Below are 72,089 nucleotides of genomic sequence, written 5' to 3'. Positions count from 1 at the left end.
GAGCCTTGGTTTGAGGGATTCGGGCATACTCTTGGGTATGCCCGGACTCAAACTGAGAGCTTGGTGAAAATTTTAATATAATAAATGTTTTATTAAAAAGGGTTTCTAATAAAAGAAAGAGGTGTGACGCGTGCAATAGGCTGAGCTCAAGTAAGTGGCTCCCATATTGTCAATACATGTTATTATGATACATGATATGATTATGAGAAATGCATGCTAGATTAGGGCTAAGGATCTCCTCAGGAACTAATGATAGGATGAATGCCTTTATATTCCTGATTGTATGAGCTTTAGAATTGCATGCTAGTATTGTTTTCAAATAAGTGGATATAATGGATTGATTAGTGTATACTAGTTAGATTTTGCTTTACCTGGAGGTTGCTTGCTTTCTGGTTTCTGGGACTCTTAGTGATTTGAATCAACTACTAAGTGAATATGCTAAGTCACATGTGGTACATGTTAAATAATATCAGAGTGATGGATCCGACCCTATTAAGCAGCTCTTGTCTGAGTCAAACTGTTCTAGGTTTGAGTATTTTTCTCAAAGGATTATCTAATCTCTATTGCATGTGACTGTATTCATGAGGTAGTTAGTTCAACATTGGTGGAATCCTTTCAACAGCTGAGGGTAGGGTGAGGCCGAGAACCTAGGAGAGCCTAGGGTATGCTTCAATGGGTTTAGTTACGTTGTTTAATGAGCATTTGGTACATCAGTTTGAGAAGGTGACTTAGAGGATTCAGGATGATTCTCGAGGAAAGTATGGATAGGTGTGGAAGGTACTATTGGGCGCATACTACTGGAAGCACATGATCCATACTTGAATAGGGGAGTCTTGGAGAATCTAGGAAGCTTGTGGGAGGAGGATTCTTGGGTATGTTCTGATCATTTGCATGTTGTATTTCGGCTTGGTGATGAGCACTTAGGAATGTGGTTCTAGTTCTGGTTCAGGTTCAGGTATTGAGCCGATTAGCAATCAGATGCGAGAGTTCATCTCATCGGAGATTACCAATGGTATTTTGGAGTAAAATCCTATGATCTTTGGTTTAGTCAAGGGGAGATTCTTGTGATTTTGGATGAGCGCTTGGGTGCGTTCCCTGCTAAGGTTTTGGCTATCGTTGGAGCTCAGTCTCTTTCTTTATATGAGTTTCATGCTTGTAGAGCTCCCATGTTCTTTTGGGAGAAGGACCCCATTTCTAGTAAGAGATGGTTAGCGGATATGGCTAACGCGTTTGGGACGAGTTTCAACCCTAGGGAGGTGAAGTTCAGATTTGCTTCCTGCCTTTTGAAGGACAGGGCACAAGATTGGTTGGAAGAGGTATGACGTGAGGTAGGGGATGATGTTGTCAATGCGATAACGTGGGATGATTTTTCGACAAAGTTCTGACCTAAGTTTGCACCGGTGATTGAGGTGCAGCAGTTGGCGCGAGAGTTTTAGGATCTCCTCCATATTACTGAGACTGTACCAGAGATCCCTGCCAAGTTCTGGGAGAGGGACTTATTTTTTCCATAGTATGCAATAGACGAGGAGATGAACAATGTAAGGTATCATGATATACTGAGGGATGATATCAGGGAGTTTATGAGTATTTCAGGGTGCAAGACCCTGAATGATATGATTTCTAGAGCCCAAGAGTAGCTGATCGATTTGGAGAACCTAGGGAAGAGGGGACCAGATCAGGTAAAGGTATGGAGAGTCCCACGAAGAGACCCAAGACTTTGGATCAACGATTGAGGGGCCAGCAGGGTCGGGGTCAGTACAACAAGTGTGGGAAACTACACCATGGGGTTTGTCGTTCTAGGGGTTTGGGCTGCTTCAAGTGTCGCAGGGTTCTTCATATCAGCAGGGATTATCCTCGGGGGGGGGGGGGGGGGGGCAAGCCCGTTATGTTTTCAATGCAACCAAGTAGGCCACAAGAAGGCCGAATGTCCGATATTGAGGGGAGGAGCAGTGAGTACACCTGCTCCGACTACTTTGTATTGGGTTTTAGTATACTACAACATCCTATGGTGCACATACAACCCTAAATGCTTTGGATCTATGTTTTTTTCTAATTATACATGCAATATTGTTTCCAAAGCATTAAGCTTACAACTAAAATACAAAATGATATAAACAACATAAAATTGATTTATTGAGTTACCTCTTGGTTATGGCTTGTAGAACTTGTTGTGTTTGACCTTAAGAACTTAGTGGCCCAAGTGTTGCACCTCAAATGGAATCACAACACACCTTTGGACAAAGGATGACTTCAGAGAGAATATTCTTACAATCAAATCGGCTCATGAACTCTTAAAACATCAAGTGCACAATTTTGGATGCTAAGGGGCTTCTTATATAGTGTGGCAAGATTAGGGTTACACCATGTAAACCCTAATGTGTATGACCTTCCATATTCCTTAGGATCCATGGGTTTAAACCCCCCATGGATCATCCATGGGTTGTAACATTGGTTTAGCCCAACCTAAAGAATCATGGATCATTGGCCCACACCATAAGAATGAATGATTTACCAATCAATCCCCTTACATTTAATTAGTCTCTTTTGATCACTAAATTAATTCCAAATTAATTCTTGATCAATACTAATTAAATAATATGATTTCATGTTAATATATTAGAACTTATAATATATTAACAAATCATAAATAACCTTTTCTCAAAAGTTCATTCAATCAAATTATCAAATTGTCCTGGTGATATGCAACCCAAATTGACCATGCTACTGTCAGGTCAAGTACATACCAATTTTAGTTATGGGCTTAGACACCCAATCCAACAGCCTCCTACTTGGATAAGTCTAATAACTATTATTACAATTACGACTCCAAAATCCCGACCAGCAATCGTAGCTCTTAAAAGTCGTTGTCGAACTTTGAACTAGTCAATGACGAATCCATTAGATAACGGATCGTATATTCCTCCATTATAGATATCGTATGGACTGAGACATGGATTATAATCATTCTCTTAGTCCATTTGTTGTTTCCCGATTTCCGATTTAAGACGTCCGACTAATTGAACAAATCAAATCAGTCCAGGCTTACCCAAGCACTTAGGGTGTTATCACTAAATCATCGAGGGGCGCATAGATATCGCTTTTATCCCTCCAAGGGTAAAAGGAATGGATAAACCTCAACTCAAATGCTTGCTTGTACTTCCTCATCAAATCACACACACCAATATGTTTTATAACACCAAGTTGTTGGTGCGTTTACATATCTCAATGTGAAACCGACTTGTAAATTACAACTCACATGTCTTGGTTTCAAGAATATAAGATATTATCGTCTCACAATCACTTGTGATAAAATCCATGAAGTGATTCAGATGAGCATGGGTTTAATCCAATACTCGAATCTTATTCCAGGAGTACTCATGAACACTGCAGCAAACTTGTGATATGTCTAAAGCACCTAGACAATCTACAGTCAAATTCATGATAGGCTTGCCTCGATACCTACTTCAAAAATATGATCGACTGTTGATGGTTTGAATAACCTAGTTATTCGGGAAGTCAAAACATGCAAAGTTAAACACAAGAATAATTGAAGCCAATATGGTCTCAGAACTTATGAATATAAATAAAACACATTTTATTTAATCACCATATTGATTACACATTATTCATTATATAATGTTTCGATTAATCAACTTAATAATTGAATTAAAACAACAGTTATGCCATAATCCAAGCATGCACACTACGTTTGCATATAGTCCTTTCTTTGTGAAATAGATCAATTGAAAGCATGTCAATGACACTCATTTCACAATTCCAATCCTTAACGTAAATTTAAGAATAGCAAATTCTTATCATTTGCTATAATCTGTTAGATTTTAAACTTATATGCAACGATCCTCTTGTAATGACCATGTACAAAAGCACAGTGACTTGTCAACAGACATTACAAAGTATTCCAATGGAGAGCAATTCCAAGGAAACGAAGTCTCACATTCAAAGTATATTCCTTTAAACATCCTTCTTGCATTAAGTTTTCTAATCTTACACATATTTAAAGAATAACTTACACTTATGGAAACATTTCCATATTCCCTTTTTGACTGTCACTTCTGAACAAGAGTTGCCTCTTTTTAGAATATGTCAATATGGTCCTTTCAAAATTTTACAATATACTTCCAGCTGTCCATAAGCAACCAATCTTTGGTAAACCTCAGATTGTCCTCAACAATTGTTTGACCATTTTGATTTCTCGTTCTAGTCCATTTTCCCTTTTAATGCCCTGGGCATTTGGAAAATTAGAAAGATTAATATTACAACATATGTAATCAATCCTATACCCGAAGCATATGGGATACGATACATAATGTTTCACATAAAGACATGATACTTTACCAGTATCTTGCTATAATATTTTGACATATAGAATTTCCTTATGTTTAATCATTTCAACATAACATTCATATATGTTCTTGACCAAATTTGATTAAAATCTCAATATAAGCTTTTAGAATTGAAGTAAAGTATGAATTCCTCTCCCTTAATTATAACAAAACAACTTTTCAAACACTGCATCTTTGCAAATTGAAACTTTTGTTTTCTATAATTAACGTTGCTAACTTGCAACTCTTAATGTAATAATTATGCTCCCACTAGCATAATAATTACATTCTTATTAGCATGACACTTATGTTCCCACTAGCTTTGACATGTACTCATAAATCAGTTGGACTTCTAGAAATCAATACTTATTGACTTTTTTACCAAAGTTTAGATTTCTAATATGAGATGCTTCGATAAGACTTTATCTAGGCTTCTCAGACTCATACACCTTTCCTTAGATATCTCACATGTGTGTCTAAACAATTTTAGAATTTACATCAATAAGTCTCAAATGTTTAGACCTTTGCCATTTCTCACAATTCAAACTATGAAGAGGTATGTGGTAATCATAATCGAATTTGAGAATGCAAATATCACAATTGCTAACTCTTTAAAATATACTTTAGTGAAAGCATTTCCTCGCAATCATTTTCATGAATTGGAGAGAAACCTTGTGACACTTAGATTTTTATGGTGTATGTGTTCTTATCCATGTGAATTTGTCAAAACCATAATCACAAGACAAGGTTAGTGACAAATCCAAACTCATATGGACTAAACTTGTTCAATCTTAATTTCTTGCCACTTGGTAGCGCAAGGGCCTACCATGTCTTCCAAGCTGTTATGCAGCTCACCCATACTGATCAATGAAGCTTTCATTGATCCAGGTGCTTTGCGTTTTGGAAATAATTGAGAACTCATAGAACTCACATGCATAGTCAACTTTTAACTGGAATGCGAACAAAAACAAGAATCAGTCAACACGATAGGTTGCAAACCTCAACTCGTGTGCTAGTGATAAACAATAGATTTTATTCTTGATTAGTTATTGAAACTTTTTCAAGATGTTTAAGACTCCAATTGCCCTCTTGACATATAAGATTCTCTTGTCATGAACCATTCCTTGACAAAACAAATATTCAAGAGTTAGTGCGGATTCTTATCAACATAAACACTTCACACAATTGGTCTTAGTTGGTCTTTATCCTTACCAAGACATCACAACTTACCAATTTCAAATGTACAAGAGTAAGAAACATTTTACTCTACATTTGATAAGTTTGATAAACCTTTCTTAAGATTATGTCACTCAAGTTACAATCTTGGAGTTTGACTCTAAGACTTGATTTCGGAAAGAAGTATGATTCACCTTTTGATTTAACCATTTCAACACTTCATGATTCCACTTTTCAGCCATACAAGTGCACTAAGGTATCCTTAGAGGATCAATTGTGATATGGTCTTTCATAATCATTAAGATGATCATAAAACACGATACTAAAGTAGTCTCCCATCTTTTTAGATTGGAGAAACTTTTATCTTCCTGCCTAATTTGATTCTTCTCATTCGTTCTGCTTAACATTGAAACTTTTTCAATCATTCAGAATTACAATTAATATTTTAAGTATAACCATATTTACTAAACTTTTAGTAAATCATGACGAACAGTCTTATCGTTCTTTGTGGTGGACCTGACCAGCGCACAACCAAGTTCACCTGATCTACTAGTCCTTCACTTAACTCACATATACATGTGAATAAGGAATTAGTCTTAATTTCCCAAAGATGAAGGTTCTCAATCATCACACAATACAATTTGCATTATTCCGAGTTTCTATCCAAATAAAACTTGGGTGATGAGAATCTATCACTATTTGGTAAATTTTGACTCTACCACAAACGAAAGATTCAAATCCATTTTCCGATATTGCTATTAATGGAAACATATAAGCAACATTTTTTCACAAATGCCATTGTAAGGAAATTTAAAATAAGATAAAATTCAAAATTTTTCTTTATTTATAAAAGTGCGGAAAACTTGTCCTTACAATCCAAAAGTCATTATTTTAAAGTCCATTAAGAAATACATAGGTTACATAAAATGAAAAAGTCACTCATTTTATTAAACCATTAACTCATAAGTTATGAAAGATGAAAAGTTTTGTAAAGTTACAAAAATTACCCTCAAGTTTTGGAACATGTAAAGTCACTTTAAAAAAAAACTTTAGTTCCAACCTCTAGAATTTTAAAAGTTCAAATTCAAGCCTTATACTTAATAATATTATAAGTTTAATGATAATTATATATGTATAAGAAAAAGTCATTTTACCGTTAGTAGGCCTCATTCACGAAGCCGATCTATAAGGGGGATATAAGGTTGCTGCCTATAAAATGGCAGCTTAATGGGTGTCCACTCTCACCCACCGCTTCCTTGATCGGTGGAGGGTCATTAGCCGAACGGGTAAGACAAGGACTTTAAATCTTCATTAAAAGTATGATCAATATAAAGTAACTAAATGTTTTTTTATAAATTCCCAAACTTAGTTACTTTAGGAAAATGTGAATAAGGTGCTAACCCATGAAATTACACTTTGCACTTTGATTAAGTCGTTAGTGGAGCGTGTGTGGTTAACCGGCACACTAACCTGGACTTAACAAGGTAGGAAAAGGGTAACTTAATATTTATCATAGTATTGGTGGACCACGTGTGGTTAACCGACACATCGATTGAGGGGTAAATGTTAAGTGTACCAAGTAATTTGCATGGTTACTTCACACCTTGTTTTGTGATCCTCGGCATCCCAGTCACAAAACTTGAAGGCCACACTCGAGATTGAAACATGCCATTGAAAATTTCAATGAATCTCAAAGAATCTAGGAGTTTCAAAACCAATTAAAACCTAATAATTTATTTCGTTTTTCATGGTGGAAATTGGTGAATCATCATTCGCCTACCTTCAAATATTTATATAGCTTGGATTACGGCATCGCTCTTCTACGTTATAAAATATTGTGTTGGGTCCTAGCCTAAATATTACATTTGGGTGTTTTCTTAAGGACTATCTTTATATCTAATAAAAACTTGTCTTTCTTCTTTTCAGATGTCGTCCAACAATGTTGCTTCTGGCTCAAACCCTACCGGCTCCTTCTCTCTGATGAACCTTTGTGGGAGATTCATCTTTGATTTATCCAACTTTATGGATTGGATCAGGAACATCAGGATGGTCACTCGGTATGAGGACAAGGAATATGTCCACGACAAGGAGCTTAAGGAACATGATCCGTCTGTTACTCCTGACGAGATCGCTGAATATCAGGAACGTGACAGAGATGCTACCAAGGTGGCATGCATCATGTTGGCCACTATGATAGTTGAGCTCCAAAAATCCTATGAGGACTACTATCCTTTGAGATGCACCAGGATTTGATGGACCGCTACCATCAAAGTGCTCGTCAAGAGCGATATGAAATCATCTCCTCCATGATAACAACCCGGATGAAGGATGGTGAACCCATCATGGGCCACATTCAGAAAATGCAAAGGTATGTGGACCGTTTGCTGAAACTGAATGTGAACTTCCCCGAGGAGTTAGCAATAGACATCATTTTTCACTCCTTACCTTCATGTTATGATTAATTCCGTATAACATACCATATGAACAAGGAGGAAGTTATACTCAGAAAACTTCAAGGACTTTTGAAGATCACAGAAAGTGGTCTTAAAGGTAAGTCGGTTGTTACCACTCCTACTCCTACCGCGACCCCTATCTTGGCAATCGGGGAAGCCAAAGGAAAAAAGAGGAAGAGCCCTTTGAAGGGCACCAAGGTGAAGACCCTTGATGGCTCCTCTTCAAGTGGAACCAAGAAAGGTTTCGTCACTCCTTCTGCTAACACTAAAAAGGTTGAATGCTTCTATTGCCATGAAAAGTTACACTGGAAGTGAAACTGCCCAAAGTATCAACAAGATGTGAAGGATGGGAAAGTTAAACCCAACCATGCAGGTACATACACTATTTTTTCTAATAATTCACCCCATTCTAATTCTTGGGTCATTGATACAGGGTGTGGTATTCACATATGTACTGATTTGCAGGGACTAAGAAGAAGTGAAAATGTGGAGCATGGGAAGATAAACTTGATCATGGGGAATAGGAAAGCTTCACCTGTCACCAAGACTGGAGTTTATTCTTTGTTGCTAAATACTGGATTAGTATCAGATTTGAATAAATGTTGTTACTCATCTGAAATGGCGAGAAATATTATTTCCTTTCATGGTTTTTACAAACAGGGCTTTAACTTTTCATTTAATAATGATAGTGGTGGTATTAATGCTTTCTTTAATAATGTTTTTTTTATTTTAAAGCATTACCTTGTGATGTTGCATATGAAACTGTGTCGGTTGTTGATAACCTAGGAAATAATTGTGTATCAATTCATCCACTAGCTTGGATAAAGCATCTTTATGGCATTGTCGTATTGGGCACGTAAGCAAGAAATGCATAGGCCAACTCCAAAAGGATGGAGTCTTGGAGTCGTTTGACCTAAATTCAGATGATGGTTGTGAATTTTGTTTGCTTGGGAAAATGACAAAGTCACCCTTCACTGATACTTGTGCTAGGTGAGGGTTTGTTGGACCTCATAGACACTGATGTGTGTGGACCTTCAGAACTGCCACAAGAGATGCTAACCGCTTCTATGTGACTTTTGTTGATGATTTTCGTAGATATGGATATATCTACTAAATCAAGCATAAGTCTGAGACCTTTGAAACATTCAAAGAGTTCAAGAAGGAAATGGAGAATCAGTTGGGCAGGAATATTAAGATGCTCTGATTCGATCGAGGTGGTAAGTATCTTAGTACAAAGTTCCTTGACTATCTTAAGGAATGTGGGATTATCTCACAATTGACACCTCCCAGGACACCACAGCTTAATGGTGTGCTTGAGAGGCGCAATCGAACCTTGCTGGACATGGCTCGTTCCATGATGGTTCGAGCTTGGCTACCAATCTCATTTTGGGGGTATGCCTTAGATACTGCCGCCCATATCCTTAATCTAGTTCCTAGAAAGAAGGTTGCCAAAACACGTCATGAGATGTGGACCGGAAAAGTTCCCAATCTGGACCACATCAAGATTTGGGGTTGCAAGGCTTTTGTAAGGCACGAGTCTCACGATAAGCTAGAACCTCGAAGTTAGAAGTGTATTTTCATCGGCTACCCATAGAGATCCTATGTGTACCTCTTCTACAGACCTAGTGATAATGTGGTCTTTGTAGTAAGGAGAGGAGTCTTTTGCAAGAGAGAATTCATGAGCCAAGGAAACAGTGGGAGAAAAATTGACCTTGAAGAAATTCAAGAGTCAAGTGGTGAAGGAACCTCAAACCCTAGCAATCAACCTGAGGAGGAAACTCCTGTTGATCCGACAGAAGAGTTTGTACCTCTAGGGAATTCCACGAGAGTTAGGAATGCACCTGAGCATTACTATGGTTTCCATATTACTGCGGAAGGTGATACACTTATCAGTGATAGCACACTGGTAAGTTTGGATGAACCTAACAGCTACACGGAAGCCATGGCACGCCCTGAGGCTGCTAAATGGAAAGAAGCTATGGACAACGAGATACAATCCATGTATGACAATCAATTTTGGAGCTTGGTTGACAATGTACCAGGCTGCAAGACAGTCGGGTGCAAATGGATCTTCAAGAAGACTGACGTGGATGGTAATGTACACACTTATATGGTGCAACTGGTTACAAAGGGCCTAGGAGAAGCTGTCCTGGGAAGTGTTTCGCTATGAAGGACCTTGGAGAAGCTGCCTATATCCTAGGGATAAGGATATTGAGAGAAAGGAGTAAAAGACTAATTAGACTTAGTCAAAACACCTATGTGAACAAGGTGTTGAAAAGGTTCAACATGCAGAATTCCAAGAAAGGTGACTTACCCATCCAGCATAATGCCAAACTGAGCAAGGCTTAGAGCCCGAGTACAGAGGTTGAGATAGCTGAGATGAGTCGATTACCATATCCTTCCGATGTTGGCTCGATCGTGTATGCTATGAAATGTACCCGCCCTGATGTGTCCTTTTCTTTGAGCATGGTCAACAGATATCAGCGGAACCCTGGCAAGACTCACTAGACTGCAGTGAAGAACAATCTCAAGTACCTACGGAGGACTAGGGATTGGGTCCTTACCCTTGGTGAGAGTGATGACTTAAGAGTAGTGGGGTATAGTGACACTAGCCTTCATACTGATAGGGATAATTTCCCCTCTCAGTCAGGCTGGGTCTTTACCATGAATAGACAAGCGATTACTTGGAAAAGTTCCAAACAGGAGACAGTAGCCGATTCGAAATGTGAATCAGAGTACATAGCAGCGAGTGAAGCGGCGAAGGAGGCGATATGGCTGAGGAACTTCATCGGAGACCTAGGAGTTGTAGCAACTATAAAGGAGCCTATGGAGATTTTTGTGACAACAATAGTGCAGTTGCCTTAGCCAAGGAACCGAGAGATCAAGGCAGATCCAGACACATTAGCAGAAAATATCACTATATAAGACACAAGATAGAAGAAGGACTCCTCATGGCAAAGAGGGTATAATCAGAAGAGAACTCATTAGATCCCCTCACGAAGGGACTGACTAGGGTTAAGCACTTGTAGCATGCGAGGCGCATCGGGCTGAAGGACGATATTAGTTTTACAGATTAGATACTTTTTCTGAAACTTGTAAAATGTAATTTACATTTGATGGTTAAATAAAAGTTGTAGTTTATTTATAATTAAGGTGTTGCTATCTTGTGTCAATTGTTTACTATTGATTCAATTTTGCATGTTTTGACTTCCAGAATAATTACTTTATTCAAACTCTCCACAGTCAGTCATATGTTGGAAGTAGGTATGAATCAAGACTGTCATGAATTGGGCTCGTAGATGTCTAAGGTGTTAGACATAGCAAAAGTTGCTACAACATTCATGAGTGCTCATAAGTTCTGAGTATTGGATTAAACCCACGCTCTCTTGTATCAATTCATGGAATTTATCTTGAGTGATCGTGAGATAGTAATATCATATAAGTCTTCAAACCTAGAGAGATGAGTTCTTGCCTATGAGTTAGTTGTGCATTGATTGTACGAAAACGCATCAGTAACTTGATGTTATAAAATGTGCCTTTGTGTATGACTCAACAAGTAGTAGAACAAGCATATGAGTCAAAGTTTATCTGTTCCCTTAAGTCCTTGGAGGATTAAAAGCGATATGTGGTCCCCTCGATGATTTCGTTTCGACCTATGTATCGGGCCCAGTCAGAACCAAATGGATGTGTTCAGTTTAGTTCTATGTCAAACAAATCGGAAATCGGGAAACAAACTACTGGACAATAAGTACGACATTGTTCCATGTATTTGTCCGGCTGATATCTAGAACATAGGATTATATGATCATTTATCTAAAATGGCACTTCATAGTTCAAAAGAGTTGTAAGAACTACGATTTTTGTTTGGTTCCTAAAGTCATACTTGCAACTATAGTTATCAGACTTATCCAAGTGGGACACTGTTGGATAAGGTGTCTAAGTTCGTAACTATATTTGGTATGTACTTGACCCAACCCGGCATTAGTTATAATATATTAATATGAAATCATATTATTTAATTAGTATTGATCAAGAATTAATTTAGTGATTAAAAGGAACTAATTAAATATGGACTCTTATATATATATATATATATATATATATATATATATATATATATATATATATATATATAATGGACCAAGTTCATTTAGGATGGGCTAAGCTTGCATGCATAGTCATGGAGTTTTTGACCCATGGATCCTATGGAAATTAAAGGTCATGGGTATTAGGGTTTACATGGATGTAATCCTAATCATCCATACTATATAAATAGGTCTTTGGCACATGAAATGGCACTACTATATAAAGAGGTCTTTGGTGATTTGTGATTCCACTTGAGGCATCCACATTATTGGTGTTAGGCTCTCAAGACTCCCAGAAATCAACCACAAGAAAAGGTATGTTGTTGTAGCACCTGGTTCCTGGTATGTAAGATTATTTGAGTATTTTCCATTTTTAGCCTTGGACTTGGCGAGTCATAGATCCGACTCGCCGAGTAGAGACGGGACCCGGGACATGTTTAAGTTGGCGACTCGGCGAGTCCATATCCTGGACTCGGCGAGTCACCGCTGTTTGATGAAACCCTAAGTTTCAGGGGTTTGCACCCTATTTAATCTCTTATTTCCGCCCCAAGCCAGCCCCCATTCACCCTCAGAGCCCTATACCTCGTTCTAAGCCTTAATTCTTGTGGATTTGAAGCCTTTGGTGTTCTCTTGAAGCTTTGGAGTGAGAAGGAGAGGAGATCAAGAAGGAGAAGAGGAGGTCAAGCATCTTTGAGCTATCTCAGAGTGTTCACTAAGGTATGGCTCGTTTTCCCCCATGTTTTCATGCTTATGGCCCCATTAAAGTCCTTCTTGAACCATTTCCAAGCTTGTGTTTACTTGAGGACTCGTAATAAGCAGAGTAGCTCATAGATCTAAGTGGAATCAAGCTCCAGGAGCCTGGATCTACCACCTTTATGGACCCATGTTGCTTGTTCACCCTAGATCTACCCTTTTGAGGCATTTTGAGACCTAAATCCCTCATTGGCGAGTATCTACACGTAAAGTTGGAAACTTTACGTGTTATTCATGCTGTAGGAACCCAGATCTGTGGATAGCATAAGTTGGATTCAAGCAAAATCAACCATTTAGAGACTGCATGGTAACGACTCGGCGAGTCCTTCATCTAACTCGGCGAGTCTGCTCGCGAGTCTCCGAGTTTGTCCCCTTTTCGTTGTGTCGAGTAGTGTAGTGAGTCACGGGGTGTAACTCGGTGAGTTGGAAGCCGAACTCATCCATGAATGAACTCGGCGAGTCATCGCCCCGACTCGGCGAGTTCAAGGCAATCTCCTTAGATCAAGATCAGACTCGGCGAGTTGTTCATACAACTCGGCGAGTCGCAACATAAGTGTTCATCGGATGAAGATGAACTCGAAGAGTTGTTCATACAGCTCGGCGAGTAGGATGAAGGACTTGAACATCAGTTTGGAAGGAGAACTCGTCGAGTCAATGCCTAACTCGACGAGTAGAGATGGGATCCAGGTCAGACGTTTGGGCAGGGACTCGGCGAGTTAGTGAGCCAACTCGGCGAGTCGGGTCAACTGAAAGTTGACTCTAACTTTGACTTAGGGCATGATTAGGGGTAAAATGGTCATTTTACCCAAAGGACAGTTAGCAGTGTTTGATTGAGTATGTTGTGGGAATTACAGCCGGAGGATTTCCGGAGCAGCAGCAGCAGTAGTAGGCAGTCAGTTCCCGATCAGATCAGCAGCTACTTAGAGGTGAGTTACCTTCCAGTAGCGGTGGGTCTACTGCCACAATGCCGGCCCACCAGTAGGAGTCGTATGTTAGATGATTGTCTTTGTGATATCATCTATGTTTGCTACTACCTGATATGTTATAAGCTAGCATGATATGTTATATGTGACAGTAGTAGAGTTCGGTTGTTAGGACCGGAGGGTAATCAGACACCCCAGATACGTCTGACAGTATGTGACGTTATGTTTATATGCTAGCAGGATCTGTTATATGAGTTAGGGGTAGTAGGAGGGGAGTAGTCCCCAAGTTCGGTTGTTAGGACCGAAGGGTAGTTCAGACACCCCAGATATATCTGATAATATGTTATGTTATGATATGTGATAGTAGTAGTAGTAGTAGTAGTAGTAGTAGTAGGGGGTGAAATAGTCCCCGAGTTTCGGTCGTTAGGACCGAAGGGTGGTCAGCACCCCAGAATGGCTTGACACGGGTAGACGGCACCCCAGAATGGCCGCTCGGGTAGACGGCACCCCAGAATGGCCGCACGGGTAGTCGGCACCCCAGAATGTCCGTACCAGGTAGTCAGGCACCCCAGAATAGCCTGGCAGTATGTATGATATGTGTTGTATGGTATGTGGTACGATGGGGGAACTCACTAAGCTTTGTGCTTACAGTTTACAGTTTTGGTTTCAGGTACCTCTTCATCAAAGGGGAAGGAGCTGGCGCGGTAGCGGCACATCATGCACACACACTGGTTTCCGCATTTACAAGATTTCTCTGGGATTTATACTTTGACATTTCGATTGGTTGTATGATTTGGCTTTTAGACTTGGTTTATGTTGTGATGTGGTTTGATCAAACAAAGTTTTAATTATTAATGTTTTCTAAAGTAATGTTTTAAAAACGAAATTTTTGGACGTGAAAATTGGGTCGTTACAGTTGTTCTACAAATTTTTTTATGTTACTAGTACCCCATAACATGCTAGTTAGGTTGACAACATTGGAAAAATCAAATTTTCATGTATAATTGAGAAAACATAGATCCAATGTTTCTACGGTTGCATGTACACCATAGGAGTATTAGAATGCTCAAAACCCTTTACCTTTATCTAGGCTTCTCAAAATCATACACCTTAACTTAGATAGCTCATATGTGTGTCTAAACTATTTCAGAACTTACAACAGTAAGTCCTGAATGTTTAGATTATTTGCCATTTCTTACAATTCGAACTATGAAGAGGGATGTCGTAATCATAATTGAATTTGAGAACGCAATTAACACAACTGCTATCTCCATAAAATCTACTTAGTGAAAGCGTTTCCTCACAATCATTTTCATGAATTGAAGAGAAACCTTATGACACTTAGATTTTGTGGTGTATGTGTTCCTATCCATGTGACACTGTCATTTCCAACCATTATCATTAGATAAGCTCTATGACAAAATCAAAATCATATGAATTAAACTAAATCAATCTTAATTTCTTGCCACTTGGTAGCACAAGGGCCTACCATGTCTTCCAAGTTGTTATGCAAACAATTGAGCACTCATAGAACTCATATGCATAGCCAACTTTAACTTGAATTGACATAGAAACTAGAATATGTCAACATGATAGGTTAAAAACCTCAAGTCGTGGGCTAGTGATTAACAATAGGTTTATTCTAGATTAGTTCTTGAAGCTTTTCAAGATCTTTAAGACTCCCACTGACCTCTTGACATATAAGATTCTCTTTCTCAAGAAACATTACTTGAAAAACAAATAGTCAAGAGTTAGTGTGGTTTCTTATCAAGACAAAACACTTCGCACAATTGGTCTTAGTTGGTCTTTGTCTTATCCAGGACATCACAACTTACCAATTTCAAATGTTCAAGAGTAAAAAAAACATCTTTTCTATTCCACATTTGGTGAGTGTGTTATAAACCTTCTTAAGATTATGTCACTCAAGGCACAGTCTTGGAGTATGACTCTAAGACTTGATTTTGGAACGAAGTATGACTCACCTTTTGATTTAACCATTTCAACAATTCACGATTCCTCTTCTTATTCATACAAGTGCACTAAGGTGTCCTTAGAGGATCAATTGTGATATGGTTCCATAATCACTAAGATGATCATAAAACAAGATACTAAAGTACTCTAATTTCCTTTCAGATTGGAGAAACTTTTAGCTTTCTTCCTAGTTGATTCTTCTTATTCGTTCTGTTATACATTGAAACCTTTCCAATGATTCAGAATTATACTTAATCTTGTAAGCATAACCATATTTACTAAACTTTAGTAAATCATGACGAGTAGTCTTATCGTTCTTTGTGGTGGACTTGATCAGTGTACAACCATGTGTACTAGATCCCCTATTCCTTCACTTGACTCACATATACATGTGAACAAGGAGTTAGTGTTAATTTTCCAATAACGAAAGTTCTCATTCATCATGCAGTACAAGTTGCATGATCCCATATTTCTGTCCAATTGAAACTTGGTGATGAGAATCTTTCCTTATTTGGTAAATTATGACACTGCCACAAACGAAAGAATCAAATCCATATTGCTAAATATAGAAACATACAAAACATCAATTTTCACAAATGCCATTGCAAGAAAATATAAATAAGACAAAATCAAAATTTCTCTTTATTTATAAAATATGGAACACTTTTCCTTACAATGCAAGTACATATGAAAACTATGTTTCTAAATATTCCTAAGCAATCTATCACAACTCCTAGCATCAGCTCAAATATTCGATCATCGAACCATGCGATCGAAATCCATCTCTTCGCGATCAGACTCAACATGATTTTCCTTTAAGCTTCCTTTGATCCTATAAAAAATCAAAATGTAATCTTATCAAATCAAATATTACGAATCTTCAAATAGGAACTTAGGCCCCGTTTGATAGTTGCTGACTGAGGAAGTGCTTACTGGGAAAGGTCTATTTGGGTAAGAAATCCTGACCAAGTAAGAAATCATGTTGTTTGATTGTAGATCTGATTGGATGTGCTGACTGATGACAAATGACCATTTTACCCTCGTTCTAAACCAACATCCTAAAACATTAATATTTAAAGTAATTTACCATAACTTTTATCATGACCATATTACCTTTTTATAAAAAATGGTAATAATAACTCTATTTGACATACATAACTTCAAAACTAACATTTTTATTAAAAAAATTATTTAAATTTCTCAAATTAACACAAGTTCTAATAACAAATAATCAAAATTGCTTCAAAATAATAAAGTTCTAAATCGAAATGGTTTCCGAAATCCGTCATTTTAAACATAAAATAACAATCTTCAATTGTCTTCTTCCTAATCTTCGCAACAAAATGGCTTGGTAGTGGCATCCAAGCTATTCCACCTCGGTAACAAATTCATGTTTTTTTTATAAAATTTAAACAAACCCGCATGACTTCTAAAGAAGACAACTACATGGCTTTCAACTGTCCATATCTACAAAGTTACAAAAAAAACAAGTAAAAAAGAGCATTCTATTGATTTTAAAGAAAGACATTTGAGGGACGAATATGGAAGATCTTTTTTACCGGTATAGGAAAAAATAACAGGTAAAAAAAACTCAAGGGCAGGTACAAAAGTTCAGGGGCAATTTCGTCCGAAATTGAGTATCTACAACTTGAACCGGGCAAAATAACATAAACTTGACAAGTACTAAACTAGGCAGCAAAAGTTTGCTTATTTTAGCCTCCCAAGAACCAACGATGATGTTTATCATAAACTGGAGAGGAACAAAAGCTTAGGGACAATTTGGTAAAAAAAAATGGAACACATTACAAGATTTTTCTTGAAGTGCACAATTATATATTGTGAAATGCACTCATATAGTCATTACCCTAATGTTCACTTTTAAGGCTTTTCATGGAGATGAGAAAACAAAAAGAAGTTAAGAGTCTACTATGATAACCATTTATTTATTTAAGGATATCATATTCTTATTATTTGATATTCCGCCAATGTGAGAGAATAAAATGATAGAAATAATGCATATATATAAATATAAATATAAAACTTGTATGAATCAACAACAATCAAGAATAAAATTCTCAAACTCATCACTAGAACAACAAAAATTCATCACTAGAGCAACAAAAACTCAATTTAAGTCCAATATTTTCCTAATATGAACAAAACATAAATAGAAATATCAAACATGAACATAACAGACGCAAAAACAGCAAACTCATCAGTAGAAGACATCTTATTTATGCAAATCTTTTGCAATCCAAAGTCAAATATGGACTCATTTTCTTGGATGGATTCCCCTGCATTGTTGTCTACTTTTCTAGACAAAAGACTAATGTGCCCCCATTAAAAATCATGAAACATGGACGTGGAAATTGCTATTTCTCACCTAACAACTAAAATTTTTGTTTTGCAATTGAACAACAAAATTCTGCAGCAAACATGGACAAAAACAACTATAAATCGGAACTTTTAAACAATATCAAACATGAATAAAACAACAAAATTTTGCTGAACAAAAATTCAATAGAACATTAGAATCTAGGATTCAAAAATCAAAAATTCACAACAAGAAACAAATCAGAATCCAAAATTGAAACTAGGTTATGTTTATATTATGATCAGTTGAAGAAATCATACAAAAAAGAAATCAGAATCCGAAAGAGAAGGATGGAGATCGTCGTTGAAGAGGCAAGGGATCGTACCTGATGAAGAGGTAGGAGATTGTCGATGAAGGCTGGATGTAGAGGAGATCGTCGGCGGGGGAAGATGCAGAATCGACGAGAAGGAGGCACTATAAGAAAGAGAAGGATGAAGGCGATTAAAGAAAACGTAGGGAAAGGGTAAAGGAGGAACTTTTCTCAGTCAGCTGCTTTCCTATATCTATCCGAATCAGATTCTTTCTTACCGAGTCAGATGCCACAATTCGACTATCAAACGCCTATTGCTGACCGAGTCAGCCAAAAACGTCTGACTCGACTGGGTCAGACAGATATCAAACAGGACCTTAATAGAGATAGATAGTGGACTTACCTAAAACAGAGTCAAACTTTTTGACTTTACCATCCTTATGATCCTTCAGGTAGATATGTCAGCTTCGTAACCAATGCCCCTTCTCTTGGAAATAGAAACCAACAGAATCTTTCGGAAAGGTACATGGGACAATCTCATACTTAGCCTTTCCCTTTCCATTGGTAAGAGAAATCTTTTATGGACTTCCAATTTTACATTGTCATTGTCCATGGAAGTTTGGGAAGTATATCTTTAATGAACTCACGATATGACTCAGGAAGTGATTGAAGAACCTAATCAACAACCAACTTCCTCGAGACAACAACTCATAACATTTCCAACCTGTCAATGTGTGACTTCATCTCCAAGACATGTGCACACACATACCTTCCACCTTGGTGTTTGCTAGCCAATAAGGCTTGACTGACCTTGAACTTTTCATGTCTTTGAACTTGTGAGTTAGGGGTAACAATTGGAGGAGGTGGAGGAAGTGAAGTTCCATTACAACACGAAGAAGGGATTAATCTTTCACCTTGATTGTCTTGTGGAATATCATCTTCATGAGGAAAGCTTTTTCCACAAGATTCAGGAAGACCATAGTTGTCTGACCTAGACATCTATAATGGGAGAAATTCAAGTTAGTTGATTTAAGTACTTAGTATAACACTCAAATTAAATATTAAGGCTAGGATCCAACACAATATTCTACAATTCGGAAGAGGGATGCTATAATCCAATTGTAAAATATTTGAAGCTAGGTAAATGATGATTTACCAATTTCCATCATGAAAAACGAAATTAATTATGAAGTTTTAACTGAATTGAAATTCCTAGATTCTTTTGAGATTCATTGAACTTTTCAATGGCATGTTTAATCTCGATTATGCCTTTCAAGTTTGTGACTGGGATGCCGAGGATCACAAACAGGGTGTGAATAACCATGCAAACTAGCTTGGTACACTTAGTGTTACAAATCATCCAATCAATGTGCCGGTTAACCATACATGCTCCATTGATCCATGATTAACATCAAGCTACCCTTTGCCATACATTGTCAGTCCCAGATTAGTGTGTCGGTTAACCACACACACTCCACTAACGACTTAACAAGCTGCAAAGTGCAATTTCAAGGGTTAGCACAAAATTCACATTTTTCCTAAGTAACTAAGATTATGAATTTATAAGTGTTTAGTTACTTGGTATTTTCATTATACTTTTAATGAGAATTAATGTTCTATCCTACCCATTCGGCTAACGACCCTCTACCAGTTAAGGAAGCGGTGGGTGAGAGTGGACTCCCATTGAACCACCATTTTATAGCCAGTAACCTTATACCCCACCCCCCCCCCCCCTTATAGACCGGCTTCGTAAATAAGGCCTACTAACGGTAAGACTGAATTTTTAATTAGACATATAATATATTAAACTTTTTAATTTAATTATACTTAACCATGTCATTATGGATTTATTAAAGTTCTCTTTTAATAAATTTAATAAAGTCCATAAGGTGTAATTGAACTATTTAGGGCATCTAGGTTATTAAAAATTCAAAATTAAAAATATTTAATCAACTTTTTTAGTTATGAACCCAAGAGATGCATCTTTTGAAACCTTTCAATTACTAGATGTTTTAGAATTCAATATTACAAATTAAAACCTTTTAACTAAACTTTTCAAATTCCAAAACTTGATGGCATGTTTTGAAACTCTTCAAAACCTTTTGGATTCTATCTTGATGACAAGTTTTGTAACCATCCAAGACTCTTAAATTCCATAACTTATGAGTTTAATGTTAACTTAATGGATGGGACTTTTCGTGTTCCATAAATTGAGGAAAAGTTATGGAACTCATTAAAAACATTTGGATCAATTTCAACAAATACAATTATCAAACAATCTAGGATTGATATAATTTAACTCATAAGGGAAGATAATTCATATCACCAATTTACATGTAACTTTGTTTATCATATAACCAACAATTATCTTAAAGCTTTGACAATTATCTTTTCATTGGATGAGTATATCACTACCATATAAGAAAAAACAAATTTTATGATACAAAATAGTTTGCGGTAGTGATCCTAATCCAATATAGGCCAAAAAACCCGAAAGTCTGCCATTTGCCAGTGCAACTCGTCGAGCCAGGCTTTGGACTCGTCAAGTTCATCTATGGACTCGGCGAGTTCAGCCTGGCAGAAGGCCATTTTCATTTTTTTTCAAATTTCAACAATTTCCAAATGCAACTATATAACAGAAAACTACCCATGGCTCTGATACCACTGTTGGGTTTTGTATACTATAATACCTATATAGTGCACATATAACCCTAATAGCATTGGATCTAAGTTTTCTCTAGTTATACACGCAATAAAATTTCCAAAGCATGAAGCCTACAATTAGCATACAATTTTGGTACATGAATCATAAAACTAGTTAAAATAATATCTCTTTATTGTAGCTTGTAGTTTTGGACTTTCAAGAGCTTAGCACCTCGAGTGTGATGCCTCAAATGCTTCACAAACACCATGAACAAAAGAAGACTTTGAGAGAGAGGCTAGACACTTTAAAATCGGTTATCTCTATTCCTAGAACTGTTAGGGTCGATTTTAGCTAAGCGATAACACATATATATTGTATGATTCCAAGAGTCATGGGTAAACCCTAATGTATACACTTGGGTTATGATCCATATCTCATGTGGGCTAACTCTTTATGGATACTTACATAAACTTAGCCCATTATGGATCAATAGCCCAAAGAATATATATCACTGATTTACAAAATCAGTCCCCATTAATTTAATTAGTCTCTTTTGATCACTAAATTAATTCAAAATTAATTCTTGAACAATACTAACTAAATATTATTATTTCTCAATTAATATATTATATTTATAATATATTATTAAATCATTCATAACCTGTTTCTCAAATATCCATCCTACCAATTATAGTTATGGGTTTAGACATTTAATCCAATAGTTTCGTCCATTGACCAGCTCCGCGATATATTTAGTAAACCACTCAACAAACATCACATTGCTATCTTACGAGACAAGCTTCAAGTTTGTTCCCCACTTGAGCTTGAAGGGGGTAATAACTGCTATACAACTTGACTGAGTCCATCTATACCTGGTCTTTAGCATAGTTACTCACGTGTATGTACTCCTTAATTAAAAGGAGCTAAGTTAGGTATCAGTTCACACTTTCCATGTATAAATTAATGTATATGTTCAGATTGTCAATACACAATACTTTATGATTCACTTTGTACACTCTATTATCCTTCCATGATTGAAGCTGTTAGTGAAACCACTTGTTCTAGTGTTTCCAGCAAACTGAAAGATCAACAGCTTCTCCTCCGTTCTTCGACAAATAGCAACCATGAACACCCCTCCTTTACATTCGTTACATTGATTGACCCACCTAAACATCCCCTTGAAGATCACATATCTACTTTACCTCTCCTCCTGTCGAACATCAAAACCAAACACCATTTCCTTCCATTGATTTCTGTAAAAAAAAAAAAAGGAAATAAGAAGAATAGAGGAGGTTGCCAGAGCAGACCCCCCATCCACTTACCTGCAATTGTCGAAGACCGGGGGTGCATACTTTCTTCTAGTGATTCATTCCTTCCTCTTGATCGACCAGATGAGGACCCAAAACCTCCTCCTATCCCCTTGTGTCTATTCTTTATAGCATTCGTTTGTGTTATCCCTCTTCCCATTGCCGATTGACTAATGAACGTAACGAAGGGGTAATGGAGCCATCCATTGCCACCCAGCGCCGCTTGCTTGCTGCCACCCAGCGTCGCTTTCCTGCTGCTGCCATTGTTAAATCTAACCACCACCTTGTGGTTCTTGATCTGAGGGAAGCACTGGAAGTTTCGACGAGAGATCAGCAACCACCATACCTGATTTGTTTTTGCCTTCGCGTTTGCTTCTTGATGCGATCGTTCGATTGTTTTGTTGGTTCAGGCCCCTCAGAAAACACACACAATTACACACACTTAGAATTTACGTTATGCACTGAAGGTGCTTTTCTTGGTATATTAATTAAATCAAAGATGTGCCTTATATAAGCTTACAAACTAGCAACAGATAAAACAAACGTAGCAACATAAAACAAGGAATAAAATGCTATCTACTAACCCACTGCCACCTAAAGAACCGGTACAAGGATTGACCCAATCAGTAAATTAACCTTATCCTACATTTCCTTATTCAAATTCTGCATAAAGAAGATTATGGACCAAATTACCCTTAAACAACCGATTAAATCCAACAATCACCCACTTAATTGGTTGTTCACACCATTTGTTATCTTGATTGTTGACCTTTCCCGGACACCCCAACCTCCACCTCGGTCACGTCCAAAGTCATCACCAACTCCCGACCTTTTCCGGACACCCGACCTCCACCTCAGTCACGTCCAAAGTTTTCCACACCCGACTGTTGTTTGTCACCACACAGAATCCGTTTCCACCTAACACTTCTATGACACGAGAGCCTTCTCCCACCGATAAAGAAGACAAAGCTACCCGCTTTTACCGTCTTCTTTCACCTGCAAAAACGAAACAAACCCAAAGCCACCTGCTTTGAAGGATCTTTTCTTTTCGTTTTCTCGCGCAACTCCGGTAACTCTCTCCATTTTTCGGTGACATACCCACAACCTACCACCAGAATCATCACCTTGTCTTATTTGTGATAGTCCTAACCTTTTCCGATCTAATCCGTTCCAATCTAGATTCCTCTTCCACCATTTACGAAAACCAAGCTCATGCTTCTTCTGTTTTCATTTACCATCTTTGAAAAAAAGCCAAATCAAAACCCACCGATTTTTGATTTATTTCCGCTTCTCTTCTCCGCTTCTGGTTAGGCACTCTTAAACCTGGAACATTCTGATCAAGGATGGAGATTGCACCTTTGCAGTCTTGACCCTATTCACGTGTCTGCTATGAATGCATCCTCAACACCCATCTGTTGTCATCTCCGGGATCGAACCTTCACAGTTGACCTGCATCTTTCAACACATGTCTTCACGACCACCACCGTGAACCATTAATGCCACAGGAGCGCTGAATCACTGTTAAAACAGCCAAGAACACCACCACTAGATTCTGCACTAAAGAAAATCATGAGCAACACGATCTCCTACATCTTTTATTAACACCCATTCCATGCTATACTGAGAACCACAACCATCCTCTGCGACTTACTTCACCAACATCGCATCTTGTTTCAACCGGAAAATCACCACAATAAACTACAGCCACCTGTTGCACACAGCAGTTTCTGCCATCTGTATCAACTAGAACCTTCAAGAAGCCATTGCCAAACACCTGGCGTTTGATGTAATGGCAGCCCCGCACCTGAAGGCTCCATCCTTTCGAAAGTCAACTCTCAAAATAGCCTTATACTTCTTCACAAGCCCTAGGCTCTTATACCAATTGTTGGTTCAGGCCCCTCAGAAAACACACACAATTACACACACTCAGAATTTACGTTATGCACTGAAGGTGCTTTTCTTGGTATATTAATTAAACCAAAGATGTGCCTTATATAGGCTTACAAACTAGCAACAGATAAAACAAATGTGGCAACATAAAACAAGGAATAAAATGCTACCTACTAACCCACTGCCACCTAAAGAACCGGTACAAGGATTGACCCAATCAGTCAATTAACCTTATCCTACATTTCCTATTTCAAATTCTGCATAAAGAAAATTATGGACCAAATTACCCTTAAACAACCGATTAAATCCAACAGTTTTTTGTTCCTTTGCCCGATCATCAAATGACGACGGGCACAAAAAGCCCTAAAATCATTTCATTTTATAAAATGAACACATTAAACCCCTCCATTTGCTTATGATAGCCAGATCAGTCCCTTCCTTAGTATGTCTCGACAAAATGAGTCCCTTTTCCCCAAAGTTAGATTTATTTAAAACAAAATAGCCCTTCCATGTAGATTTTCTTAACAAAATCAGTCCAATCCTTAAACATTAATTCAATTTAAACCATTTTAGTCCCTCCCTTTATTTATTTTAACCAAAGCAATCCTATTTTGGTTAATTAAATTACAGACAACCCCCAATAGTTTAAGTTCGTTACGAAACAGTCCCGAAAGAATTTCAAATTTCATGAATTGTTGTTTTGTGGTTTCTTACATCAAGCTTCTCAAAAGAAACCGAAATTAAACAAATAGAACTCAAGTTTCAAGGTGAGTGTTTAGGGATCATTTTTAATATTTTAATTATTTCAAAAGGGGGGGGGGGATACATGTGCCTATATACCTTATTTATACAAATATATTATCATTTATGTGAAAATACAATAAATATAGCTTACAAAAATGTTATTTAACAATTTAAAATATTGTTTCAAATAAACTAGTATAAACTTTTTGTATATGTATTATGGTTATTTTATCGTGAAATAATTAGTCCACATAACAAATGCTACATGATACAAAAATATATCTTTTTATGTGACATTATATATTTTAACACGCAAGTTATAAACTTTGTAGTATTTCAAGGATTCAAGCTATTACTATTCAATATATTTATATGTTTAAATACATAAAGTTATACATATACATATGTTCATTATTTTGAAACATACATCCTTATAAAAGTGAGTACGTTACACTTTTGGTATACATGCCAAGCTTACTCGGCTTGTTATAAACTTTATACAATGAAATTCATTATGTCTAGTGACATAATCAAAATTAAGTTAGGGCTGAGAGTTATTCACATACTTTTTACTTAAGGGCTTTTTAGTGAGACAATATTTGTTAGTTGAGTGTAAACACCTAGCATACCCACACTAGTATAACCGTTAATCTTCAAAGCAATATATATATATATATATATATATATATATATATATATATATATATATATATGTATATATAGGGCTAGGTTATTTGTTTTTTATATTTATTGTGTGCTAGAATGCACCAATAGAAATTTAGTAAATTAAATAATTATTTAATTAAATAATTATAGATATTAAATGATTTCCATAATTATATGTATATTAAATGATATCCATAATTATAATTTTGTTTTTATGGAAACTAATTAAATCCGTCGTTAATGCCAGCAATAACATTCTTTCAGAATGAATTTGCATCTAGGTTTTTATATATATGAGTTCGTACTTTGTTTCAAGACTCAATCACTTAAAATACAATAAAGTTGTATGGAATATGAAGAACGAGAGTGTATTCTACTAGAATACACTGTCATTCTGCTGCAATACACTCTCATTCTTCTAGATATGAATTTATTCTGAAAGAATATTATTGTTGACATTAATGACGAATTTAATTAGTTTCCATAAAAATGAGTTATAAGTATGGATAGCATTTAATATACATATAATTAATACTAGATTCCTATTGGTGCATTCTAGCACACAATAGATGTGAAAAACATTTGAACATATATATATATATATATATATATATATATATATATGTATATATATATATATATATATATATATATATATATATATATATATATGTATGTATGTAAAGATCTATATCGGGTTTACATCCCTACCAGCGGTTGCCAGCTATAACCTCAACATATCAATCGAAGCGGGTGGTAAGTGTCTACAATTGTTACTACAACATCCAATAAAGCATTGTAGGGGGTACATTCAGTCACATAGCTCGGTTATATGAGTCACTATAAACATTAACTTGAATATCTCTCTCTCATTACAAACCATATGATTGGTTGTTTTCAAAACTATTTTAAGTATGGATTTACTTATTCAAAGATACACTTTGGCTTTCAAATATTCTTTAAAAATATGGTTTTAAGTATGGATTTACTTATACAATGATACATTTTCGATTTTAAAGACTCATTGCAAGCACAATTTTAACTATTGTTACACATACAAAGATAATAGTTTTTAGACTTTTTAAAAGTATTATTGTTGTTAGCAGAAAACCTGCAACTCTCACCAACCTTGTGTTGACCCTCAAAACTACATGTATTCTCAGGAAACTACCAAACAAACATTGAAGATGGATTGGATTATAGGTGACGTAGTTTACTTGATGTTGTATTATATGCATATTTGTTAAGGCAATTAATGTATTATTATTATTATTTGTAACAACATTGTATTGAAATATCAAGATGGAACACGAATGCTATATTCTTTTATTGTTGCACTTATGTTATATATTCAGTTTACATGTGATCCATGAACTTAGTCGCGTAGCCCGACGTGTTCTGCCGCTTTGACCGGGGGTGTGAGAAATAGGGTGGGATGGAGTGTTTGGGTCATTAACATGATTTGTGGAGTCCTCGATCTATAGGAAATCATAGTTGGGAGAGTTTTTTGGAATCATAGATCCAAACGGGAAAACAGTTTCATACAAAGTGATGTGGCGGGAAATGATAATTTCTTTGGTGTGAAGGTTGAGACATCGAAAGTCCTTTTGAGTCAAAGGGTATCCAAGAAAAACGCAAGGAATTGAACAGTGTTGAATATTGTTGGAGTTGTTAAGATGATGATAACATAGAAAACTAAAAACACAAAGATGAGTATAGAACAGATGTTTGTGGAAAAGTTTGTGGTAGGGAGTGTCATTATTGAGATATGTGGATGAAAGAATATTCAAGAGATGAGTGGCCATGTGGAGAGCTTACACCTAATATGTATGTGGAAGGTGAGCTTCAAACAAGAGAATATAAATGATGTTGTTAAGTGTACGAATCATGCATTCAGATTTCCCGTTTTATTGAGAGGTATAAGGAAAAGAGAAACACATATGAATTCCATGAGTGTCACAAAGGGATGGAAGTTGGAGTTGTCATATTCTTTTCCATTGTGACATTGGAAATTTTGAATTTTGGTGAGAAATTAATTTTCAATGTATGAACAAAAATGGAGAAATTTAGAGAACACTTAAGATTTATTTCTAAGAGGGTACTCCCACACAAAATGAGTAAACTGATCAAGGAAAATAACATAATAATTTATTCCACTATGACTTTGAATAGGAGAAGTCCAAACATTAGAGTGAATAACTTGAAACGGAAATAATGCCTTAGTTTTAGACACCTCAAAGGGTAAATGTACGTGCTTTCCAAGCTGACATACATAACACAATAAGGGAGAGTCCATTTTATTACAATAAATTCTATGTTGAAAAACAGGTTGACCAGGATGGCTAGGTCTTTGGTGCTACAAAGTAAAATTAGCAGAGACAAAAGGATGAGGGGGAGGACTTATAACCGAATAAAGATCACTCAAGTTATCACATTGGATAAGGATTTATTTGATTTTGAAGTCCTTCATATAAAAACAAAATTCATCAAATTTGATTGAGCGTTTATTATCACGAGTAAATTGATGGATAAATATGGGATTTTTAATAATTTTTAGTAATAAGGACATTTTTAAGACTTTGGGTATGAAAGGGTTTATAAGAAATATATAAGTGACCAATATTAGTGATCAATATACGAGATCCATTTCCGACTAGCTAAAACAAAGAAACTAGAATTAATAAGCTTATTACTATAGGAATTGAGTATACCTAAGTCGGTGTGGAGGTATGCGGTTGCCCCGGTGTCCATATAGCAGTCTGCAGTTCCTGGGTCCTGAATGCTCATGGTGCTAAAGGCCTAAGGGTGAGTAGTGGCCTAATCCGAGAAGTCAAATTGTTGAACAATAGACCATGTATTGGGCTGATATAGAGATAGACTAGCAGCAAAAAGAGACTGGTGGTAGGTTGTTGGTGCAGATGCCCATGGTTGAGAAAATGCGGTCGCTAAAGTGGTTCATGGTTGTTGTTGGGTTCTTGGGCCAGCAGAGAGAACCCACGAGGGAGATGTAATCACTGGAAGAAGACCTCATTGAGGAGGTTACCATGAATGCCATTGTTAGAAATTTGGGTGTAGAAAGGTTTGGAAATTTTGAGAATCGTGTGTACACTTTCAGATTAAAGTATTTGGGTGGTACTCCCAAACTTTAATCGGATAAGACTCTGAAGAGTTTCAAGAACATAGAATATGAAGTTATGATTTTCATGATTATTGTTGTACATGAAAAATGATGACCAAAATGATTAAGTACTTCATTTGTATCAAAATTGTCAATGTAGTTTTCTTTCTCCCAAAACTACTCAAACTGTCAAAACCTGTTTATAATAGTCATAAACTATCACTAAAATCGGATCATTAATAAGGGTCAAAATGAAGTAAAAAAACCAGCCATAAGCTCTGCCCCTTCAACCCCGCTCCCAAGAGCACTATCCCGGAGCCCGGTTTGTTTAAGAGATTCACCCGTAAATGACAGTCTACTTTGAATCTTGAATGAACTTAAACAAGTGTGCACTCTGCACTTTCCTTACTTGTTTAATATTCATCAAGATTAATTTTTGGTCAACAAGTGAATCCATTACATTTAAATACACATTGATAATACAAAATCACCAACAACCAATGCATGAATCCTCCCCATCTACTAAACTAAAAGTAAGATGAGGCAGCATAATTGGCTTAGCCATGACCCATGTAAAATCGACCTCCTTTGCCACCTCCACGGTGGATCCGAGCACCACCTCGACCACCACTTTAACCATTACTGTGATTCCCATGTGAAGGATTTGCAGCCCAGTTGTGATGTTTGAAAACATAAATTGTTGGAGAGGAAGAGTGATCGTGATTAGAGTTTTGGAACAATTGACTTTGATCCTTTTGCATAGAGCTTTGACTTGAGTATAAGCTTGGATCTCATCTCAACAAACGTGGTCAAAGGTTTTTTATGGCATATTGTGGTGACAACATTAACATATTTTTGGGACAACCCGTTGATGGCATAGATGAAAAGATTATGCTCGAGGATTGATGCTCTAATATTTGCAAGAATATTGGCAATGGACTTGCTGAGGTTGTAATATTCCATTATAGAAGAGTCTCTAATAACTATGTTATGTAATTCATCATCGAGCTCCATAGCCTTGGTATCTTTATTTTCATGGAATAGCTCTTCTATATCTTTCCATACATATGTAGTTGTGGAATCAGGCTTAATGATGGATTGAAGAACCGCTTGTGTTAGAATTTCTTATAGCCACTGTTTGACTATGTTGTCAACAGTGTCCCATTCAGGATCTTCAGTGGTGTTTGATGTGGAAGCATCGTGATGGACAAAAAACTTTGTGTCTGAAGTAATGAGTCTGAAAAAGCTCCTTCGAAGAGTCGTAATTGAGACGGTGAAGGTCAAGAAGAAGTTGAACATAGGACTTGATTTCTGTAATCCCATAAATGTTCTCATTAGGACTTGATTTCAGACTAGAGGCTCCAACGTATGATGTCACCATGATATCAATAAAAGGAGATGAATGAGAGTATGTAAGAGATAACATATGAAGAATTCTATAGTGAAGGTGAAGGTGGGAACGACAAGGGAATACGGCTAGGGTATCTTGTGTGCTGTGATACCATGTTACAAATGGTATTCTCCCATAAATCGAGCCGAATTCCATTATTCCAAATAAATACATGTACAAGAGTATTGGGCTATGTATAAAACATGGGCTGGCAATAAGCAATACAAGTAAATGCGCTAACAGTGAAAATTCAAGGTTCTAAATAACGTAAGACGTGACGTGACGAAAATGTCAAACCTCAAGCTTTTTCAAGCTATGTTGAGTCATGTCGTTTGTAAGGCGTGACTTAATTCACTACTACAAAAAAGCTTACAGGACCCGGTTATTTCAATTAAATAACCCGGTTTTGAACCGGGTCCTAAAGCCAGCGAGACCTATGCGAAAAACTGAATAGAACCCGGTTTTAAGACCGACTCCTATCTAACACAAAAGAACCCGGTTGTTCATAAAACCGGGACATATAAGAGGAGCATAACACCTAATATTTGATTATATATGAAGATTAGGGCGCGGTCGAACCATACGAAACCGGGTCATATATGGCTAAAAGATCCCGGTTCCAATCCCCAAACCGGTTCATATAAAGATTAAATATGGACCGGTTCCATTCAAATAACAAGGTTATTTTTCAGCCTTGCAAACACCAACTATAGTTACAGTACCAGAAAGCATAGTTATAACAATTAAATTGGTGACAACTTTATTCAAATAACCATATACAAAGCACAAACTAATACTTGCATCCAAAGCACACATTCAAAACAAAACAAAAATTATGCATTGACGAACAAATTATATTAATATAAATATGCTAGCTAACCAATCGTTAGTCATCGATAAAAACAAGCTTAAGTGTTGCTAAAAACTCCTTGATTTGGTCATTTCATAGTACATAAAACTTACATAAATAAATTCAAAAATAAAATTGTTTTCCCATGCAGAGGTATTATCCAATAATCAAGTGTTAAAGCTATCCACCAACCTCACTTAAAAGCAAAACACAATAAGTATCCTTCATTCTCACTGAAAAAACAAAACAAAACAAATAATTAGTTTTTGTCTAGCATTTTAAAAGAGTTGAATTTAGCAAACAATCATTAAACTAAAGTAGTAGGATGTTATAAAGATTAACAACTAACCTTATATGCACTTTTAGACAACCACAACATTCATAAAAAATTTCATAAATTTTTTGGCCCATGCAGCAACAGTTGTAACCAACACCTTTTCCTCAAATGCAATTTTGTCATTCCAAAGGGTACCAAACTATATGAAAATAAAATTAAAACTACTAAATAACGAAACAATTTGTTTCTGGCTTTAGAATAAAAGATTTTTTTTAGTACTTATTCTACTCGGAAATCCATGTTGTCTGTTCAACACAGAATCAAAGATCCAATTCATTGCATAATGCTCACTCAGCTCACGTTCCAATACACCGACATGGTTGTACTAAAATTGTGATAGAAGGTAAACATAAATCATAAATGAAACTACATCTAACTAGTAGATAAATAATGAGATAAATTACCTCAATGAGCTTCCATACAATTGGAATTGATATGTTCTCTTCATAACTCTCAAAAGCCCTAAAAATATACAAGTAGCAGAGTTAACAACATAAAAATGAAAAGTACAATGCGTTAATTGAGAGCCGCAAAGCATGAACAACCCTAGTTACTAATAAATAGGCAAAATTAACAACATAAAAATAAAAATAATTTCATAAATAAGGTGAATTATCTATAAATGAAATTACTAAGGCACAAAAATACCCTCTCAATATAAATGTTTATAATTTTTTTTAGACCTTTATGAATTCTTTAATTTATCATTCTTTCCCTTTTAACTTATGTTTTCTTCTTGAAGGCGGGAATACATTATTTTTCCCGCCACAAAACTTCATTTTATTCTATCATCGATTGACTAGGTATATACAACACTACACCTTTTTCAGCCCACTCCATGTCTCCATCTAGATTCAACATCGTCCGATTTCTTTTCTAATATACACAAACACCGATTCAATTGTTAATATACACAACAATGAGAAAAAGAGAGATGTAGAGAAAAAAAATGGAAGAAATCAAGAAGGGCTATTGTATGGAGAGACAACACAAAGGCGAAGATGGATGTGATATACAGATAGAGGACATAAAAAGAGAGGAGAGAAGAAAACATTACACCCTCTACAATCTAAGAGATTCAGCCTCCATAGTTTGTATCCTGGTTTCTCATTCAACACTCACGACTTTTATTTCTCTAATTCTCTGTTTTTTCCTCTATCATGCCCTCACGCCCTCACCGAATTACCCACCAGATTCACGCCGTTACTCCTTTCTTAATGGTTCAATAAGTCTATCCTATCATTATTTGTGTTAAATCTGTTTCCCCTACTTCAGATATGTAGAGGCTTTTTATGTTTGTTTTTTTATTCTCCTTTTGTACATCTCAATGTTTAATGTCCTTTTTAATTGGATTCAAGTATAGGATGCACCTTGCAATTATTTTGATGTTCTGTTTTTGTAGCAGATTGGCTACCACTAAGGGCAAAAACGTCAAAATACAAAACTAAGATGAAAAGACCGACAACACGAACTTCACCAGATGAGTTTTCTAGTGTATAAATTATATACTCAAGCAAGGAACCAGAGAGGAGGAATCAGCAGGCAAAAAAGACTCAAATTAGCACCAAGGGCAAAATGGTCAGAATATGAAGCAAATTAGAAAAATACCAGGGCACCAGGGATGGATAAATATGTTGCTAACGTTTATTATCTTGAGCTAATGGATGAATAAATAAAATAATAAATCACAAGAAACTATTAGAAATTATCCTCAATATCTTAATAGGCTGAGCCTAATAGTTAAATTTTGTTTCATGATTTGTTAAAAACCTTGTGCTATAATTTTATAAAATGCATCCCCTGGAAATATAACACGGTTTATTTACAAAACTGGGCCATATGACTCTTTAGATAAAACATCCCGGTTTTTTCAATGAACCTGGGTTCTTTAACTCGATCATGTAGCCCGGTTCCTTACAGCAAACTGGGTCATATAGTTCTCCTTTTTATAAAACCCGGTTTCTACATAATACACCCTGGTTTTTTTAATAACCGGGCGGGTCCTATGTGGTTTTTTGTAGTAGTGCACTACAAAAAAATGTCAATTAGTGACCAAAACAAAATGGTCACTAACAATAGAATGAATCGTCACTAAATGATTTAGTGACCAAAATTCCGGTTGTCACTTTTCGTCACTATAGGTCCGTCACAAAACCGACTTAGTGACCAAATATAAATATGGTCACTAAACAGTGACTAAAATATATTCGTCACTAAATCTGTGATGATCCACTTCGTCACTAAATGTTGTCACTAATCAACGAAAGTCGTCACTATTTTTTCTACTTAGTGACCAATAAATGTCGTCACTGTTTTATCCAATTAGTAACCATAGAAAGTTGTCACATGTTTATCTAATTAATGACTATAACACGTCACTGATTTATCATATTAGACACAAAAAGAGGTCAATAATTAAGAAATTATTGAAATACAAAATGTCATTTTTAATATGAAATATGACAATATCCAATTGGAGAAAATTTCAATCCTATAAATTTTTACAATACAACAAAAATAACCAAATAAATCTTCACAATTATAATATGAAAATTAAATGTCATTTTAAAAAAAAAACAAAATCCATATATTTTATCCAATATTTCAAAAAACAAACATATAAAGATCAATGTGGATTAAAAGTAAATTCAAATTGCTTCCAAGGGTAAACTTGTGTTCGACCAACCACACATACAGAGGTGAAAACTGAAAGCTGAAAGGGATGGGGTTCTTCTGTGAACGATGATTCTCAAAAGGTAAACATGTCTCTTTTTCTCCTCTCTTGCACACATTCTTCATCTAGTCATTATCACTACCAAAATAAAAATAAAAAAGTAAAAAGAAATGTCTCAAAAGGTACATTGATTAAAGCTTCTAGTAAGTTTTTGGCTTGATCAAGATTGCGTCTCACATGATTGACAAATAAAATGTAAGATTAAGAAGTAGGATGAGAACATATATGGGTCAAAAAGCTAACCTGGCGAAGCTTTTCAAATGATTGGACATTGTTTTCTCTTCTTTGCATCTGAAAATATATAAACATTTTTAATACCTTAGATTATGTAAAAATATGAAGAATTGAAATACTTACCCTTCTTGTATGAAGTCTGTGAGCTTTCTCCCTTGGTCTAAGTACATTGTATGGATTGGTGTCATTAACTGGAGGAAGTGGTTGTAATAACAACAAAAAGGAAAAAAATTTGTTTTTTACCATTCAGGGGCAAAATGGTCATTTGAAAGAGGAAACTAACCTGCAGGCGACATAGAACGCGTTTAAGCCATCTTTCACGCTGATAAAAAGGAACAAATTTGTGAGCAAAAATTAAAAAGCATAACACCAAGAGTACTCATTGTAAAAAAATGAGATACCTTTTCTTTCGAGTAACTGTAAATTGACTGGAATACCCCATATTGTATGGAAGGGCCTACCAAATAGATAAAATTCAAGATATAATGATCGTTAGCTACTCTGAGTTTTGTTCATGCTACTCTCCAAATGCAAATTGAAAAAATCCTAAGAGTTACATTGGTTCCTAATAGTCGGAGAATGGTACAGAGTAATGATCAAATCATCCTATTGAAAAAGTAATAAAAAAAACATAGTTAATAAATTTACCGAAATCAAATCATCCTATTGAAAAAGGAATTATGAGAAACTTACTTCCATTTCTATCAGGTAAAGGAGGGGCAAGGGGGGTCCACAGTAGTATGTCCCCTAATTGATGTAGCATTGATATCTGTGGACCTAGATGAAGCAGAGGGATTAAAAATTCAATATGTTGCTTTATTAGTATTACACTAGTATACATTAACACATATGAGATTAAGTGGATGGAATGGAATGAACATGGATTGGAATGGAATAAGCAAGGTAATGGAATGCATTGTTACAAGAAAAATTTTCACCACCGATATCCATCATTTCATTGGTGCGTTTAAACTTATTGAAAACTAGGTTGCTATAATACACATATAGTGGAAGTATGTAGCTATTTCTAGGATTTACAATGTTGTGGTAGAATTGGTAAATTGAAATAAAAGAGAATCAGATACCATTTCATTCCTTTTCAGATTACATTGTACCAAAAAATACATGTCTCTCATTCCGTAGCCTTCTTTTCTAACAACTCAAAATCAACTCAAAAAAAATATCAAGCTTCAAAAAAACCAAAATTGAAATAATTTATGTCCCACATGATAAAAAAAGATTGGGTAATCACCTCGATTAGGGCACCAAATTCTGAATCAAAGCTTTGATATATTTTGCAAAAAAATTCCAAAATAAAATGAAACATTTAAACAATAATAATAATATAAAGTAGAAGAGTCAAGAGGCCGACCTCATCTATAACATTGTTGACCTCATCTTTAACAACTCTTCCAGCACAAAAGATGTCTCTTTCTGCAAAATACTGATAACAAAAAAACATTTAAAAACTAAATTTCACCAATAGCAAGACGAGAAAGTACAATCTTGGCACCACTCTTCACACATTTATCCAACATATCATAAATGATATTCCACTCTGCATCAACTATAGACTGATATTGCAATGAATCTGAAAAGTCTGTTGATAAAAACAAAAAGAATGTCAAATGTTAAATCATATCAAACTAAACGAATAAGATCATAACACTAATTAATCACATCAAAATTTCCATAATACGGAGGATAAATAACAGAAAATCACAAAAAATTCCAACATTACTCAGAGGCACACAACAAATCGATCATAAAATCTCAAACTAAACAGTGGGGAACAAACGCCACCACAACAACCCTCAATCGGAAACATACAATAAAGTTAAATAAATCGGCTCCTTTCATAAGTGATTACGTATTATTAGAGGATAATTTCTAGTATTTATTGTATTTATCTGTATACTTGTTTATCTCCTTTATCATAGGAGCAATTGTTGTAATCCTCTTTATATATTGTTATGTTAATATCAATACAATTCAAAGGTTTGATTTTACCCATTGTTACATGGTATCAGTCGTTCACACCTTCTTTCTCTCCCCTTCAATTTCTAATTTTATTTTGGGATATTATTATGGCTCCATCGTCGTCCTCCTCTTCATCCACCGATGGCCCGTTCTCCATGAACACTCTATTACATATGCTGACTATCAAGCTTTCATCCAACAATTATTTTCTCTGGCGCAACCAGATGCTTCCCATCTTCACCTATCAACAACTATCAGGGCATATCGACGACACTTCTTCTTCTCCGCCGCCTACCATCACTGAAGAAAATAAAACTATTTCAAATCCTGCTCTTGCTCTCTGGAATGATGCAGATCAGCGTGCCATTATTCTCTTGCATTCATCTCTCACTGAAGAAGCAGCGGCTGAAGTATTGGGTCTTTCCACTGCTCGACAGATCTGGCAAGCTCTTGAATCTGCTTATAGCAATTGCTCTGTAGAACGCATTCAATCCCTGCGTGATTCTCTTCGTCAGTTGACCAAAGGAACATCTTCTGTTCCTGATTATAGTCGTCGTTTCAAGGCCATCTGTGATCAACTATCTGCGATTGGACACCCGGTTGTTGAAATCGACAAACTACACTGGTTTCTTTGTGGCTTAGGACCATCCTATGAAACATTCTCTACAGCGATTCGAGCCACAAAGCCAGCACCCGTCTTTCGTGATCTTGTTACGCAAGCAGAAAGTCACGAGTTATTTTTCCATGGTGCTCCTACTCCTCCGGCCGCTTTTCATGTGCAACAACACCAATCATCTCCTGGTCGGGGTCGTTCCACCTCTTACCGTGGGAACAACTCTCGAGGTGGCAGGGGGCGTGGTCAAGGGAGACGACCTCCTCATTGTCAACTCTGCAGAAACAATGGACATTATGCGTCTTCCTGTCCAAATCTTCACACCTATGCCAGTCAAGCTGCTTCCTCAGATGAATCTTTATCGAAGGCTTTCCATGCCCAATGTCATGTCACCACCAACACTCCTGATTGGCATGTTGATTCCGGGGCCACTGCTTATATGACCCCAGATCGTGAAACCCTACATCACTCAGCACCATACCAAGGTAACAATGAAGTAATCTTTGGAAATGGCAAAAAGCTTCCTATCACTCATACAGGTTCTTCCATTATCTCAAACATCATTCCTTTAAGTGATGTTCTTGTCATTCCTAATCTCACAAAAAACTTATTATCTGTCAGCAAGCTTACCAAGGACTATCCTGTTGATGTCCTTTTCTCTCAACCTTTTTTTGAAATTCAGGATCGGAAAACAAAACTGGTACTTGCTAAAGGAAGCTGTCAAAATGGTCTTTATGTGTTGAAGGATGAACCTAAAGCCTTGGTTGCTACCTCTAGAGTTTCCAATCGAGCTTCTTATGAATTATGGCATGCTCGTCTAGGCCACGTGTCTTTTGATATTATTTCCCTTTTAAATAAGTTAGGTGTTTTATCTATTACTTCATTGTTACCAAAACCAACTGTTTGCACTGCTTGTCAACTTGCAAAAGGGCAACGTTTATCTTTTAATCTAAATTACAAACGTTCATCTCACCCTTTAGATATAATACATTGTGATTTATGGGGACCAGCTCCCGTTTGTTCTAAAGATGGTTATCAATATTATGTTGCATTTATTGACGATTACTCCAGGTTTACATGGTTCTACCCACTTAAAACCAAAACGGGTTTTTATTCGATCCTACCTGCTTTTATTAATCTTGTTCAAACTCAATGCTCGAGAAAGATAAAGGTGTTTCAAAGCGATGGTGGCACGGAATTTGTGAATCACACAGTCCGTAAAATTTTTGAAGACAATGGCACACTTCATAGGTTTTCGTGTCCTTACACACCTCAACAAAACGGACGAGCGGAACGAAAACATAGGCATATTGTGGAAACTGGCTTAGCAATGTTGTTTAATGCTAAAGTTCCTGCATGTTATTGGGTTGATGCATTTACCACAGCTACATTCATAATTAATCGTTTACCTACTCCATTATTGGCAAACCAATCACCATTCCGCTTGATCTTCAATCAAGATCCACAATATGCCAACTTTCGTACATATGGATGTCAGGTATTCCCTTATTTGCGTGACTATTCCAAACACAAATTTGAACCTCGAAGCATTCCATGTGTATTTATTGGCTATAGTCCGCAACATAAAGGGTACAGGTGTCTTGATCCCGCATCTTCTCGTGTCTACATCACTCGACATGCACGATTTAATGAGCAAGTGTTCCCGTTTCATGGTACATCTCTTGACCCAAATTTATCTCAATTAACTCTTACTACTTTTCTTGAAGAACTTCCACAGTCTCCATCATCTCTTGATGTGCCACCTCGTCTTACTCCTCCTCTCAAAGCTCCTGAGCATACTATAAAATCAGCACCTTGTGCTCTTTGCAAGCCACTGGACGAACATCTAGACCGCCCTGCCAACCTTTTAAATGAACAGGTCCATACGGATGCAACTTATCCTTCTGCAGCTGTTTCGTCTACTACAACTCCTGCTGACCAGGCTCCTGTTTCATCTGATCATCCAGCCCCACGCACATCGTCTCTTATGCCATCACCTGAACCTCCCGTATCGAGTCATCCAATGATTACCAGGTCCAAGGCTGGTATTTTTCGACCAAAACTTCAGGTTGATCTAGCCTCCCTCTCTACTCACTGTCTTCATGTTGCATTACTATCGACAACTGAACCCAAAGGTTTTAAAACGGCAGCCAAAGATCCAAAATGGATGGCTGCCATGAATGAAGAATTTGAGTCTTTGCAACAAAATAAAACGTGGACCTTAGTACCACGTCCTGGTCTCACCAACATTGTAGGGTCCAAATGGGTCTATCGCATCAAATACCATTCAGACGGAACCATCGAACACTACAAAGCCAGATTAGTTGCCCAAGGATATACTCAAATCCCGGGTCTCGACTACTCTCTCACATTTAGTCCGGTTGTCAAAGCATCCACAATGCGAATTGTCATTACTCTTTCCATCTTGAATAACTGGAAGCTGCATCAACTAGATGTTAAAAACGCGTTCTTAAATGGTAACTTGACTGAGACGGTCTTCATGGAACAACCTCCGGGATTCATCAACCCTCAGTTTCCAAATCATGTGTGCAAATTATCCAAGGCATTATATGGCTTAAAGCAGGCACCACGTGCATGGTTTCAACGCTTAAGCGCCTTTCTTATTTCTTATGGTTTTATATGTAGCCGTGCAGACACTTCTCTCTTTATTTTTTTTCAAAGACTCATGCATTATGTACTTATTGGTTTATGTTGATGATCTCATTCTTACGGGAAATAATGAATCTGTCATTGCCACCTTTATCTCTTGTCTGAATCACGAATTTGCCATAAAAGATCTTGGGGAACTAAATTACTTCCTCGGTCTTGAAGTTGCTTACATGGACAACGGTCTCTTCCTTTCACGGACAAAATATGCTCGAGACATTCTCATCTGTGCTGAGCTTTTGGACTCCAAACCTGTCAGTACACCTTTGGCTCCACATGCATCCTTCACAATGGACGGCCTGCCCTATTCTGATCCTACTCTCTATAGGTCGTTAGTTGGCGCCCTTCAGTACTTAACCATAACTAGACCGGACTTATCTTATGCCGTTAATCAAGTCTCTCAGTTCCTTCATGCTCCAACCATTGATCATTTCCAAGCTGTTAAGAGAATACTTCGGTATGTTAAAGGCACCATTTCTTTTGGTCTAACTTATAGCCGTCCTCACAAAGCTTCTGTCGTAGGCTACTCTGATGCTGATTGGGCTCGTTGTCTTGAAACACGTCGCTCTACTTATGGCTATTCAGTGTTCCTTGGTGGAAATCTTGTTTCCTGGAGTGCCAAGAAACAGCCAACGGTCTCCAGGTCCAGTTGTGAATCCGAGTATAGGGCAATGGCGAACACAGCTGCAGAAATTGTTTGGACCACACATTTACTTCGCGAATTGCATGCTTTACCACCGGACCGTCCAACGCTTCTATGTGATAACAAAAGTGCCCTATTTATGACTCTCAGAACCCAATTTCACACAAGCGTGCCAAACATATTGACTTGGATTATCATTTTATTCGGGAGCTTGTTAGCTCGGGTAAATTATACACAAAGTATGTTCCAACCAATCTTCAAGTGGCAGATATCTTCACAAAAAGTCTTCCGCGTGCACTATTTGAGAAATTCCGTGCAATGCTTCGTCTTGGTCCGCCACCTTTTCGATTGAAGGGGGGTATTAGAGGATAATTTCTAGTATTTATTGTATTTATCTGTATACTTGTTTATCTCCTTTATCATAGGAGTAATTGTTGTAATCCTCTTTATATATTGTTATGTTAATATCAATACAATTCAAGGGTTTGATTTTACCCATTGTTACACGTATTTATATCTGTTTTAGATTGTGTGTGTTGATATGTGCTTGTGTAAGTGTGTGATTGTGAACATGAATCAGAATGGAGTCGAGAACCGGAAAAGTAGGTAGAGGAGGATGTCGTCCCTAAGCAATGAGAAAAGAGATTGAGGAAAGGATACATTAACTTTCGACATTTAGTAATGATGAACACATCATCAAATGCGAGGAATTAAGCTCCATTTGAGGTTTTTCGACCCTAATTAACCAAAATTTGGGGAAATGATTACCTAATCGAAGCTTCAATTGGGAAAACTAGGGCTTCAAACTTTGGAGCACGGTACTGCAGTGAACGAAGGAGAGTGTGGTGATTCGATGCGGTAGCAGCGCCGACGGAAGATGGAAGGCGAGGTAACGATGGTGGTAGTGTTCGATGCAGATTGTGAATAGAGGAAAGCGAGAGGAGGCTGCATAGCGTAAATACGTAGGAGATGATACGCACATGTTGCGATACTTTATTGTAATTTAACCCTCATGTTATCATAATTAGTCACCCCTTCATCTTTTAAGCATTTTCACTAAGACCCTTACTAGGATTTTTATTACTCCAAACCCCTTTATACAAAATTACAAATTACCCTGACATCAAATGGTAAAAATCACTACAATGAAATTAACAGACATGTATGTAATGAGACCATGCTATGTAACATTGTATATTTAATGTGAACAGGCCAGCCTAAGTCGATTTGGGGCCTAGGGCAAAAAGAAAACATAAGGCCCTTCAAAATTTAGTAATCGCAACTATAATACAACGAAAAAAATTGGAGGGTGTTTAAAAGATGTCGGTTAAAACAATGAAAAAACAAAATTAAAAAACCGGACAATTGAACAACCAAACCATTTTGAAAACCCGTCGTCGGGTTGGTGTTTGGAACAAAAAAGCAATAGTTTATGTTTATAAAAAATAAAAAATTCTTATGTTGGTGAAAACTGTAAAATAAAAATTAAACTTAAAAATGTCATGTCTAATCGGTAGATTAATAAGATTTTTGTTAATAAATCTAAGAAAATTAGCTATTATATATCAAAAGAGGGTGAAATTCCCATAAATAAACAGAAACAAAAATATACATGGTAATTGAGCATAAAAACACTAAAATTTCAAATGAAATAAATGGTTGGATGTTGTGTTAGAAAAACAAAAAAAAATTAAATGATAATTTTTATAATATGGATGATTTGTGAATAACAAAATAGAATATAGGGGGACTTTTTGTAATTTGAATTCGAATTCAATAAAGTGCTAGACATGATTCAAATGTAAGTTTTTAATCTGTTTGTTTATAATAAAAAGGAATAAAAGAAAAAGGGACCTAAAAAAGCAAAAGAGTTTTATAACAAGATTCGAACTTACGTCTCTCATCAAAATGAAACACGCCTACTTACAAAACCTCTAACCAACTCAACTAACAAATTTTTAGTAATTTCTTTAACAAAAAGCATATATATATATATATATATATATATATATATATATATATATATATATATATATATATATATATATATATATATATATATATATATATATATATATGAAGTAGAATTAATTTTGGGCCCAAATCATAATAAGGCCTTGGCCGTCGCCTGGTTTGCCCACCTATTGGCCGGGCCTAAATGTGAAATTACCACAGTGCACTTCAATTGAATAACGATCATGGCGACCAAATAGGAGTTTATAATTCTCATTTTGTTTTTAAATTTATAATGAAATTTGTTTCGGTGATCATTATTATACAATCATAACTTTTTTGTAATTTTCAATTGTATATTCAATTAATAGTTACTATTTTTTTCAGCTCATAAATATATAAATAGTTAGTGACCACTATTTTTGGTCACTAAGTTTTTAATTCAGTGACCACTATTTTTGGTCACTAAGTCTCTAGAGCTACTATTTTTCATCATTAACCCTCCAATCCAGTGACCATTATTTTTCGTCACTAAGTCTCCAATATAGTGACCACTATTTTTGGTCACTAATACTTGCTATGACGTACAAACGTAATTATTTAAACTATATTCTACATTTTAGTGACGACTATCATGATAGTGGTCATTAAATTTGTAATATTACCAAAATTTAGTGACGACTAAATATATGGTGACTAAATGATATTATTAGTGACCACATTTTAGGTCGTCACTAAAAACTGGTCACTAAAGTAGACTTTTCTTGTAGTGAGTGTAAGACGAAAATTTTTGTATATAATTAATAGTTTTATATAAATTTCCTATGACTATTGATTTTTATATATTTATATGATTTAAATGGACATTTTATTAAAATTTAACGACAACTATAAGCTTTGGAGCTATAACGAAGCCAACTTTTTAAAACCTTTTGAAAATTATATACAAACATATACGCTAACACGGAGTATTTAGTCATTTTACATATTTTATTAAATATTAGTTCTTTTTTTTTTTTTTCAAATACTTTAACTTATATGAGATTTGCCTAAGTAAAACATATATTATGTGAAAAGAGGTATTACGATTTTATGATTGAAACTCATCTCAGTCAAACATTTGCTAATAAATAACACAATAATTGGTACAATGACACATGCCATAATAAAGTAACAAGTAATATCCAAAAGCAAGGTATAAGATCCAAATAAAAACATTAAATTTTGATTAAGTTTATAATTGTATTCCCACCTGCACACCTCTCAACGTGTAAAAAAAACGAATTCCCACATGGCCAACTCTCATTCTCTCTTTCTTTAAATAGTACGCCTTCTGCATTCAAAATCGATCAAATCCCTTCCATTATAGTCCAACGAACATGGCCGGTGAGCTCAGCCTATTTTTGCCGGTCCTCATATTGGTAGGATTGTTGCATGGTCAAATTTGTGTAGTTGCAGGTGAACCGGAAGTGCCATGTTACTTCATATTTGGAGATTCATTGTTTGATAGTGGCAATAACAACGGTCTCAAAACGACAGCTAAAGCCAATTATCCGCCTTATGGAATTGATTTTTCAAAAGGGGTGAGTACCGGTAGATTCACCAACGGCCGAACCGTCGCAGACATCATCGGTATCTTCCTCTCATTCCTATTTCAGTATTTTGTTTGACAATTTAGAATTTAGGATGTTAATTAAAAAAGTAAAATATTTGTTTGGGAAAAAAATAAATTTACTCATTTTCACATTATAATTATTAGATAATGCTGATGTTTTATTCCTCTAGTTCTTATAAAAAAAATTCTATTTAATAAAATGTAAGAACTATTTTTTTTCAGACAAATTCCTTTCATTTCTAACCTATTCGAACCTCTTCATTGGCATTTTTTTATATTTTAAATTAAATTTACTTGTTATTAATATCAAATCGCCAGCTGGAATTTTAGTCTAAGATGAGATTTGATGACGTCAAGGTGAGTTGGTGGTTGATTCCAAAGTTGTTAAAATCGCAATTTTCATCTTACGATTTTATGTATGAAAAATTACTCGGATCGTATTTAGAGTAGGTTCGCAGGTAGGATCGTAAAATCGTAAATAAAATAAGAGAATTGGAGTCCGATCTAATCCTACATTTCCTTAATTTTCTTTTTCTAAAACAAAAAGTTTAATTACTACTTTATGTCTTTTATTTTTTTATAAATTTACTGTTTATTATTTTATGTTGTGAGATGTGAGTAATATTTTAAAGTTTCTATAACTTTTGAACGAAAAACTAAATGTCTGAAATATTTTTCTTATTTTAAAAGTATAAGTTAAAATTTTGTTTTATTTTGTGGATCTTAGAATCCCGATCCCAATTTTTATAAACCCAGAAATAATCGTACGTAGAATCTTGATTTTAACACTTGGTTGATTTTTTTTTTGTGTGTGTACGTTTATGTTTGTATTTTAGCTCAATTTTCTATGTTTGTATTTTAGCTCAATTTTGTTCTGTCGCTCAATTTTGTTCTGTCCAAACATTATTGGTTTTGACTATTTGACTACCCTTTTGTGGTAAGTTAAAAACTTGTTAAACCAAAATATAAAGCAGCATGAAGTTGGACGAACTGGATCATTATTTTTTGGCTGGTTTCATATTTTGTAAAAGTACAAAGAGTAAAAATACAATGTCTTAAATATTTAAAATATAATATTATAGTTAGAATATATGAATGCAAAATGCTATAGTAATACTTTTAATTATTTGACTTTGAATTCAAGAAAAAAAAACCGTTTTCTATTTTTGCATCTAATAATATACAATTTCCATAGTTTACAATACTTAAAATTTATATGAATTTAAACAGTTTATATTTGTGAATTATATCATTCATTCCAACATTGTTCAAGTAAAAAGGATACAAATATTGATGTCGGCAAATCTTGTTTTTTATTTAGGTCAACTTTTGGGTTTTGTTGACTTTATCCCACCTTACGCTACCATAACAGACAAAGTGATCACCACAGGCGTAAACTACGCTAGTGGTAGTGCTGGTATCCGAGAGGAATCTGGAAGTCATTTGGTAATCACAACTGGCAAATATACTTTTCATTTTCAACTTTACATATCTTAGAACATCTAAGCTGAAAGAATACTTGAAGGGATCTTACGATGTCTTTGTGTTCATACAGAGAAAGTTAAGCCAATAGTACTTTCTCTTCTTCTTCTTTTCTCAAAGCTAAAATGACATATTTTTTCAGCTTCATCGCATTTCATAGTTACTTCTATTGTATAAGCATAGAGACATATTAAAAGATATAATTTTATTTGATTGTGTGGTACTTCATTGCAGGGTGATCGGATCAGTTTAGATAGGCAATTACTCAATCACGTCACAACAATTTCACGCATTTCTGCCTTGCAAAGCAACAAGACATTTACCGCTGAGTACCTTAAAAAATGCATTTACTTATCAAATATAGGAAGCAATGATTACATCAACAATTACTTGATACCTAATAATTACCCCACAAGCAACACATATACTGTTGATCAGTATGCAACAGTTCTTGTGCAACAATACTCTCAACAACTAAAGGTAACACGGAATACTGTTTTGTAAATTTTCCTAGAATTGGTTTTCATGGTCATTCTTATCTTTCCTTGCATGTATATATATATATATAGTATGGTGGAAATGTGTTCAGTATTCTTATTTAGTTTTCTTTTTTTGATATTGAATATTTTACATACTATATGTGTTTGATTCATATGATAGACGTTGTACAATTTGGGAGCTAGGAAGATTGCTGTGTTTGGTCTGGGTCAGGTAGGGTGCGCCCCAGCTGAGATAGCAATGTTTGGCACTAATGGAAAACCATGTGTTGAGTGGATTAATGATGCAGTTATGCTATTCAATGACAGGCTTAAGCATCTTGTTGAGAAGCTAAATAGTGATTATTCTGATGCAAAGTTCACTTTCATCAACCTGAAAAGCATTTCAGCCCCACAAGGAGGTAAGAAAATTGTATAAATTCTTCATATTTATAGTGTTTGATGTTCATTGCAACATTATACTATATGTTTTTTATTAACTTCAATTAGAATGATTTAGTTTCTAATAAAATTAATGTTCCCAATATTGCAGATGTACCGGTGCCAAGTGTTCCTTGTTGTCAAGTAAGGGAAGATGGACAATGTGTTGCAAACTCAATCCCATGCCCTCTTCGGATTTTGTCTATTTTCTATGATGGTTTTCATCCCACAGAAGTAGCAAACACGCTAGTTGCAACAAGGTCATACATTGCACTCTTACCTACGGATGCATCTCCATACGATATTAGTCATCTTGCTCGACTTTAACATTCAACAAGGTTGCATGATACATATTGTTTTCTGATTCTTTCTATACATAAACATAAATTACATTGATGACAATACTTGTATCTCATTATGTGTTTTTCTTTACATCAACTACTTAAACAAAATTCACCAAATTACGGTTTGATTTTGTGTTTTCCCCTGCATAATTAAATGAAACATGGAAAGTGTTATGTTAGAGACGAAGGGCTTGGAATTGTCATTAATTTGATGATCGTTGGTAAATACACAACTTTCAAAAATATGTTTTAAACGTAGATCTAGATTGAAGTCGAAGAAATCAACAACAATTGAACACAAACTTTTGACAAAAAGATATCGGAAAATGACTTAAAGTTTTCAAACCGTTCGAAAAACCTCAATCATGTTTTGTTTGTTCAAGAAAATCCAACGAACTAAACATTTTGTCTAAAAAAATCCAACGAAGTTTAAAAAACGTTCAAAAATCCTCATTCATGTTTTGTCAGTTCAAAATGTTAAGTTCGTTGAGCTAATTCTGAATCAATAAATTTGTCCTTTTTATCTGAGTGAGTGTATCCCACTAGCTTGAACGAGTCGTGAGGATACCATAATCCAAGATTGGGTGTATTTTTTAAGTAACGAAAGATCTTTTTTACAGCGAGAATATGAGATTCCTTAGCATTGGCTTGATAACGAGCACACAGTATGGTAGCAAACATAACGTTAGGACGGTTGGCAGTAAGATATAGTAGTGAACCAATTACTCCTCAGTACATGGTTGCATTTACATCATCGCGAGTTGGATCAGCGACAATAGATGTCGATGAGGACATTGGAGACTTTTCTCGTTTTTTATAAAAAAAAAAAAAAAAAAAAAAAAACAAACAAACAAATTTCCTTAGCATGTTTGCAATGTATTTAGCTTGACAAACAAAAATTTCATCAGATAGTTATTTAACCTGCAAACCTAAAAAGAATGTTAGTTCTCCTGTAACATCCGGATTTCCAGGTATAATATTTTTATTCTTTTATTTTTGGAAGTTGTGAGGAGACTCGGCGAGTTAGTGTTTAAACTCGCCGAGTATGGTCGCGGAATCGTATCCGGGTTCACAGCCGGACTCGGCGAGTTCATGAGTGGACTCGGCGAGTCCACGCTGTTTAATGAAACCCTAATTTCCTGGGTTTGGGACCTATTTAAAGGCCCTTAAGGCCGTCATTTGCGGCTACCAAACCCCAGAGAGAAACCCTAAGAGATCTAGAGCGTTTGTGAGGAAGGAGAGGCCATTCTTGATCCTTTTCTTGGTGTATTTGCAAGAAGGAGGTGACCAAGGCAAGAGGAGGCTGAAAGAGGTGCGATTTTGGTGACTTCTAACTTCATAGAGATCATATTGAGGTATTTTGCTCGGACCTTCTTCAGTTTTGGTGTTGATTCTTAGTGTTAGGGTTTTCTAACCCTTTTAGAGGTTGGATAAGTGGAACATTTGGTCCCTTCTCGAGTTTATGTTTTGGATCTGGACCCAAAGAGGTCCAGAGACCTTAACCCTTGGAGCTTTATGAGTCATTTTGGGAGCCATGAGCTTGGGATGTCATTTTTGGGGCTAAATCACCAAGTTAGACCATTTAGATGTTATATGAGTGTCAAGGTCTGAACTTTACATGATTATCATGCTTGGGAATGCCAGATCTATGAATGCATGGAACAGATCTGACCTCAGGAGGCCTATGGAGTTTGTGCATGGCATGAACTCGCCGAGTCCGAAGAACAGACTCGGCAAGTAGGATGAGGGTTTCCCGTAAATCACTCAGTGAGTAGACTTGCCGATTTGGGGAATAACTTGGTGAGTCAGGGAGAGTTAGGGGACTGGAGTTCAAGGAGGAACTCGCCGATTTGTTCTTGAGACTCGGCGAGTTGAGTCGGGGTGGCCCCGTGATTCATGCCAGGTCTGAACTTTACATGATTATCATGCTTGGGAATGCCAGATCTATGAATGCATGGAACAGATCTGACCTCAGGAGGCCTATGGAGTTTGTGCATGGCATGAACTCGCCGAGTCCGAAGAACAGACTCGGCGAGTAGGATGAGGGTTTCCCGTAAATCACTCAGTGAGTAGACTTGCCGATTTGGGGAATAACTTGGTGAGTCAGGGAGAGTTAGGGGGACTGGAGTTCAAGGAGGAACTCGCCGATTTGTTCTTGAGACTTGGCGAGTTGAGTCGGGGTGGCCCCGTGATTCATGCCAGGTGTGACTCGTCGAGTAAGGGGAAGGACTCGACGTGCCAAGAAAGGGACTAAGAGAGTCAGTGGACACGTGTAGACTCGCCGAGTCGCCCAAGTGCACTCAACGGTGAGGCCTTTAAGCCAAGAGACGGGTAAAATGGTTTTTTTACCGTTCTGAGGGTGTTAAGAAAGGTTCGAGTATAGTGATAGTTATGAGGATATTTACTTTGTGTGATTAGGCGGAGGCTAGATCACATTTCTACCGTGTCAGAGACTTACCGAGACACCGAGGTGAGTCTTCTCACTATACGTTACCTAGAGTGGTATTATGTGATGACCAGAGGGTCTTATGTGTTATGTATGAGATTATGTGCTATGTGATATATGTATGTTGTATGACGATATAGACCGGACCGAAGGGTCCAACGAGCTATGACCGGACCAGAGGGTCCAACGAGCTACGGGACTGGAGTTCAAGGAGGCACAAGGACCAGGGGGTCGTGCAGTAGCCTCGAGTGGCATATGTGTTGTATGTGGTATTTTGGGGAACTCATTAAGCATTTATGCTTACAGTTGTTGTGTTATGTGTTTTAGGTACTAGCGAGGGCCGTGGGAAGGCGCCGGCGTGACTCGTACACACTGGAGAGAGAGAGAGAGAGAGAGAGAGAGTTGATTTTATGATCTTGGGATATGTTATGTTTCAAAAACTAAGTATTGGAAATATTTGAAAATGTTTTATATGAATTTGGTTGATGAAAATTGAAAAATTTGTTTTGGAATTTACGTTGTTACATTACCCATCATGCTCAACTCAAATTTCTTAGCCATGACCTCAGCAAACTCAAAACTTAGTTTCTCATCGGTGGACCCGGATATGATATTGTCAACATACACTTGAGCAAGAATGATGTGAGATCCTGAATGCTTGATGAACAAGGTGTTTTCAATTTTTCCACGTTTGTATCCATTATCCAAAAGATAACTCACCAATATGTCATACCATGCTCTGGATTCCTACTTCAAACTATATACAACTTTATCAAAGACGATATGCATGATTGGGAAATTCTTCATTTTCAAACCCTGGAGGTTGTTTTAGGATTACTTTTTCTTGAAGATTCCCATGTAAGAAGATAGTCTGAACATCTATTTGATAAACTTTAAAGTCCTTGGGCCACAAGTCTTTCTTTGTTTCTAATGATGATCCCATCTTCATCCATCTCTTTTCTGAACACCCAACGAGTGCCAAGGATAGGTCTTGCTTGAAGCTTAGGAACAAGAGTCCACACACGATGTTGTTCAAATTCATTCAGCTCATCCTACATAGCCTTGATCCAGTCAGCTTCCTTCAGGGCATCAACGATATTCTTTGGTTCAATCCTTGTGACAACATTCACAAACATGCAAAACTTGTTGTTGACATTGCTACGAGTAAGATTCCTAGAATTTACATCTCCAATGATTTGAGATTCAGGATGATCTTAAATAATTCTAGGACTAGTAAATTCATTTGAATTATTTGGAACATAATCTTCCTGATTAGATGAATTAGCTACTTTAGTGTTGATAGGCTGGTCTTCACAGATAGATTTGGAGTTGATGATTTGATCAACGTTAGGAATAATAGGCTTAGTAACATTTAGTAAGAATTCAGAATCAGGGACTGATTGACTAAAGGTAAGTTCGTTTAGAATGAATGAAGGATGATCAATCCTATCATGAATGAATGAGTCTTCATCGAATGTAACATGAGCAGTTTCCTCAACAGTTTGTCTTAAAAGATTGAACATCCGGAAAGCCTTGGGCACACTACAGTAACCCAAAAACAATCCTTCATCAGCTTTGACTTCGAACTCAAATCGGTTATCTCGTTGATTTAAAATATACCAGACACATGCAAATACATGAAAGTAAGACATGTCTAGTTTCCTTCTCTTAAGTAGCTCTTAGGCAGTCTTCCCATGATGCTTAACAATGATGGAGCAGTTTTGGGTATACCACATTGTGTTGACACCTTCAGCCCAAAATGATAGAGGAATACCAGCTTTAACGACCATAGTTCTTCCAACATCGATGAGAGTTCTATTTCTTCTTTCAGCATTTCCATTTTATTCGGGTGTGCTAACAACTGAGAAGTTTTGAGAGATTCCTAAGATTGGGCAAAAGTATTCTAGGGAGGAATTTCTAAATTTAGTTCCATGATCACTATGTAATTGTTTGGCTTTGTGATCATAAAGAATTTCCCATTGCTTAATGAGTGAAATGATTTCATCAGCAACATGGCTATTCCTCCTTAAAAAGACTACCAAGGTAAATCTTGAAAATCCATCCATAATAACGAGAGTATACTCTTCCCAACCCTTGACTTAATCGGGGACAATAAAAAAAGTCCATGTGGAGAAGATGAAATGGTTTGATAATGGAGGAACGGGACTTTAGCTTGAAGGTGGACTTGGTTTTCTTTCCCTTTTCACACACTGATCAGAATTTATCTTTGACAAACTGCGTCTTTGGAATTCCTATTACAAGTTTATTCACATAAATATTTGATATGTTTGTGAAGTTCAAATAGGATAGTCTTTTGTGCCACAACCAACTAAGATGAGACTGGGCACGATAGAAGAATCATCAACGAAGGAGATTGTCGGTAGAGAACATGTCCAAAACATAAATGTCATTCAGTCGATTTGCACTCAGAACGGTGACATTCTTTTGATCAACAACCTTTCCTTCTCTCTTCTTAAAGTGAACTTGATAGCCAGCGACACACAGTTGGATGATTGAAATGAGATTGTGCTGAAGACCTTTTACGTAAGAGACATTCTTGAATATAATAGAATTGCACTTGATGCTTCCATATCCCTTTGTAGCTCCCTTGCCATTATCTCCATATGTAACAGTAGGACCATCCTTCTTTATGAATTCTTCTAGAAGAGACTTGAATCCGGTCATATCTCTTGAGCAACTAGTATCTAAATACCAAAGATGTTCTTTACCCTGAAACTAAAATATACAATTAATATTCATTGACCCATCTTCCAATGAGTCACTTAAGAAAAAAAAATATGATAACAAGCATTAGAGAGAATTTAAAGAGTTTCCCTTTTTTATCCACTTATCATTGCAAATCATGATGTTTTTAGTGCGAATGGAGCTCTTCTTAATAGTGCACTCGCTGACTTTGTGAGAAGTATCACCACATCGAGTACAAACTCTGGTTCCAAGAAATTTTCCTTTAACATTAAATTTTGGTTCCTTTTTTACTGCTAAATCTGAAGAACTATGATCATTTGATTTGAAAACTCTTGCTTTAGTTATGGACCAAGGAATTTCGTCGATGGTATGCTCAGATGACACTTTGTCATGAGGCTTAGGAGGTATTTCAAAGACAACACCATCTATATCGCCTCCTAGAATTTTCTCACACTTTGTCATGAGGCTTAGGAGGTTTTTCTTTGAGATTTTTTAACTTAATTTTGAGAGAATATCTTACTTTCTTTGAAACAGATAAATCGAAAACCAGGTGATTAATCATGTCAACTTTTTGATATTTTCGATGGAAGAATAGTTAACAAGATTTTTACGTCATACTCTGAGGTTGAGTCACAGTCAGACGTAAGGCCTGTAACATCTTGAGAAAGATCAGCGCAAAGTGTACCCACACTGCATCAACATGAGATTCAACCATCTGAGCCATGAGACACTTACATTTTGAAACTTCCTCATTTGAGAGATTTTCTTTATCAAAAGCAGATGATAGTGTGATCATCATCTCTTGTGTAGTTAAGCAGTTTTGAACCAAACGATAGACATAGTATGGGAGTGAGTTTCCAATAGCAACTCTCGCCTTTACATCGAGATTTAGCACCCTTTTATCTTCCTTGTTGTATCTTGGCACAAATTTTTTCTTTAGCTCCCTACTGGATGCACCATCATTAGATGATTGATGCAAAACAACGATGGAACCCTTGTTGATGATGTCGAGCATATCATAGTCCATGATCTCGAGAGTGTCCATGGCCTTTGATTTCCAAGAAATAAAGTTGAGTTCATCAAAAGGAGGTATCTTGTTGCAAGCAAATGAATTGGGATTGTGAGAGGTCGATATAGATACTTGATTGTATCGAAAACCTGCTCTGATACCAATTGAGGATTTGTATCAATCGGATACACTTCAAGTATAATTAAAAAAGAACAAACTAAATAAACAAAGATCGAACAGAAAAGTAAAGAACACAAGTAATCACAAAGATGTCTTTCACCAAGAAAGCGGTTTTTCTCACCAAGAGAAGGAAGATTACAAAGACGGTCACCAATACATTACATTAGGGTTTCACCCTAATGTTGAATATATAAAAAAAAACTATTCTAGTGAATCACTTCAATCAAGGAATTATATCTAATCTATATTAAGAACTGATCCTTATCACCAAGATATCAGATCTGCTATCTATTATATATATATATATATATATATATATATATATATACACGTATAATTTCCTAATATACACAGATTACATAAGATCATTATCTTCACATTGATGCTTATAAGGTCTTGAGGCATTGGTGTTGGTGATCAGCATATAAAGTGTTTGACTCATTAGATCATAAGATGTGACCTTACACTGTGTGCTGATTAAAAGAGGTGGAATCCGATTTTCCATCTAAATAGCTTATTTGGTCCCTGCATATTGACATAATCAACCCAATACACAATTCCTTTAACAAAACTAATTTCCACATGTTACCAAAACAACCCTTGATTTATAAATCCTATTTATAATAAATAAATCTTATTATTATTATTATTATTATTATTATTATTATTATTATTATTATTATTATTTTTAAACATTAAAAAATTACATAACGTGTAATGGAAAATGGGTGTTACATATAAACTTGTCTCTAATAATGATGTCGTTACTGAATTTTATCGCAATGTGTTTTTTGTTAAGGACATGGTCACAAAGAAAACGTTTCTACTCGACAGAAGAAAAATAGGTTATTATATGGTGCCAATAAGTCATTCCTCTTCTAGTACTCCTCATCATGCTTCATCTAGTGTAAAGGTCTCTCCATCAAAATGGCATCGACATCTTGGTCATCCAACTACTACTATTGTCAAGTCAATTATGAAGTTAAACAAATTAGTGTATTCTTTTAATAATGATTCATCTGTTTGTGATGCATGTCAGCTTGCTAAAATTCATCAACTTCCTTATAGTAATTTTATTTGAGTCACTTCATCTCCACTTGCGCTTGTTCACATGGATATTTAGGGACCGCCTCAAGTGTCAAGTGGAGGTTTTAAGTATTATGTCAGTTTTTTGGATGATTTCAGACATTACACATGGATCTATATTATTAAGAATAAATCTAATGTTGAACAAATCTTTTATAATTTCCAAAATCATGTTGAATGTTTGTTGAATGCAAAGATTCAAAGTTTAAAATCTGATTGGGGTGGTGAGTATCATAGGTTGCACAAATATTTTCAAGACACACGAATAACTCATCGTGTGTCATGTCCCCACACGTCACAAAAAATGGTATTTCTAAACAAAAGCACCATCCTATTATTAAAACAAGTTTAGCTTTGTTGGTACACTCCTCTCTTTTTCTTTATTTTTGGGATGAAGCATTCTTAACAGCCTGCTACCTCATTAATCGCATGCGTAGTCGTGTTACAAATAATATTTATCCTATTGCACGACTATTTAAGAAAAATCCTGATTACTCTTTCCTACGTAGTTTTGTATGTGCATGTTGGCCAAGCCTAAGGAAATATAATAGTCATAAAGTTGAGTTTCGGTCAAATTATGTGTGTTCCTTGGCTATAGTTCCATACACAAGGGGAATATATATATATATATATATATATATATATATATATATATATATATACTTGAGATGCCATTTTTGATGAGTCATATTTCCCGTTTGCAACCTCAAAATGTTAAACTACTCCATCTCAGTTGTCTAGATTTGCCTCTTTTCCTCAGACTGAACCAGAAATTACAAATAACCACATGAGAAATTATGATTTGTCTCTTTTATTGCATATTACCAGCCATGCAACTACAACACCACATGCATAACCTAATACCTTGTCACCATCCGTGTCAAGGTGTACTACAAATCCAATTCGTTGTTCTCCAAATATAAGTTCACATTCTCACGAAACGCCGCCCTCATTGCCTCTCCATTTTGAGCCAGCCTCACGAATGACAAAACCCCAGCAGCAGCACCGATGTCACCAAATGACTCACCAAATTTTAGGACACACCAGTAACATCGACGCCCCCTTTAGTTGATGATGTTACTGCTATTTTATCCGTGCCTATGGTTGAATCAGGTGCTCCTTCTACTACTTCGAACTTTCCATCACCAGGGATTGTTACTCATGGGCGTATGTATAAATCTTTCCCTCTTATTTTCAATGATGGTACATTTTATTATAATCCAATGAAACATTCTTTTTTGGCTGAGCCTACATGTTATAAGTTGGCATTGTCTGATCCATATTCGTGTACCCCTATGGAATCTGAGTTTGCAGCCTTACAAAAGAATAAAACATGGTCTCTTGTCCTAAGACCCCTAGGTAACGTGGTTGGCTGAAAGTGGGTGTTTAAACTCAAACAAAACCTGGATGGTTCTATTGACAAACACAAAGGCATGTTTGGTAGCATGAGGGTTTACACAACAATACGCTGTAGATTATTAAGATATGCTTAGCGCTACTGGAAAACATTCCACATTTTGGCTAATTCTCTCTATTGTTGTCTCTCATGGTTGGCATCATCATCAAGTTGATGTGAGTAATGCTTTTCTTCATGAGCATTTGAATGAAAAAGTTTATATGTAACATCCCTCTGGCTTTGAGGATTCATACCACCCTCACTTAGTGTGTATGTTACAAAAGGCACTCTATGGACTTAAACAATCCCCTTATGCATGGTTTTCTCGTTTGAGTGATAAACTACATAAGCTTGATTTTTACCCATCAAATGTTGGATTAGTGTCTAAGTCCATAACTATTTTGGTATGTACTTGACCCGATGGTGCATGGTCCTTTTGGGTTGCCTTCACCAAAGCAACTTGATAGGATGAATTATGGAGAGAAAGGATTAAATATGATTTATTAATATATTTTTGGAATAATATATTAAAGGAGAAATCATATTGTTTAATTAATATTAGTCAATAATTAATTGGTAATTAGTTTTGTGCTAAAAGAGATTAATTAAACTTAAGGGACTGGAATTGTAATTATAAGATAATTGCAATTTGGGCCATGGATTGCCTTTTATTATAAGGTGGACGAATTCTATGGGGAAGCCCATATGAAATCGTCCAAGGCCTTAAGGAAAGGGCTCCATGGGTTGCTTAGGGCTTAAGCATCCAAATTAGGGTTTCCTTGTTAGATAACCATAATTGCCTAACTATATATAAGACCCTTATGACCCAAAAACGTGGCTAAGACTTCTCTAGGATTTGTAGACGGTTTTGGGCAGCATCCATCCTCTCTCATCTTCATCCTCTTGCTTATGGTGTTTGTGAACCATTAGAGGAGTGACACTTGTAACTCTAAGCCTTCCAAAGTCAATACAAGGAGATTTGGGATTGTTATTGCTACATAACAATCAAGGTAATATCTTAAACCTATTCTCATGTTAATATGATTACTTGAATGTTAGAATTAGGGTTTATAGTCTTGGATAACTTGCATGTACAATAGAGAAACCTAGATCCAAGCATTAGGGTATGTATGAGCACATAGGATGTTCTTAGGACTAAAACCCATCAGTGGTATCAGAGCCTAGACTGGTTTCTATTGTATTGATGCTTGATATGGTTGAAAAATTCGAATTTTTTGGTTTCTGGAGGCTGGACTCGCCGAGTCCATAGCTGAACTCGCCGAGTCCATGCAGACTCGACGAGTCAACTCGTCAGATGGGGATATCTTCGCGATTTCTTGTTGTTTTTGATTATGGAAAGTTGCCTTATCACATTAGATCAATATAAATCCGTTTTTTTGATATATATGAGTATATTCTTGATCTAATTAAAGATATTTATCAATTAATAAAATATTTGTTTCCTTATGTGATAATTGATTAATTATTTTGATTAAATTGGTAAATTGTTTTGCAAGAAATCATTAAATAAATCAAATATGGATAATTATGTGATTAATTGTTAATTTAGATTATTTGTTATTTGATCCTTATGTTATGAAATGTTTCATATTTTCCCCTTAGGTTTTATAGTTTAAATTTGAACCCAAAAGTTTTGTTGTTTTGAAATTTAAATAGTTAAAACCCTAATGTTTTGAAAAAGGTTTCAAAACTTGCCCTCAAGTTTTGGAATTTAAATTTTGATTAATAGTTTAATTTTGATGTATATTTAAATTCTAAACCCTAATGTTTTGAAATGTTTCAAAACTTGCCCTCAAGTTTTGGAATTTAAAAGTTGATTAAAAGTTTAATTAGGAATGTTAAATTCTAAAACTCTAGTATTGTTTTGAAAAAAGTTCAAATCACACCCCTATGGTTTTATTAATTAATTAAGGTGTATAATTAAAAGAGGTTTAATAAATCCATAAAAGTTTAGGTTTACAATTTAATTGAATTAAAAGTATAATTGTTAAATTAGACCACCTAGTATTTTGAAAGTATAAAATACACCCTATACTATATATAACATTAAGAGTCTAACATTATATATATGTATGAGTAAAAGTCAGTCTTACAGTTAGTAGGCCTCATTCATGAAGCTGGTCTATAAGGGGTGTTTAAGGAAATTGCCTATAAAATGGCAATTGAATGGGTATCTACTCTTACCCACCGCACTCTTGACTAGTGGAGGGTCGTTAGCCGAACGGGTAGGATAGGACGAAACCTTCCATTATAAGTATAATAAAGTATAAAATTAACTAAATGTTTTCATAAAATTCCCAATCTTAGTTACTTAGGCAAAAGTGAATTGATGCAATTCCATGAAATTACACTTTGTTCCCTTGCAAAGACGTTAGTGGAGCGTGTGTGGTTTACTGACACACTAAATAGTTCTAAGCAAAGGTAGCAAAGGGTGACTCAATGTTTGTCATAGTTCGGTGGAGCGTGTGTGGTTTGCCGGCACATCGAATAGGTGACTGTAACATGTGAGGGCACCATGTAAGTTTGTATGGTTATTCACACCCGCTTTGTGATCCTCGGCATCCCAGTCACAAACTAGAGGGGCATACCGAGATTTAAACATGCCATTGAAATGTTCAATGAATCTCAAAGTATCTAGGAGTTTTCATAGATTTAAAACTTAAATTTCTTTTTCGTTTTTCATAGTGGAAATTAGTGAATCGTCATTCACTTACCTTCAAATATTCTGCAACTAGATTACGGCATCCCTTTTCTAGGTTGTAGCATATTGTGTTGGGTCCTAGCCTTAGTATCTCATTTGGTTGATTTACTAAGGACTCAATCAATCAACTAACTTGAATTCATTTTCTCCCGTTTTGTAGATGTCAAAGTTCGACAACTATGGTCTTCCCAAATCCCGTGGAACAAGCATTCCACATGAAGATGATATTCCACGATTCGATCGAGGAACAAGATATCATGTTTCGCTTCCTCCACCTCCTCCAATTATTCTCCCTAACCCACAAGTTCGAAGGCTTGAAAAGTTCAAGATCACTCAAGCCCTTTTGGCAAGTAAACATAAAGAAGGAAAGCCGGTGTGTGCACACGTCCTAGGGATGAAGTCACACATTGATAGGTTAAGAATGTTGGGTTCCGTTGTCTGTGAGGAAATGGCTGTTGATTGGGTTCTTAAGTCACTTCCTAACTCATATAGTGAGTTCGTAAGAGAGTACTATATGATGAACCGCGACGTGACCCTTATAGATCTCACCTATATGCTTATTGCTGTTGAATCAACAATCGTTTGGCGCAATAGAAAAGCAAAGTTGATTGGTGAATTTGCCTTCAAGACCTCTATGGATATGAACAATGGCAACGAAAGACATGCTATGATCGAAAAGTTTGATCATAAGAGAAAGACAATGTTTGAAATAGTTCCATGTAATGTTTCAAAAGAGTCAATTTGCTTTTATTGCCAAGAGAAAATGCATTGGAGACAAAGCTGCCCTATTTACCTAAGAGATCTAAGAGATGGGAGAGTCGAAACATATGGCTCTAATATAGGTAAAATCCATTAACTAAATCTTTTAAGCTTCTATTTTAGATTCTTAATACATAATGTGATAAGATTACAATTGATGTTTTGTAGGATCGAAGAAAAGAAAGGAAGCTTAAGGGAAGAAGTGAGCAGAATCTAACCGTGAAGGAATGGATTTCGATCGCATTTCTCGAAGATTAGATTCTTGAGCTACTACTTAGAGTTAGAATTAGATTGCTAAGAAAGATGTATTAGCATAGTTTTTTCAATGAATTGCATTGTAAGGACAAATTTTTTCCGCAATAAAATAAATTTTGATTTATCCTTGCAATGGCGTGCATGAAAAATTAATGTTAAAATGTTTCTAATGGATTCAGTTCTTATTTATGTTATTTATGGAAAGTCGAGAATTTACCAAATAGGGAGAGTTTCTCATCGCCCAAGTTTCAATTGGACAGAAATTTGGAATCACGCAACTTGGTTACATGATGAATGAGAAATTTCATATTTGGAAATTAGACTAATTCGTTGATAAAGTGTCAAGTGAAGGACTAGGAGATCGAGCACACAAAGTTGCGTGTTGATCAAGTTCACCATAAGAGTAACAAGATATTTTTCATGGTTTACTAAAAGTTTAGTAAATATGATTACACTTATAAGATTAAGTGTAATTCGGAATTGATTAAAAAGGTTTAAATCAATAGTAGAACGAATAAGAAGAACCAAGTAGGCAGAAAGATAAAAGTTTCTCCATTCTAAGAAGAAGGGAGAGTAGCTTTTATGCTTTATGATAGGTCTTAATGATAAGAACCATATCTCAATTGATCCTCTAAGTGAGTCTTAGTACAATTTTATGTTTAAGAAGAGGAATCAAGGATTGAAGAAATGGTTAAATCAAGAAGTCTATCATACTTCGTTCCAATGACAAGTCTTAAAGTTAAGATTGTGACAATGAGTGAAAAGTATTAAAGGTTTATAACATTCATCAAATGTGGAAAGTTGTGATGTCTTGGATAAGACAAAGACCAACTAGAACCAATTTATGAAGTGTTTTGATAAAAGCTACACTTACTCTTGAATATTTGTTTGTCAAGAAATGTTTATTGACAAAAAGGATCTTATATGTCAAGGAGTCAGTGGGAGTCTTAATGGTCTTGAAAAGTTTCAAGAACAAATCAAATAAACCTTATCGATCATCACTAGCACACGAGTTGAGGTTTACAAACTAATTATGCATGTGAGTCCTATGAGCTCTCATTTGAATGCATAAAAGGCAAGGACCTTGATCAATGGAAAGTACATTGATAAGAAAAGGTGAGCTGCTTAACTACTTGGAAGACATGGTGGGCAGCTGTGCTACCATAAGGCAAGAAATTGAGATTAAGAAAGTTCGATCCATATAAGTTTGAATTTGTCGTAAACTTTGGATAGGAACAAATACACCATTTAAATCTAAGTGTCATAAGATTTCCTCCTTCATGAAAATGATTGTGAGGAAATGCTCTCACTAAGAAAGATTTTAAGAAGATAGTGATTGTAAAATTGCATTCTCGAATTCAATTATGGTTACGGTATCCCTTTCCATAATTTGAATTGTGAGGTTTGAAAATTAGTCTTAATTGTTTAGACACACATAGGAACTATCTAAGGCAAAGGTGTATACGTTTAAGAGGCCTTGATAAAAGATTATCAAAGCATTAAGTATTAGAAACATGAACTTAAGAAATTCAATAAGTATTGATTTTCTGGAAGTTAAGATGTTTATGAATACATGTCGAAGCTAGTGGGAGCATAAGTGTTATGTTTTATAATAATCATCATGATAGCGGGAGTATAAATGTTATGATTGTATGATTATTAAGGCACGTATTGCAAGTTGGCAATATTAATTATAGAAAACAAGAGTTATACCTTGCAAAGTCGTAAGGGTTGTAAAGTTGTTTTACTATAATTAAGGGAGAGAATATTATGCTTCATTTCAAATCTAAAGGCTTAGGTTGAGAAATGTTAATATATTTAGTCAAAGGTACATAGTGTGTTCTTAAAATTTCGATTATGATTACGACATTCCTCTTCACAATTCGAATTTTGAGAACATAGCAAATAAAACATTATGCGTCGTGTCCCATACGCTTCGGGTATAGGACCGATTGCAAATGCTTTAATGTTTGACCATTCTAAAATTTTCTAAATGTCTAGCGCATTTAGAGGGAAAAGGGACTAGAATCGGTTTTGACTAAAATAATTAAACAACTATCAAAGGACAATCCAAAGTTCGACGAAGATTGGTCGCTTGTGAGTAGTTGGAAGCCTGGTATTGGATGGACCATATCGACATTATTATGAATAGAAAAGATTCTATTAAGAATAAGTTGTCATATGGAAAATATGGAAATGTTTCCATATTGGATGAACCATATCGACATTATTATGAATAGATAAGATTCTATTAAGAATGAGTTGTCATATGGAAAGTATGGAAACGTGTCCATATTGAGAATTGGATATTGAAAATCTATGACTAGATTAGAAACTTTTATGCAAAGGATGTTCAAAGGAATGTACTTTGAGTGAGAGACATCATATCTAAGGAATTGTCTTGTAACAATCTCCGATACAGGACTTTGTAATATCATTGGCAATAGTCTTTGTGACTTTGGTGCAGTGACATTACGAAAGGATCGTTGCATAGAATGTTAGAATCTAGCATATTCTGTAAGTAGCAAGAATTTGATATTCTAACACTTATGAAAAAGGATTTGGAGTTGTGAAATGAGAATGATTGAAAATGTGTTCAATTTATCTATTTCACAAAGTAAGAACCATAGGTAAACATTGTGTGCATGCTGGGAGCATAGGACAAGTGTAATAATTCAAGTAAGAAGTTGATTAACCGAAACAACAAATAATGAGTAATCGATATGGTGATAAATAAAAGGAGTTTTATTTATACTCAAAGGTTTGAGGCCATATGGGATTAGTATTATTCTTGTGTTTCACATTTGCATGTTTTGACTTCCAGAATAATTGAATTTATTAAGAATAATCAAATTATTCGAACGGGCCACAGTCGTTCATATGTTGGAAGTAGGTATGAATGAAGACTGTCGTGAATTGGTGTGTGGATTGTCTAAAAGAGTATTAGACATAAGCAAATGTTTGCTGCAACGTTCATGAGTGCTTATGAATATGATTTGAGCATTGGATTAAACCCACGCTCACTTGGATCACTCCATGAATTGTATCACGAGTGATTGGTGAGACGATAACATCTTATATTCTTGAAACCGAGATGTGTGAGTTGTATCTTGCAAATCGGTTGCACATTGATAATATGTAAACGCACTAGTAACTTGGTGTTATAAAACATATTGTTGTGTGTGATTTGGTGAGTAAGTGCAAGCAAGCATTGTATCAAAGTTTATCCATTCCTTTTATCCAAAGTAGGATAAAAGCGATATCTTTGGGCCCCTCGATGATTTAGTGATGACAAACGTAAATGCTCGGCCGGGCTAGGGCTAATTTGATTTGTTCAATTAGTCAGTCGTCATAAATCAGGAATCGAGATATAATACAAAGAGAATGATTTGAAATCATATCTCATATGATATCTAGAATGGAGGAATATATGATCCCTTATCTAAGGACACGCGTATCTGATAGGATCAGAGTTGACAGCGGCTTTGGAAAGCTACGATTGCAGATCAGGATCTGAAGTAATACGCAGAATAGTTATTAGACTTTTCCAAGTGGGAGACTGTTGGATTAATGTCTAAGTCCATAACTATTTTGGTATGTGCTTGACCCGATGGTGCATGGTCCTTTTGGGTTGCCTTCACCAAAGCAACTTGATAGGATGAATTATGGAGAGAAAGGATTAAATATGATTTATTAATATATTTTTGGAATAATATATTAAAGGAGAAATCATATTGTTTAATTAATATTAGTCAATAATTAATTGGTAATTAGTTTTGTGCTAAAAGAGATTAATTAAACTTAAGGGACTGGAATTGTAATTATAAGATAATTGCAATTTGGGCCATGGATTGCCTTTTATTATAAGGTGGACGAATTCTATGGGGAAGCCCATATGAAATCGTCCAAGGCCTTAAGGAAAGGGCTCCATGGGTTGCTTAGGGCTTAAGCATCCAAATTAGGGTTTCCTTGTTAGATAACCATAATTGCCTAACTATATATAAGACCCTTATGACCCAAAAACGTGGCTAAGACTTCTCTAGGATTTGTAGACGGTTTTGGGCAGCATCCATCCTCTCTCATCTTCATCCTCTTGCTTATGGTGTTTGTGAACCATTAGAGGAGTGACACTTGTGACTCTAAGCCTTCCAAAGTCAATACAAGGAGATTTGGGATTGTTATTGCTACATAACAATCAAGGTAATATCTTAAACTTATTCTCATGTTAATATGATTACTTGAATGTTAGAATTAGGGTTTATAGTCTTGGATAACTTGCATGTACAATAGAGAAGCCTAGATCCAAGCATTAGGGTATGTATGAGCACATAGGATGTTCTTAGGACTAAAACCCATCATCAAAGACTGATACTTTCCTTTTCTTGTTTCATCATGGTGACACTACCTTTTATATGCTACTTTATGTTGATGATATTGTCATAGCTGGTTCTTCTCGGCAATCAATTGATCGTTGGATTCGTGCCTCATTTGAATCTTTTCCAATGAAGGAGCTTTACCAACTACATTACTTCTTAGGGATTGAAGTACTTCACAATTCAAGGCGAATTACCTAGTTACAACACAAGTATGCATCTGATTTACTTCGTCATTCTAACATTATGAATTGTAAAAGTATTTTAACCCCAATTTCTGTAACAGATAAGCTTGCACTCGACTACGAAACAAAACTAAATGACGAAGATATTTTCAAATATAAGAACATGGTGGGAGGTCTACAGTACCTCACTTTGACAAGACCAGATATTTCCTTTGTTGTTAACAAATTAGTCAATATTTTTCGAGAGCCACCAATGTGCATATTAAAAGTGTGAAAAGAATATTAAGATATATATAAATCAGATAACAACTACAAGGCTTCGTATACGAAAAACAATTTCTACATTGTTATTTGGGCTTTACAGACGCGGATTGGGTTGGTTCCTTAGATTATCGAAGGTCTACCAAAGGTTTTGCAATTTTTTTAGGTCCAAATTTGATTTCATATAGTTCACGACAATAACCTACACGATCTTATTCTAATATAGAAGCTCAATACAAGACCTTAGCTAAAGGCGCATCAGAGGCAACATGCATATAATCTTTACTCAAGGAATTAGGAATTCGTCAAACACTACCACCTGTTTTGTGGTGTGATAATTTGGGAGGTACATATTTAACAACAAATCCAGTCTTTCATGCACGAACAAAACAAATAGAAGTTGATTTTCTTTTTGTTAGAGAAAAGGTGGTAATGGGAGCTCTTGATGTTCAATTCATTTCTTCAAATGACCAGGTTGTTGACGAATTTACAAAGCCAACTACTCACAATATTTTAGATCATATGAGATACAATCTGAACCTTGTCATGGTTAAGATGGAAGGGGAATTTAAAGATAAACGAAAACCCTAGAGTTAAGTTATAACTTGTTGTATAGATAAGATCCTAGATTTCAGGATTCATAGTTAGGTCTATCTTATATATATATATATATATATATATATATATATATATATATATATATATATATATATATATATATCGATTGAGGTTCAATCGAGAACTATTATTAACAAGGAACCTAAGAACCAATATTTGAGCGTCGGAAATCATAATGATCAACGGCCAAGGAAAAAGATGTACAATTATATATTGAACATACATACATCAGATTATAGCATAAAACTCACTCTTTACCAAAAACCTACCTCTTTTTTCGTTTAATTTTTTAAGCTTCATTTTTTTAGCAAAAAAAGAAAACGAATATTTGTGTTTACGATTTTTTGTCCTCTTTCCATAGAGATTCATGTTAATATATAAAAAACAAATTTTTTTCCCGAAAAAAACTCACTTCGTTTTGTTGTATTTTTTTTTCAGTATTTAAGTTTATTTTTATTCAAGAAAAACTAAGTATACTAAAATGCTTAATTTTTTTGTCCTCTATTAATAAAAATCAACATCGATTAAAAAAAACTCTATCAGTTCAAATGTATATTGTGAATCTAAACTGTAAATATTTCAAGTTTAGCATTCATAATGAGAATCTAACCTATTATTTGAACTCTTTGATCATGTACAAATTAAGTGAAATTTTACGAATGAATCGAAATATATTTCCATGTAGTTTTATAATATTTTAACGTTTTGATTACTCATAAATTAGTTTTGTAAAATCAACAAGTAGATTTATTCACATTGTGAATATGAACTGTATATAATTTAGTTTTCAAAATTCACAATGTGAATCTGACTTGCTATTATTCACACTGTTAATCTGAGCATATTCACAATATGAATCTAAACTGAAACTTTGTTTTTTTAACATCAGTATTCACATGTGGCAAAATTATCTTAATTTGTTATACTAGATTTAATTTTAGCCAATTATATCTTAACTATTAAATTTCAACAATAACATTGTTTAGATTCATATTCACATGTGGCAAAAACTTTGTTTTTTTTTTACATCAAAAACCTCCATATCTCCTCGGGAGGCAAGACATATCCTGCATCATGAAACTGTTTTATCTCAATAATAACAATATATTGATAACTTTTTCGTCATGACCCTTATAAATATACTTGAACACAAATTTCACATAGGGTGTACTCTAGCGAACATCGATATTTAAAAATAAGACGCAATGTATTCCATATCTTTTAAATTCACGGGTCAAATGGAAAAATTGAAAAACTGAGTTAAAAAGGGAAAGTGCTGCATTACAATAACATCGATTAGTTTTCTTTTTGACTGACGATGAATAATTTCTTTTGGGAACATATAATATTCTTTAAAATTGCATTTCAGAAACATCTTCTACATAACTCACAACACATCGATTTCAAATAACACACAATCTATCTGCAACTATAGTGTTGAGTGTCAATTGTTATGTAAGTGGTTGCGTTGAATTGTTTATTTTCACACACATGTCACATTCTAGAGTCCACATAGCAAACACATAATTTTTTGATTAAAAATAATGAAATTATCACAAAGAAACACTAAGTTTTCAACATTTTATCCATAAACATGGCGGGTTGTCTAGCTTTTAGAAATTTACATGTAAATTTTAACTTTTATTAAATTATAGGGATATTTTTTGTAATTTAATATTTTTATTATTATAATACATGTAAATTAAATTATATAAGAATTATATTTTAGTTACTTTCATACATAATTTATTAATTAAAAAAAATTAAATTTGTTTTTGCCTTTTTAGTTTCGCCTTCTACATCAAGCGAAAATGTTTGTAAAATATAGTTTCCAGATCATTGTTATACAAAGTATTGATTTTTTTTTATAATTGAAACACTTTTGTCTGTATTTTCAACGGAAGATAAACTTTAAATGTTATTCGATGAAAAAACTTTTGAAAAGCGTCTAGTATAAATTACAATGATACCAACTTGCATATATGTTTCTCATTTTTTTTTGACATTAACACTTGGTATTTTTTGAAAAATGTGTCGAAGACCGAACCAACAATCTCAGTGGTTCGATGGCTCAACTGATCCAATCAGTTGCATTAGTCTTAAAAACTGGAAAAACCAGACGATGTTATAATTACATTATTATTACTTTTAGTTATATAAAAAAATTTAAAAATGAAAAAAAGTATTTCTTAAAACTCAACGTCTTTATTGGTTCGGCCAGACCGGTTTGAACGGTTTTTATCGGTTAACATGATGAAATGTTTTTGGCCCTCTAATAACCGTTGCCGGTTGAACCGGCGGCCCGGTCCGATTTTTAAAACATGGATATTAAAATTACATCTAATAACACTATGGTTAACTACAACAAACATATATGCGAATGAGAGTACCACAAAATATCTAAGTTAACGACTCAAAAGGTCCAAAAAGACAATATACAACAAAAATAAGCTAAAGACTTGTAATACAAAAAAATTAAAAAAAAGTGAAAGTAAAGAGAACCATAAAGAGTAGAAAAAGCTAACAGGCTTAATATTTATTTGTTTGGTGTAAACAAAAAATATAATTGCATGTATTAACAAACTCTTAAATATTGTGTTTGAGATTTCTTGGCAAGTATAATGCTATAAAAATATATAAAACAATTCCTGCACTAAATGTTTGATGTTTAAGAAACAAAGCACGATCTAACTCTAACTATGGTCCCAAAATGCCACCGGTGAAAAAGAAAAGTGTGCAACACTTGAAGCTGCTCCAAAACCAAGGGTAAAATCGGAAATGTTTTTAAGTTGAGGTGTATAACAGTCTAACAACACTTCGTCCTTCTCACACACACCTATATGTAAGAGATAATACTTCTTCCGGACTAAGTTAATTCTGAAATTAAATCCATCCACAGTACATACCAAAATTTCAAGCCAATAACTTGATACACATCAACCTTCCATAAAATTAGCATATAAATCGTTGATATTTCTTGTAAAAAATTGTCAACTACAGCCAACTCCTAAAGCATGTCTACCCAGTGAATCAACACACACCAAACTCACCCTAGTTGCGGATAACATATCAGCAAAAAGACCCCAAATAAACCCACCCACACTTTGATGGAACATAAAAGAAAAAATAACCAAGTCGACCGATTCAACGGTAAGCCTTTTCTCTCTATTCTTTAACCATACGACATCAGTGTCTTTTAGCAAAGGACTACTATAAACCAAAGAAAGCAGAAAACAAGGAAAACTTTGTATCTTTTAGCAAAAGGCCGATATAAGTCATAAAATTGGAAGGAAGATCAACACTTAGATCAGCTGATGTTTTAGTTTGGATGGGCCGGAGGAAAATATGCATGCATGGATCTAACATGGGTTTCACCTATTGTGGGCCTAGGGAGTTGGGTTTTCACTGTGGGGCAAGCTGCTTTAAAAGCTGCATCAAGCAAAGTGGCAAAACATGAGAAAGTGTGCATGAAAAATCAACACACGTTTATACCCTTTGCATTTGATACTTTCGGTTTCCTTCTGCCAGAAGCTGTGGAGCTACTCAATAGAGTCCAACGGATCATGCATAGTAATGTTATGACTGCAAGATCTATAGATGTTGTTTTTTAAAAGAATTAGTTTTGCCATCCAGAAAGGGGTTGTGGCACAGCTTGTTGCTCATTTACCCGCTATATCTATGTTAAACTTTCTTCTTTATTTAATATATAATTTGATTGGATAAATTAAAATGAAATTGCTAGCAAGGGAAGGAGATGCACTTATTAGCTTTCGATGCTGCTACGGGGCAAGAATCATGGAATTCACTAGCCGGTATTAACTTTCCCGGTCAAGTTAATATCATCATTAATGGAATTAAAGGTCCAAACCTTAATAGGACATAAAAGCATAAATTTAGTATGTAAATCCCCAAATACATGGCAACATTATTAATTAAGACATTAACAAATAATATAAGTAGAAGAAACATAAGTTGGAACTTACAATAGGCTTTGCAGTCCCCACAAAGTCAAACCCAAACTTCCTTACATGAACCACCTGCTAAATATGAATATTCATATCACAATTACACCAGATCAATGAAAATAAACAAATGTGCATTAAGCATATTAAAAATTGTAGATTATTCTTCCAGGATCATAAACATTCATGTCCAAAACAAAATATCAAAACTTATATTGAATGCAATCAGGTAATACAAAGCATATATCATTTTTGATAAACATTTATGAAGCAACCTAGAACCTTCATACTTGACCCGTGTTGCCTTTGATGATGTTTTCATTAGGTTTGTTGAGTCAACCAGAATCTGAAGCATCGTCCAACATGAATACCTTATTGCCAATATTTGATCATAAGTTGAAATTTGATTATTAATGCAAAGTTAAAAAAATATTATAAACAACACTAGTGAATACCAATGAAACCCTCTTATACAACAATTGGTAGTGAAACTTAATTGCTTGCAAATATGAGAATCTACTTTTCCTTGCAAAACCTAAACACAACCAATAGATAAATAAATAGTCCATTAGATAGTTCACCAATTTAAAGACCCTAATCAAACTTCTAGTAATAGAAATTAGATAAATTGATCTAAAACTGTAACCAACATATGACATTATTTTAGTAGTTTAGGCTAAACGAAATACAACAGTAAATTATCGGATGCCTATTGTCATTCAATAATGACTGTTAGAGAAAATGAAACAAAGTTAGGCATGAAATATGTGAAAGCAAAAATACCTCAAGAGTTAGTGGTTGTTGTGTCGTGTAATGTTTTTTGTTACTCTTAACAGAAAAACAGAATATTCAGTAAGCTTTTCCCTACATTGACAAAACCACAAAAAAATGATAGCGTATATGAAAAAAATGCTCTGATCCAACAGCGGCTCAATTAGAAAAAAAGTTATAGTTTGAGGGTTAGTGTGGGTGGCGGAAAATGATGGTCACGGTGGGCAGATCCAGATGAGGGAAGAGAAGTCGATATAGCATAAAGTGTTTAGGATGATGTAACAAGTATTAAATCGGAGAGGTGTGTTGGGTTGGAAAGGATGCATAGGTGAAGGCTTCCTGGAGATATCGAGGTGGCGATCATAGATGTGGGAGATAAATTTGGGTAGACCAACGGATAGAAACGACGTAGGTGTGATGGAGTTAAGGGCTATATGGTTTTGAGAGATGGTAGCGACCATCAACTCTAGCGTGGTAATTGCGGTGGACCCAATGATTAGTGGAGTGTAGATCATGGCAGTGGTTAAGGAAGTTTACGACAGTAACGGTCAGCGGTGGTAGTGGAGGTTGAGTTTGGGGGGAGTACTGTATTTTAGGGTTTCTTGGAAATGGTGGTCCTGAGAGGTAGAGAAGAGAAATAGAGTGGAAATGCTTTATAAAGTATATAGGATGTTACACTGACCGATTATATTGGATGGAGGTTAACAATATTTGCTAAACTTTGACGCATTCAGTTCCTGTCTAGACTTTTTCGATGGTTAATTAGATTTTTCTGAAATGCATAAAGTTGTTGTCCATGATGCTTTAAGGGTTGTACCTCTTAAAATTTAGCATTTGAGGCTAAATGCTTATAAATTACTATAATATAAATGTTTTATATTTTAAATTTAAACAAATAATTTAAATAAATATAAGAAATTAATGAGCTTTATATTTGGTAATTTTGAAATTAAAAGGTAAGTTCATTAATGAAATTGATATCCATTTATTACTACACTAGGTGTGAGACCCATGTATTACATGAGTTTATTTAAAATAAAATAAATATGAAATTTTAACAATTTGAAAAGTTTGAATTTGTAAGAAAAATGAGAAATTTTTTGAATTATTAAAATTAATGAGGCTTTAATATATTGAATACATTACATATATACATCATTTTTAATAAATACCTTACATATATATTACCTTACACATTAAATGTTGAATTTTAATTTAATAAAATAAAAAATACAATAAAATGACAAGTGAAAAATAATTAATTTCAAAATTCTACAAAATGTCATGTGTCCAAATGAATGAGAAGAGGACATGTGACAAAAAAACATTCATTTATTAGAGTAGATTTATTGCAATTATTACGTTAAAATATTATGTTGAATTTAATAAAATAGAAAAACTCATAAAATGACATATGAAAAAAAATTAATTTAAAAGAACTATAAAATGATATTTAGCAAATTAAATGAGAGTACGAGAAATGGCAAAAAAAAATCTTCATTTATTAGAGAGAATATCATACATCCCACCTTACTTTCATTGTAATAGTTTTATAGCATACACTTCGCCTTACATTTATTGTGTGATTTAATTGTTGTGTACATTTTTTTTAAATAAATTTTAACGATGATTTAAGGTGAAATGAATTTGTTTAATAATATGTTTATTTATATATTATCTTTATGATTCCTAACTACAATTTGATTATTTAGGCTTCCTAACCCAAGGTACTATTTTTACTAGTATACAAGTTATAGAAATATTAGTAGTACATACCAAAGGTAAATGGAGTGGTTGGTCAAACAATTAGAAGACTTATTATGTTGAAAAACTTGAAAATATAATTTTTCACTTTAGCTTTTTAGGTGTTGTTTGTTTTTTTAAAAAACCTCTTCAAAACTGTTAGTGCTGCGCGGCGAAGCACACGCGCAACATTTTTTGTCCCGCATCAATTTGTTTTTTAAAAGTCTTCTGTGCTTAAAATCTCTGCCCGTGTGCTTTTTGGGGAAGCATTTGTTGTACCTCTTCCCACCTCTTTCCACTCCTTCAAACCTAAACATAAAAAAAAATCCAACCAAAAACCAATTGGCCCTTTTTATTTTTTTTTTCCAAAAATCTAACAATCACTTTTTTTTTTTCCAAAAATCTAACAATTGACATATGTATGTTGTTTTTTTTTTTTTTTAATATTACGTTTATGGTCCATGAAGTATATTTAATATTATGTTTATGGTCTTTTATTTATATATTATATTCTATTTTCATCCCTTTAACATTTAATACATTAAATTTAAATCCTTTTAACTGTTTTATTCTATTTGATTTACATAAGTTGATTCATTTTAATGTTGTTTTTTAAATTAGTTTATTTTAAATTTTTTATGTCTGCAGCAGTTTGCAGATGTTAACAAAAACAATCGTGCTTCTTATTACAGTCTGCAGCCGTTTGGTCCACCTCTTCTGCAGCAGAGGTTTGTAGAGGTGGTCCGCAAACTTTTTAAATTTTCGTTTCGGAAAAACAAACAACACCTTAATCACTTGTGGTTGCCCTTGTATACCTTTAAACCCCTTATGCAGAAAAAATATATGTTTTGGAATTCTGTGATGTTGAAAATGATTTAAAAATCTTAAAAATGATGTTTTATACTTCTATTTCAAGCTAACCCATACAAAGAGAGTGGTTCATTAGGCTCATATATCTTACAATTACAAGGCCATATGTTGTTGGTTGATTTGTTCATATCATATTACTATTTTTTTTACTAATCCAAGTGTTTCTTATATGCAAGTTAATTTGGATTATTTTGGCTATGGGAAACTTCATCCAAAAATGGGATTTCAATGATGCAACTTCAGTAAAGGATTTTAGCGATTCAAATTGTGTTGGATGTCCCATATAATTCA

The 72,089-nt window shown here is 35.1% G+C and overlaps 1 protein-coding gene and 1 long non-coding RNA gene across 4 annotated transcripts; one reads left to right on the top strand and one right to left on the bottom strand.

Moving 5' to 3' along the window:
* Positions 1-33,843: 33,843 nt before the first annotated feature.
* Positions 33,844-36,025, bottom strand: LOC145100197 (uncharacterized). 3 transcript variants are annotated; one of them, XR_013704877.1, is made up of 8 exons: positions 35,768-35,830; positions 35,615-35,686; positions 34,936-35,011; positions 34,800-34,848; positions 34,644-34,699; positions 34,366-34,564; positions 34,252-34,299; positions 33,844-34,086 (listed from the first exon to the last, which is right to left on the bottom strand). It is a non-coding gene; the product is annotated as an uncharacterized LOC145100197 (long non-coding RNA). The 3 variants fall into 3 exon arrangements; XR_013704878.1 differs by having other exon boundaries at positions 34,252-34,291; positions 35,615-36,025; XR_013704879.1 differs by having other exon boundaries at positions 34,366-34,433; positions 35,615-35,832.
* Positions 36,026-43,380: 7,355 nt separating this feature from the next.
* LOC145101900 (GDSL esterase/lipase At1g29670-like) lies at positions 43,381-46,544 on the top strand. Its single transcript, XM_079039205.1, has 5 exons — positions 43,381-43,730; positions 45,035-45,159; positions 45,430-45,675; positions 45,856-46,093; positions 46,225-46,544. The coding sequence occupies exons 1-5, from the start codon at positions 43,478-43,480 to the stop codon at positions 46,437-46,439; spliced, it is 1,077 nt and encodes a 358-aa protein (XP_078895331.1). The 5' UTR covers positions 43,381-43,477; the 3' UTR covers positions 46,440-46,544.
* The last annotated feature ends 25,545 nt before the right edge of the window (positions 46,545-72,089 follow it).

Source organism: Lactuca serriola, chromosome 4 (genome assembly GCF_051521515.1).
Source record: "Lactuca serriola cultivar US96UC23 chromosome 4, Lser_US96UC23_V15, whole genome shotgun sequence".
Lineage (NCBI taxonomy): Eukaryota > Viridiplantae > Streptophyta > Magnoliopsida > Asterales > Asteraceae > Lactuca > Lactuca serriola.
This window is presented reverse-complemented; position numbering and strand designations above follow the sequence as displayed.

Bases quoted from the DNA above. Each gene is read 5' to 3' on its own strand.
- LOC145101900 (XM_079039205.1), top strand. From the start codon at position 43,478: ATGGCCGGTGAGCTCAGCCTATTTTTGCCGGTCCTCATATTGGTAGGA. The intron at 45,160-45,429 runs GTAATCACAACT...ACTTCATTGCAG, and splicing joins AGGAATCTGGAAGTCATTTG to GGTGATCGGATCAGTTTAGA. The intron at 45,676-45,855 runs GTAACACGGAAT...TTCATATGATAG, and splicing joins AATACTCTCAACAACTAAAG to ACGTTGTACAATTTGGGAGC.